The sequence below is a fragment of the Semicossyphus pulcher genome, unplaced genomic scaffold (genome assembly GCF_022749685.1).
Source record: "Semicossyphus pulcher isolate SPU_LCO1_2020_fin unplaced genomic scaffold, fSemPul1.0.p SCAF_11, whole genome shotgun sequence".
Taxonomy (NCBI): Eukaryota; Metazoa; Chordata; class Actinopteri; order Labriformes; family Labridae; genus Semicossyphus; species Semicossyphus pulcher.
In genome coordinates, this window is record NW_027211615.1 from 2,355,943 (window position 1) to 2,419,340 (window position 63,398).

At 42.5% G+C, this 63,398-nt stretch overlaps 2 protein-coding genes across 2 annotated transcripts; both read left to right on the forward strand.

Annotated features, from left to right (window-relative positions):
* The first annotated feature begins 4,230 nt into the window (after positions 1-4,230).
* Positions 4,231-15,976, forward strand: LOC138611073 (zinc finger protein 85-like). The gene is made up of 2 exons (XM_069683984.1): positions 4,231-4,423; positions 13,495-15,976. Exons 1-2 carry the CDS (start codon positions 4,231-4,233, stop codon positions 15,471-15,473), a joined length of 2,172 nt encoding a protein of 723 aa, XP_069540085.1. The 3' UTR covers positions 15,474-15,976.
* Positions 15,977-31,916: 15,940 nt separating this feature from the next.
* Positions 31,917-39,327, forward strand: LOC138611278 (zinc finger protein 665-like). Its single transcript, XM_069684276.1, has 2 exons — positions 31,917-32,171; positions 38,040-39,327. Exons 1-2 carry the CDS (start codon positions 32,003-32,005, stop codon positions 39,020-39,022), a joined length of 1,152 nt encoding a protein of 383 aa, XP_069540377.1. The 5' UTR covers positions 31,917-32,002; the 3' UTR covers positions 39,023-39,327.
* Positions 39,328-63,398: the final 24,071 nt, after the last annotated feature.

The following is a 63,398-nucleotide window of genomic DNA, read 5'->3' on the forward strand; positions in this document are numbered from 1 at the left end:
TCCAGTCGAGGCAGATGGCTGTTCAACATGAGTCTGGTTCTGCTCGAGGTTTCTGCCTGTTAAAAGGAAGTTTTTCCTTGCCAATGTGTCGAATTGCTAAGTGCTACTCATGGTGGATTGATGTTGGGCCTCTCTTTAAATAGCTTAACAAAGAGTCGGTCTAGACCTGCTCTTTCTGTAAAGTGTCTCGAGATAACCCTGGTTATGATTTGGCGCTATACAAATAAAATTTGATTGATTGATTGATTGATTGATTTGATTTGAAAGTTTGAAATAGTCCCACACTACCGACGCCATGTTTGTTTTCTATCCGGGCTACCTTCACTCAGCGCAGACAGTTTACTTCACAGCCAGGTATGAGAAAGGGAGCACTGGATTTGTGAAAAACTGTCTTCTCTTCTCTCTTCCTTAACCACTGATACCACAGTACTGGCAAAACGGGAGGAGCCTTGAGAAAAACGGCCCTCATCCCAATCCACCCACACCACAGTATTTTTTTTTTGACCCAAAAAATATATTATATATTATCGGAGCTATTAATAATTTTATCGGATTTTTCGGGATGACGTCATTATTCCTGATATCGGGCCGATAATTATCGGGCCGATATTTATCGTGCATCCCAAGTGTCAGTGATGGAGATGGATTCACCTTTAATGAACACAGGAGTTTTGGGGGATGGAGTTTTGATGTGTTGAGTAGGACATGGTCTGTGCACCGGGTCATTGCTTGGTTGATCTGCGCATGGTATTCAGTTTCTTGGTTGTTTGTGATTAGTCCTATGATGGTTGAATCGTCCGCATACTTGTACAGGTTGACAAAGCTGTGGTGAGATGTGAGCTGGTTTGTGTAAAGGGAGAATAGCCAGGGTGAGAGAACACAGCCTTGGGGTGCGCCTGTACTGAGGAACAGAGGGGAGGATGTGTTATTGTTGATCTTCACCTTCTGTTCCAGAGAAAGCTGTGAATCCAGTGACAGATGCATGGGTCAATGTTCATGTCCATTAATTTATTGAACAATTTGGCTGGGTTTGTTGTGTTGAATGCAGAACTGAAATCTATGCATGACCAGCTTGCACATGAAGACCCTCCTGATGAGCCTCCTCCCTGTGATCAGGCACCCGTTTTCCCAGACCCACAGCAAGTCCTTTGTGAAGATGACATCATAGGTGCCAGAGCTTCAATATATGAGGACTGCTTGAGACAACTGGCTACTTTTCTGACCCTGCCTGTTGATAAATGTACAGGCCTTTTGAGAACTGGAGTGGAGTGCAACTGCGCTGCCCCCTTTGAGATCAACATCATTTCCAAGGGCACAGCAACGAGTGTGGAATGGGTAAGTCTTGACAGTCACAACATATCATAACTGTATGGTCGCAAAACCCCCTGTAAGTTTCTAGTGATGGCCAGTGCTGTACATGCCTAATGCAGTCATTACTTTTATTTGACTTTTAGATCTGTCCCAATAAACATACCTTGTGGAGGTGGAATTCCCAGCCTGTCATGAAGTTTGGGATGCTAGCTGGAGATTTTATGTTGTCCACCAACATTTTGTTGTCCGGCAACAACTACTCTAAGGTGGCCTCTTGTTCAAATTTATGAAAATGGGGATGGTGAACAAGAACACCTTCTCAATTCAGGACACCTACTGTGTCAACACGATAAAGGAGTTCTGGGAAGAGAGGAGGACTGAGGCTCTCAGTCGCCTTCAAGGGAAAGATGTTGTGGTTCTAGGTGCGTAGCTTAAACTTGATCATGTTTTCAAGTATTGACGAAATCAGGCAGTGGCAGTGTGATTGTATGTAAGAAGCTAACTCATATTTTATTTTCTGTTTTTTCGTACTTTTTTTCAGCGGATGGCAGGAATGACCCGCCAGGCCATTGTGCACAGTACTGCAGCTACATCAACATGGAGAATGACACCAAGGAGATAATTCATGTTGCCACCATAGATAAGCGGCAGACCTCCTGGAACTCTGTGGTCATGGAGAAGGAGGGTTTTATCGAGACTGTTGACAAGCGTACATCCAAGGTAAAGATAGTGGAGATCTGCACGGATGCTCATGCGCGTATTGGAGCTCTTATGAGTAAGTACTCATCTGATGTAACGATGAATATGATGTGTTGAAAATATGATTGAAATATTGTCGTAATATTACATGATTCCCCACTTGGCAGACCCAGAGAAAGGCAAATACAAGACCCTTGGGATCCATCACAGTCTGGACATGTGGCATGGTGCCAAAAACCTGGCCAAAAAAATTACTGCTGTAAGTTTGTCTGGGGTGAAAGTCTGCATTCTCTCACCCCTCCACGGAATATGGTTGAAAACCCATGTCTTACATTATTATTTCTTTTGTTTGTCTCCTGAAGGCAACAAAGATAAAAGGACATTGCAAACTATTTTTGGTGGTGTTGTAAGACAGCTGACACAACCGAGCAGTTTCTTGTAAGCATATGATTCATATACATTTTTCTCTTCATTCATTTCCATGTGAATGACATTGTTATAGTGTGGTTTTATTTTTTTGCAGGCACTATGGGTTGGCATCCTTCACCATGTCTGTGACATTCACACCTGGACAATGGGAAGCTGCCAACATGGGCACCTGAAAGAAACACGCGGGAAGGAGTGGATCCAGAGAGACTCCAAGTGCCACAAAGCTTTGGTGGACATCGTTCTCAATGAGCGCTGGCAAAAGGATGTACATAAATATCTGTGCTCCTAAACTCTTTTCCTGGTGAAAAATACTGTTTGGGTTTTTTCCACTGAAAACCTACACCCAATTCAAATCCCCACTCCATGACCAAATCAATTGCTTCTTGCAGTTTCCTGATTATATACTGCATATTCCTTCCTCTTTTCCACAAGGCCCCATCATCCGCAAACACTGACCTACCTATATCTGCTGGTACTTTAGAGAATATGTCATTTATTATGATGATAAAAGTAGAAAAACCCCATATGGATTCCACCCCCTGGACTCACTTCCACTCTTTCTCCCGCCAAACACGAAACTGGGTAGTGATCACTGCCTATTGTTGTGGCTGTCCATATCTTCCAGTCATTAATTCCAGCCAGAGGATTAGACACTAATGTGATGTCTAAAGCTGATTCAGCACCTGTTGTAATATTAATTCTGGTTCCTCTGCCATTGTTCAAACATACCAAATGTTTATCATCCAACAAGTCTTCAATTACTTTCCCATTTGAGTCAGAGTGTGAACACCCCCTAATTGTACTGTGAGCATTAAAGTCTGCACACCATATTACTTTTTGTCTGTTTATGAAATTCCAACCTTTTGCATGGATTATAGTAGTTTATGATGACCACCTCCTCCCCTCTTTCCCACACTTCCACTACTATGTATTCCTGATCACTTCCCTTTTCCAGTACCCTATTTGGGATATGTTGTCTGATGAATGTTGCACAGCCCCCTCCTCTTCCATGATCTCTATCTTTCCTGATCGCTGTATATCCCTGTACGACAAAGTCTAATATTGGTTTTAACCATGTTTCCTGGACACAGAAGACATCTGGTTTTACAGCCATTGCTTTAATATGATGTTTGAATTCTTGGCCAATAGCCAATAAGCTCCTGGCATTCCACTGCAAGAGAATAACCATTATCAGAATTAACCAACCCATGATGATTCCTGGCTTGACTGATTAGTGAGGTTCTCCTTCACTTCCTCCCATGTCAGTCTAACTAATCCTAGACTGATCACTGCCGGATCAGCTGTCAGTCTGCTTTAACAGCTGTTTGCGTCTGCACACATTTGCACTGTCTTCATTCTAATAAAACACACAGTAACAGTGTTTTCTCTCTGTATCCCGGTCTGTTTAACACATTTTCCCAGCTTGACGAAACACCGGTAAAGGGGGGTGCCCACTTGATAACCCTGTTGATGTGCTGGCTGTCGCTGCCCATCTAACTGCAAGTTTGAGTTGTGGGGCCAAAAGGCACAAGTTTCTTGTGTTTAATTCACATACAGGGAGTTGACAGATCTGGGTCTATCATCCTTCTCTTTCAAATCTATTTTTTCTCTGAATGCAGTTTCAATCTATTTGCAGACCTCTACCTAAAAACATCTATAAACAGCAAATTCCTGTGGAGGGCAGCATTACACTAACTATTGTACAGCCTACCGGAAATCCATTTGAAGAAGAAGAGTGACGGGGCGGTAGTTAGCAGTTAGCAGCTCAGCGCTAGTCAAAACTGTGTGAAAATGTCTAAAGTCCTGGTGCTAAAAACGTTTGTCAACCAGCGACTGACTGCGGTTGTTGAAGACATATTTGAACAGTTTGAAAGAACGATAGCAGAGTACGAGGAGCAACTTTGTCGGTCAGAAGAGGAGAACGAGCGGCAACGGAAACTACTGGCCGCTGTTTTCAGCCCTCAGCTTCGCTTACACAGAGCAGGTTTGTTCATCATTTTCATTGTTAAAACAGAGCTGCTCATTCACATGTTGTCTGCTGCTGTTGCTGCTGCTATTGTGCTTGTTGAACACATGTTGTGTTTGGACTCATTTGGAGTGTTTGCTGCAAGAATTGGTAACGGTGGGTAAAAGTAAACCTGAGCTCAGTCCTTACATGACTCAGCCGATGATTAAACAGCTGCAACCTCACTCTGGTTCAATAAACATGATTTGAGCTTGTCAGACCTCACAGCTCAACACAGCCATGTTCACTTAATGCACGCCTGCAGGAATTGTGGGAAGATGATAAGGTTGAGAGCACGTGTCTCCTCTCTAATGTATGAATAGACTTATATTGGCATTTAAAGACGCAGATAATCAGAATCCATAGACTCTGTAACATCTTCCTGAAGGCAGTGTTGTAGTTTAGTCACCAAACCTCGAATCAGAGTCCCCAGGGTTCAAGACCAAGTCCTCAAGGGTTAATTATGATCAAACTAAGCTGAGCTTAAACTCTCTGTCATCTGTGGCCCTCATGTTTTAACTGTACTCAGTTCTTAGAGGGTGTGATATTGTTAGAACACGGAGCCAAATGATCAATGAATTATTATAAAGTATGTTGAGCAGCTTTACATGTGATTTCTTTATTGTGTTGTATTGCTGTGTGAATGTCTTCTTCGACTGTTTACTTTAAAAGAGAAGCTGCTTACAGTGATTGCGAATGTTTCCATGTGTGAAGTGATGTCACTGCAGCAAATATCGTGGGACATTTAAGCAGCAAAACTACAAACTCTTTAACTTTTATAACTTTTATATGGGTCAATGACGTGACGCCTTTTTTTTGGTGTCTCTGTGGTTTAATGAAATTTAAAAGGGTTAAAATTAAATAAAAAACTTAAAAATGACTTTCAAGCAATCTCTTTTTTAAGGCCCTAATGCTAAATTGATGTTTTTGATCAATTTTGATACAATACTGTGTGGATTATGTCAAAAATGTCAATGTGGTGTAACCAAAATAAATTGTACCAAAAAATTAGACTTGCTTAAAAAAGGTGAAACTCTAAATAAAACACCCTACAAACTAGTTTGGCATAATCTTACATTAGTGATATTCAATAGTAAATAAAAATTATGGAACATCATCTTTCAGATTTTTATAAATAATTTGGGGAAACGTGTCAGTCATGTCAACTTAAACTTAAATGTCAAGGCGGCCTTTAAGGAGCCATTTTGTCATATTGTGCAAGAAGACTGTGCGACAGGAAATGAAATCACAAAGAAGGACCCCTGATGATCCAAACTGCTGGATGCTAAAGTTAGTTACTCATTTGACAGAATAAGGCAACAGTCAGGTATGTTTCAAGGTACATGTCAAATGGTATGACCTTAGAAACACTTTGATAATACATCATATTTATAAAGATGTGTATTTACTTTAAAAATAATGTTTGAAATGTTCACACTAAGGCAATGTGCTTGCATAGGTGTCCATGATAATGCCTGTAAAATTAGATTTTAAAGTAAAATGTCAAATGATGTAACCAGTTACACCATTGGACTCCTATTACAGGCCTTTCAGTTTGAGGTCACTTTTGTAAAAATATCAGTAGTTTATTCTGCTGATTAAACATGTAATATAAAGTCACTTATTATGTGAAACTATTTTAAAGTTTTCAGTGTTATATCTTTTGAAAAAGTGGTGGACCTGCTCTCATCTGAGAACGCGGTGCCAATGGCGGACCTTCAAATTCTGGTGTTCTCTGGCGAAGTCTAATAGAGCTGCACGGTGCTGGGCTGTGAGCACAGGTCCCATTAGAGGACGTCGGCCCACATGCCACCCTCATGGAGTCTGTTTCCGACTGTTTGGTCAGAAACATGCAAGCCAGTCGCCTGCTGGAGGTCATGTTGTCGGGCTCTGGCAGTGCTCCTCCTGTTCCTCCGCGCACAAAGTAGCAAATATCGCTCCTGCTGCTGAGTTGATGCCCTTCTACGGCCCTGTCCAGCTCTCCTCGTGTAACAACCAGTCTCCTGGTACCTCCTCCATGCTCTTGAGACTGTGCTGGGAGACACAGCAAACCATCTTACGACCGCACGTATGGCTGTGCCATCCTAGAGGAGCTTGACTACCTGTGCAACCTGATTGGGCTGCAGGTACCGCCTCATGCTACCAGTAGTGACAAGGCCACTAGCAGAACACAAAACTAAAGAAGACTCAGTCAGGAAGTATCAGGAGAGAGCAACTGTCTGTGGCCACCACATGCAAAACCATTCCCTTTTTGGGGGTTGTCTTGCTTTTGCCTCTCCATTGCACCTGGTGTCTCTGTAATTTGCACCACAGCAGGTGAAATTGATTCACAATCACTCGTGCTTCCTGAATGGACAGATTAATATCCCTGAAGTTTAACTGACTTGGTGTCATACTGTGACGATTAAGTGTTCCCTTAATTTTTTTGAGCAGTGTACATTGAAATTAAATTAAATTAAATTAAATTAAATTAAATTAAATTAAATTAACACATTGATTTCAGTCGACCTTGTTTATGTCATGCTTTGATTTTCAGTGTCAATTTCTTTGACAAACAATGGCCTTGGACTGTAGAAGCAACATGGTCAGTTGGTGTAACCGATTTGTGTCAATTGGCGTAACCAGTATTTTTAATCAAAATATCAAAATATACAGGAAAATTCATTTGGAATAAAATGTTATCCCCTATTGCAGTGGAATAACATGTGTTTGGTTTTTTTTCACATAATTTGTCACAGAATATTTAGAAAACCGAGCTGATTTCAGCATATGTCTCATCCAATATTGCAAAAATTCATACAAAAAGTATTTATAGATAATCCTAAAAAAATAAAAATCGCATGATCCTTTTATAACTGAGTTATTATTTCTCTGAGCACATTTACATACACACTAGCTGAATAGAACATTAAATATTTCTCAGTATTTGGGGGTTACACCACTTGACATTTTCAGGCGCATTTAGTCTTTCCGTATGTATAAATGATGTAAATATAATTTCAAATGACATGAAACAAACATATATATGAAATCTACATTTTACCAAACCTGAGAAATGCAAACAAGTTTTGAAAAGGTTTTTGAATTTCTCATCTTGCCCACCCTTATTTGTCACTGACCCGTATACAGAGGAAACTGAGAACTGAATAAACTTCTTAAATTAAACTTTGAAGACAACTCTGATGGAGCTCAGGATTAATAAGTTTCACTCCAAACTATTAAGCTGTGTGAACCTTGAATGACTGTGGGACCTTTTGTATGTGTAGAAAACACATTGCATTTATAAACATCAGATTTCAATCAAATCAATCAATCAAATTGTATCAGTTATCTGTAGACACTTTACAGGCAGAGCAGGTCTAGACTGTACTCTTTGTTATTTAGAGAGACCCAACATGAATCATCATGAGCAGCACTTCTTTTTTAAGGGCAACTTCGCCAATTTTCAACCTCAGTCCTATCATGCTATTCAGAGGTGGGAAGTAACGAAGTACAAATACTTTGTTACTGTACTTAAGTAGATTTTTCCTGTATCTGTACTTTACTTGAGTATTTATTTTTCGGACAACTTTTTACTTTTACTCTCCGACATTTGAACACAATCTGTACTTTCGATTCCTTACATTCTCAAAACAGACTCGTTACTTGAGTTTTAATGCATGTGAGGGGAATTATCTGTTATTTTTATTTTGGTCTGTGCACGCTGCCTTCCCAACATCAAGACAGAATTCAAAGCTGTAAAAAATGATCCAGGTGCTCATTTGGGACCTCAGTTCGGTTCAGTCTTTATTATTCTGTCTGATATTTGGCTTGCAGCAAAACCAGACAGTGTCCAGTGATAATAAACAAAGAAAACTATCCTCGTGTGCCGAGGACTTTTTTCGTTTTGCCCAGTTATCAAAAGAAGTATCGTGTATCGCTGAAGTTCAAAATTCTGCTGTTGTTACAACGCTAGAACAAAGTTAATGTTCATTATTGACAGTATATAGTTTTATTTTATTTTAGCTAGAATATTTAAGTTTAATCGTCTTTGAATTGTTATTATCATCTATAATATTATTGTGAGGTTTAGTTAGCTTTGCACAGAAATGGTCGGTAAAATGTCCCTTAGAGGAATACTTTTTACTTTTGTACATTCAGAGCCTGTACTCCTTTCATCGCCTGCAGCAATCAATGTTCTTGACTGGACTTAAACGGGGAGTATTTCACTCCACTCTTTTCTTCTTGCTCTCCTGTACACTCCGGTACACCGCAGGTGAACACCATGGTGCTCTGTTTTGTATATATATTTGGTAAGACTCTAAGGAGGGAATTCACTTAATGTTTGCACGGCTTTTGTGCTTGCTAAACCTGTGCAAATGACAAAAAGACTCTCTCATACTCCAATGCACCCCAAAGTGCGCTGCAGAGCAAACAGCGTCTGTGTGCTCCGGAGCCGTTTGCGCATATTTCATTGAGTCATGTTATGCAAACATTCGGGGGGAAATGTGTCCCTTTTTCTATGCCTCGGGGCAAAAAGCACAAACGCCAGCACTTACAGCAGGTGGTGGGAGCTGCGGTGCAGTACTATATAGTATTATCAAAAATATATTTGTAAAAACAATCTGTTAATAATATATTGCCATTATTATTATAATCGGGAGACCAAACAGTCCGGGACTGTGCGAGGCTCAACCTCACCACACAGGCACACTTTGTCCACATGTCCAGAGCCGTTACGCAGGAGGGGGAGCATTATATGGATGGACTATACGCTGCTCTTGCGTGCTCGTTTTAAAAACATAAAGCTGCGTTACAGTTATACTAGTAAACACCTGTCGAGTCTGGACTTTATAGAAAGCTGTTCAAAGATCTGCCCCCTGCTCTCTCGTCTCCTCATCGATCTGTGCATGCAGTTGAGGTCCGTCAGTGCGAGCGCAGCTGAGAGCGCAGCACCGCACAGCAGAGAGTGGAGCTGCAGACAGCTTCTCTCCACAATCAGAGACAAAACAAGAGCAAGCTGCACGGATCTGTGAAACTTTATGGGCGAGTTTGCGCTTGAATATCATCAGGTCAATGTGCTTTGTGAATCGGACCTTGAGACAGATGAATTACCCCCTATGTTTACCAACTGTTCTGGTCGAAAGAACGAACATAACAAAGAGGCAGACTTCTCGGCAGACCTATAACGTTGGGTGCTATGTCAGAAGATCACTGGGGGCGCTACGCACCCAGGCCTGAAGTGTAATATTTAAAGGCACTGGAAACTCGGCTTGAATAGCAAAAATGCATACATGATATCAGAGTTTAGTGTGTCATAAAGCGTCCACAAAAATCTGAATGAAAATAAATCTTCAGAACCACTAGAAAATCTTCTTGAAAAACAGCTGATTAAGCTCTTCAGACCATTTCTCAGGACTGTGTAGGCGTGGCAGATGAGGCCTGTCCGCGTTCTCATGGCAACTGTCAACACAACAATGGCGCATGGGAAAGCAGTGTTTCATCTAGGATTTGTTTCAGCAGCAGGGTAGAGGGTTTGTTGTACCACCCAGGTATGTGCGCATGTGCACATCATATCAAAACTATTGCTGTCAGGTGATTAAAAAGTGAACGTAATTAATTACAGGCTTTGTAATTTATTGACTTCAATTAATCTCGTATATCAATGATTTCTGTGAGAAGCACATCACATGTAGACTGAACCTCTTTCTAGATGGTTATTTCTTACTTCCACACTTTAATTGGACTTTGTTGTTCACCCCATTAAGTTTTAATTCACAAACTACTTTAATCTGATCACTTTGCTCCAGCACACCTGCACCTCTGCTCTCTGCACCGCTACTGGCTACTGCCCCCCCCCCCCCCCCAATAGATAGACAACATCTCTTCATTTCAGTATAATATTGTGCAGCTTGCTGGAGGAAGAATGCCAGGGAGCTGAAAGTTTGATACTGAGCGCACAGCTGATATGGGCACGTGGATTGTTTACACTGCGTATTAGAACTGCGTATGTATGCCGATGTCAGCGATGCGGAGCGGACCCTCTTTTGCCGTTAGAAGTAAACTGGTCCCGCTGTTGTTTATGTGGTTGCCAAGACTTCACAAGTTCACTGTTTCACTGATCATCCTCAATGAGGAGAGGATGGACGATCGTTGATTTCTCCAAAGAGTCGTTCAATTACAACTTCTGAAGCAGCGGCTGCAACAATTCATTAAATGTATGTGGCGGAAACACTGCTGCTTCTCCAAGACGCCCGCATTTACAAAATAAAAGAATGACACGTTGTCATCTTAGATGGTGGATGTGCACCCGGGGACAGCACACAGAGGCATGATGGGGAAAAAGGCGAGCGTTAGGTAGGTAACTGCAACAGGTGTGTGCAGAGATGTTCAAGGTATGTGGACACGAGTTAGCTCAGACTCAGAGAGGAAGATTGATCGCGAGCCGAGAAGTGTTATTGCACTTGTGAGGGCGGGACAACTGCGGTTGATCGGTTCAAAGAAATTTATGACGTGATAAAAATCATACATAACCACGCCCAATTTAACCCCAGCTTCAGGGAAGTTAACAAAGAAAGAATGGCAATAACTCGAATTTCGATTAAAACTAATTTTGTAAAACTTTTAAGATGCTAACTAGTGTGTACATAAGACCCTAAATTACACAGTTAGAAGGATTTTGTGGATTTGGGTTTAAAGGGGCTTTAAAACCAAAGATCTCAGGTCAACACCAGCATAGACTCAGACGTGTCCTGGCGGAGCCATGATTCAGTGGACCCCATGATGCTGGAGTCTCTGTATTCATCCAGGTATCTCTTGCATGTCTGAAGGTCCTCCAATTTGATACGCAGTCACCTCACGTTGCTTAGTATGATAGATGGCAGTGGTGGTTTGTTATCCCTACTACTTGCTGCCTACCATATCCCACCAAGTGACATGTGCCACTGTAACAAGATAATCAATGATATTCACTCGACCTGTCAGTGGTCATAAAGCTATGGCTGATCAGTTTCAGTCAATCAATCAATCAATCAAATTTTATTTGTATAGCGCCAAATCATAACCAGAGTTATCTCGAGACACTTTACAAAAAGAGCAGGTCTAGACCGACTCTTTGTTAGGTTTAAACAGAACTAAAAATAGGTTGATTATGTGCTTTATAAAATGGGAAATAAAGATAAAATATAAAATGCTAAGTGTGGTGATTCAAATATTAAAGCGAGAATTACATTTAATTGCCAGAATAAGAGTCAATACAAAACTTGAATAAAAAGGTAAATGGTTAAATACAGCAACACAAGGTTGTTACATTTCCAGCATTATGTCAGATTATTGCAGTTTGAGTACTCTTAAATTATTATCCAGTGTTTCAGCAGTGTTCAGTGCACAGTTAAAAATAAGTGTCAGGCAATCAGAGGGAGGAGTTGGAAAGTTTGATGGCCACAGGCAGGACTAACTTCAAGTGGCATTCTGTGGTACATCTGGGGGGAATGATTCAACAACGTGCTGCTGTGTTTAACTAGCACATCATGGAGTGGGTAAGAGACATTGTCCAACATATCACATAACTTGGCTCCTCTCTGAAGCCGTCGTCTGGGACTCCAGCTCCACCCCCACAACGTCACTGGCCTTGCGAATCAGTTTGTTCAGTCTGTTGGCGTCAGCGACCCTCAGCCTGCTGCCCCAGCACACAACAGCAAACAGGGTAGGACTAGCCGCCACAGACTCATAGAAAATCCTCAGCATCGTCCTGCAGATGTTAAAGGACCTAAGCCTACTTAGGAAGTAGAGGTGACTCAGGCCCTTCTTGTAGACGGCTTCAGTGTTCTTGGTCCAGTCCAGTTTATTGTCTAAGTACACTCCCAAGTACTTATAATGCTCCACAATGTCCGCACTGACTCTCTGGATGGAAGCAGGGGTCACCAATGTCTTTGCCCTCCTCAGATCCACAATCACCCTGGGCCTGACCCTGGGTGCTCCAGAACAAGTCTCTCCGGGGTCGTCATGGTGTGTGACGTCAGTGCCACAGGTCTGTAATCCATAGAATAACAATATTAATAAGAAGGTAATAAGAACGTCTAATAAAAAGAAAGTCAGGTCATTCAAACAAGTAAAAGCAAGCAGAATTAAGAGAAGGCTCTTTTAAAGAGAACGGTTTGAGTCCTTTTTTAAAAGTTTCTACACTCTGTCGTCACCTCGAGTGGTCAGGGAAGGCATTCCATTGTCATGGAGCGAAAGAGTGGAAGGCCTGTTTCCCCATAGTGCGGAGTGCAAGAGACTTTTTTGTGCGCCTCGACCGGATATATACATACCTGCCATCTCTGTCAGCACAGTTTCTAATGATGCGGAAGATTTAGAACAAATTACCCCAAACCATCTTTTGTTTCTCAAATCCAAGCCTTTACTTTCACCCCACAGAGTTCAGTCCAACTGACGGTTGGAAGTAGAAGTTGGTGATATTATCTGCCTTTTGCTGATGTAGCTTTCTTGTTCACAGGTTTAGTTTACAGATGTTGGACTTTTTTCATTATTGCAGATGTGATTTGTTGTTCATGTTTAATTTGTTCAAAGGAATAAAACTTCAGTGCTATTTGTTGGTACAGCTTCAGTGAAGTCTACATGAACTTCATCACATGAACTGTTTGCGCTCTCTGCTGGACATTTTCAGATCCTTCAGAACAGTTTGAATATTTGGACAGTTGATTCCAGAACAATGAAACCTTCTCTATTGTAGTTCAGCTGAATGACTGCTGAATGTTGGTCAATGGTTTATTTTCTTAAATGTTATTTTAAAAAATGTTGATGTTTATCTTTTCTGGTTGATGTATGTAAACAGGTGTTAACACTGCTAACCCCGCATAGAGATCAGTGACCCAGCAACAGGCAGGAGGTTCATATTGTTATTCAGCCAATTTATGAGAATGTCTTCACAGCTGGTGAGTTGTCAGCTGTACTTTTATGACAAAGTTTCTGTCTCTCTTCAGCGATCTTAAAGTTTTTCAGATTTGTTTAAACATGTAGTGGTGGTGTTCTGTAACATCTGTTTTATTTGTGTTTACTGTGTCCTGCAGACGTCCAGCAGCTGTTGGTAAGTAAAGAAGAGCTTCAACCTGAGCAGCAGGAGTGGAGCCCCAGTCTGGACCAGGAGGACACTAAGCCCCCCCACATTAAAGAGGAACAGGAGGAACACTGGAGCAGTCAGGAGGGAGAGCACCTTCAAGGACTGGGTGAGGCTGATACCAACAAGTTCCCCTTCACTCAAGTCTCTGTGAAGAGTGAAGATGATGAAGAGAAACCTCAGTCCTCACAGCTTCATCAGAGACAAACCGAACAGATGGAAACAGGAGCTGATGGAGAGGACTGTGGAGGAGCAGAACCAGCCAGGAACTCAGATCCAGAGAGACATTTACAACCAGAGACTGAGGTCAAGACTGAAGACTCTTCTGAACCTGAGACTGAAGACATTGATGATGATTGGAAGGAGACCAGAGAACATCAGTCAGGTTTAAACTCTGTGAAAAACTTTAAAGATAAGAGACCACATAATAAGAAGAAATCACATAGCTGCTCTGAGTGTGATAAAACATTCAAAGACAAACCCAAACTGACCAGACACATGAGAATTCACACAGGAGAGAAACCCTTCAGCTGCTCCCAGTGTGGTAAGAGATTTAATCAAAAAGGAAATCTGAGATCACACATGTTAGTTCACACAAGAGAGAAGCCCTTCAGCTGCTCCGAGTGTGGTAAGAGATTTACCTCAAAGTCTTATCTGACTTTTCACTTGGCACGACACAGAGGGGAGAAGGCTTCAGAGCTTCATCAAAACCAAACGGAGGAGAAAAGAAAGGCAGAAACAGGAGCTGATGGAGAGGACTGTGGAGGAGCAGAACCAGCCAGGAACTCAGATCCAGAGAGACATTTACAACCAGAGACTGAGGTCAAGACTGAAGACTCTTCTGAACCTGAGACTGAAGACGGTGATGATGATTGGAAGGAGACCAGAGAACATCAGACAGGTTTAAACTCTGTGAAAAACTTTAAAGAAAAGAGACCAAAGAATTATAAGAAATCACATAACTGCTCTCAGTGTGGTAAAACATTTAAAGACAAACCCAAACTGACCACACACATGAGAATTCACACAGGAGAGAAACCCTTCAGCTGCTCTGTGTGCGGTAAAAGATTCATAGAGAAACAGAATGTGACTGCACATATGAGAATTCACACAGGAGAGAAACCCTACAGCTGCTCTGTTTGCAGTAAAAGATTTAATCAAAAAGGAAGTCTGACAAATCACATGCTGGTTCACACAGGAGAGAAACGCTTTTGCTGCACTGAGTGTGGTAAAAGATATACCCATAAAGAAAGTCTGAACAGACACATGTTTATTCACACAGAAGAGAAACCCTTTAGCTGCTTTGATTGTGGCAAAAGATTTAACCAAAAAGGGGATCTCAGCTCACACATGTTGGTTCACTCGGGAGAAAAACCCTTCAGCTGCTCCGAGTGTGGTAAAAGATTTCACCAAAAAGGAAAACTGAAATCACACATGTTGGTTCACACAGGAGAGACGCCCTTCAGCTGCTCCAAATGTGATAAAAGGTTTAAGCATAAGGGAAATCTGACCAGTCACATGTTAGTTCACACAGGAGAGAAACCCTTCAGCTGCTCCGAGTGTGATAAGAGATTTACCTCAAAGTCTTATCTGACTATTCATTTGGCTCATCACAAAGGGGAGAAAATCTACAGTTGCAGCGTTTGCAACCAAAGATTCTCTTGGTATCACCAGTTAACAAAACACAAGTGTGTTGGTGGTCGGGCTTCAGAGCTTCATCAAAACCAAACTAAAGAGCAAAGAGGGGCAGAAACAAGAGCTGATGGAGAGGACTGTGGAGGAACAGAACCAGCCAGGAACTCAGATCCAGAGAGACATTTACAACCAGAGACTGAGGTCAGGACTGAAGACTCTTCTGAGACTGAAGACAGTGAGGAAGATTGGAAGGAGACCAAAGAACATCAGTCAGGTTTAAACTCTGAGAAATGTTGAAGTCCCTGTCAGTGGTATGAGATGTTATACTGGTGAGAAACCACTCAGCTGCTCAGAGTGTGGTCATACTTTCAGCATGTGTTACTCACACAGGAGAGAAATCATTTAGTTGATATGTTTGCAGTAAAAGATTTACACAAAGGGCAGTGTTTGTGAATCTTAGATTCCATTTTTTCCTTCCTGATACTGATTGTGATACCATCGGCCAATAAAGGGTTTTAAAAATGTAGTACTGTGGGAGAAATATTGATTGTGGACATTTCACAAGCATTAACTAACATCACACTGTCCAGCAGCACCACACAGATGTTTGATATCGTCACACAATAATTATCCTGTCACCAGTTGATATTTTTGGTGGTGGGGGGTGATTAATGATGGTATCAGATGAGTGCATTGACTGGTGTACTACCTGATACCAGATGTTTGTTGTTTTCTATGAATGAATTAGTTTATATGTTTGTAACTAAACAAGATGTCATTGTTTTGCTCTATTCCAGTTAACATGAAACAATAAACAAGAAGTGAATGCTACTTTGAAAATGTGTCTAGCTGGTGTTAATTTATTGTGTTGCTTGGAATTTTGTCCGATACAACATAAATGGAAAACACAAATATATTCAGGTGTTGTGGAGATTTCTTTCTTCAGACTGCAGGATGACTATTTAGGGTTAAACTCAAGGTTCAAATTACGTGGGAGCTAAGGGGAACTCCACTGCCCTGAAAAGAGCATGAGCTCCCCTCAAAGTCTTCTTTGAGACATACAGTACTGTGCAAAAGTTTTAGGCAGGTGTGGAAAAAATGCTGTAAACTAAGAATGCTTTCAAAATGGAAGTGTTAATAGTTTATTTTCATCAATGAACAAAATGCAGTGAATGAACAGAAGAGAAATCTAAATCTAATCAATATTTGGTGTGACCACCCTTTGCCTTTTCCAAACATCTTGGAGAACTAACCACAGATCTTCTGTGGATGTAGGCTTCCTCAAATCCTTCTGTCTCTTCATGTAATCCCGGACAGACTCCATAATGTTGACATCAGGGCTCTGTGGGGGCCACACCATCACTTCCAGGACTGCTTGTTCTTCTTTACGCTGAAGATAGTTCTTAATGACATTGGCTGAATGTTCAGGGTCGTTGTCCTGCTGCAGAATACATTTGGGGCCAATCATACGCCTCCCTGATGGTATTGCATGATGGATAAGTATCTGCCTGTATTTCTCAGCATTGAGGACACCATTAATCCTGACTAAATCTCATTTGCATTCTCATTTGCAGAAATGCAGCCCCAAACTTGAAGGAACCTCCACCATGCTTCACTGTTGCCTGCAGACACTCATTACTATACCGCTCTCCAGCCCTTCGGCAAACAAACTGCCTTCTGCTACAGCCAAATATTTCACATTTTGACTCATCAGTCCAGAGCAGCTGCTGCCATTTTTCCGCACCCCAGTTCCTGTGTTTTCCTGCATAGTTGAGTCGCTTGGCCTTGTTTCCATGTCGGAGGCTTTTTGGCTGCAACTCTTCCATGAAGACCACTTCTGGCCAGACTTCTCCGGACAGTAGATGGGTGTACCTGGGTCCCACTGGTTTCTGCCAGTTCTGAGCTGATGGCACTGCTGGACATCTTCTGATTTCGAAGGGAAATAAGCTTGATGTGTTTTTCATCTGCTGCACTAAGTTTCCTTGACCGACCACTGCGTCTACGATCCTCAACGTTGCCCGTTTCTCTGTGCTTCTTCAAAAGAGCTTGAACAGCACATCTTGAAACCTCAGTCTGCTTTGAAATCTTTGTCTGGGAGAGACCTTGCTGATGCAGTATAACTACCTTCTCTCCCTACCACTGTGGGCACTGTGCCAAAAGCATGGCACATAGATTGCAGGGCGGCGCTGTGCGCCCTTATATATACACCCCAACGGCCTCTTCCTCTTCTTCCTCTTCTTCTTCGGTCTCCCGTCACTCTTTTTAATTAATAACTCCGTGGTGTGACTGGGAGTTGGGCTGCTCCCTTGGAGTCGCGGCTGGTGCGCGGTGTGCGTTCTGGACAGTAAGACGAGGCGTTGTCTGCCTTTTTCCATTCAGCTGTTGGTTGATCTGGTGAAAGTTAACAGCTATTATTTCCTCTCAGCCATCATTGGCGGAACCCTGGGCTGCTGCCTTCCTCCTCTCTGCTGCCTGAGACTCTTCACCTCTGCTTCCTGGTAGGAACTGTATATTTTAAGAACTGGCTCTCATGCAAATTGTAATTATTATTTAGTGATCGATTTACTATGTTTTGCAGTGTGTGGCCATTTGTGTCATCGGCCACTACCTCTGTTTGACGCTGCTGTTTTGGCTCTGCACCGACCCTGTGTTGGCACTCTGTTTGGCTCTGCACCGACTTTGTGTAGGCGCTCTGATTGGCTCCGCGTTCTGACTTCTCCGTTGATTTATCCAGCTCTGGTCGGAAGTATAGTGATTTTGCACGGCTGTGTGCGCTGGTCCCGCACACAGCCGTTTCAACCTACATGTGAAATTGATGATGATTAGCACCTGTTTAGTATAATTGGTTGATCATACACCTGACTATAATCCTAGAAAATCCCTGACTTTGTGCAAGTGTACCTATAAGAATTGATGCTGGTTTGAAAGCAAAGGGTAGTAACACCAAAAATATGATTTAGATTTTTCTTTTGTCCGCTGACTTATCATTTGTAAATTGATAAAAATAAACAATTATTATTTTTATATTTGAAAGCATTCTTAGTTAACAGCATTTTTTCACACGTTCCTAAAACTTTTGCACAGTACTGTATATGGGGGGCTCCAAAAACGTTGTCATTCATGTCAGGTTTTACATTGTAATTTCACTTATCTATACATTTTTTATCAGATTGAATTGCTTGATTGGGCAGTTGTTTCAGAACCACGGACAGAGTTGTTTGTTGTGGTGCCTTCGCGGCAGCTGCACTGCGTCAGCTCCACTGCGTCAGCTCCCTCATCACAGAAGAAAGTCATTTGTCGCTCATATGCATGGCTGGAACCCCAGAACCTTTCTGTAACTGGCAGTACAGGTGACAGAGATATAGGGACAAAATGGTACAAGAATTAGCCAACTAGGTCTGTGCAGCTATAGCTTTATGTAGTTTAGCAAGCAAGCCATCCACAACCCTGCAGTTTTTACTAGGGCAGTTGGCCTTCCCAAGCATTGAGCTGGAGGGAAAGACCAATGGATAGAGGGCTACATCCACCAGGGGGAGCGGCCTACAGGCAACCTGCTCCCCACCCTGCGTGTCTCAAAGCCTTCTACAGGAGGGCGACCAACTATGTGCAGCTGCTGGACATCAAACTGTTTGCACAACAGGTCTTTGAAATCCGACAGGAGGGGTACGCGCACTGGCTTGGAGCGTACCTTCACATCCTCTTCAGATCAAGAGGGAGGCTTTCAGGAGGTACTATATATCCATGGCCCGGCCGAGGAGCTCTTCAAAGGGGCGGGCAAATGAGACACCCTTTGCCATTTGCTGCTCACAGGATAATTCATCATACTCAGCGGAAACAGTTTCAATATCTACTTCATACGATTTTGACATTTTCTCTCTTATTTTCTTGGGAAGCTGAGAGAGAGGGAGGGACCTGTCCGTTTCACTCCAAAGTGCAGGCTCTACAAAACAGTCCATGCATGACTGAGGGTTCTCCCTGGACAATACTGCATATTGGTTCCCCAAACACAATACGGATGGATAGATGGATAGATAGATAGATGTACTTTATTGATCCCAAACTGGGAAATTGTAGTGTTACAGCAGCAGGTTATCAAAGCGACTACAGCACAGGAGAAAATAAATACTCGGTAAAAATAACCCTAACACTAGAAGAAGGAACCCTCCATGAATCGCCACCTTAACGTGGTGGAGGGGTTTGCTTGTCCCTGGGAACCTGGGAGCTGTGTTGTCCGGGGTACTAGCCCCTGGTAGGGTCTCCCAAGGCAAATTGGTCCCAGGGGAGGGACTAGACTAAGAGTGGTTCAAAATCCCCCTATGAAAAGGCAAGGGAGAACAGGGCTACCCCCTGGAGCCAGACATGAGGGGGATGCTTGTTGTACGCGTCCGGTGGCCGGGCTTTTTTCCATGGGGCCCGGCCGGGCTCAGCCCGAACGAGCAACGTGGAGCCGCCGCCTTGTGGCCCCACCACCTGCAGGGATAGGCATAGGGGTTGGATGCATTTTACACTGGGCAGCAGGCAAAGGTTTGGCCTTGACGTGCTGATCCCTGGCAGCGTAGACTGGTTTTTGGTACGTGGAATGTCACCTCTCTGGCGGGGAAGGAGCCGGAGCTGGTGCAGAAGGTGGAGCGTTACTAACTAGATATAGTTAGAGGAACGGTTAGTCTGATCTGAACTCGAGTGGTGTCTTGTTATTGGACTTCTGTGCTCAAAATGGATTGCCCATAACAAACACCATGTTTGAACATAGGGTTGTTCATAAGTGTACCTGGTACCAGAACACCCTAGGCCTTAGATCAATGTTCAACTTTGTGGTTGTTACATCAGACCTGCGGCCATATGTTTTGGACACTTGGGTGAAGAGAGGAGCAGAGCTGACAACTGATCCCTACCTGGTGGTAAGTTGGATCAGATGGTGGGGGAAACTGCCGGATAGACCTGGTTAACCTAAACGTGTAGTAAGGGTGAGCTTGTCCGTGGTCTTCAACTCCCACCTCCTGAAGAATTTCGCTTGTATCCCGGGGGAGGTTGGGGACATGGAATCCAAATGGACTGTGTTCAAAGCCTCCATTGTGCAAGCGGCTACAAGGAGTTGTGGCCAGAAGGCTGTCGGTGCCTGTCATGGCGGCAACCTTAGAACCCGTTGATGGACACCGATGGTGAGGGAAGCTGCCAGGCTGAAGAAGGAGGACTTTCGGGCTGGGCTAGCCCAGAGGTCTTCAGAGGCAGTAGACAGGTACCGAGTGGCCAGAAGGGCTGCAGCTTCAGTGGGTGCGGAAGCAAAAACACGGGTGTGGGAGGAGTTTGAAGAGGCTATGGAGAAAGACTTTTGGTTGGCCTCAAATAAGTTCTGGCAAACCGTTAGACGACTCAGGAGGGGGAAGCAGGGATTGGCTCAAGCTGTTTTCAGCAGGGGTGGAGAACTGCTGACCCAGAATGGGGATATTGTCGGGTGTCCTCTGATTCTGCTTGTGATTTTCATGGACGGTATCTCAAGGCTCAGCCGGGGGGAGGAGGGTTTTCAGTTTGGGGACCTCAGAATTTCTTCTCTGCTTTTTGCAGATGAAAGTTTCCTGTTGGCTTCATCAAGCTGGGACCTCCAGCAGGCATTGGGTCGGTTTGCAGCCGAGTGTGACGCAGTTGGGATAAGAGTGGAGGAGGGTGTCTGGGCTCAGCCTTAGAGATAGGGTAAGGAGCTCAGAGTAGAGCCGCTTCTCCTTCACATCGAAAGGAGAAAGTTGAGGTGGTTCAGGCATCTGGTCAGGATGCCTCCTGGGCGCCTCCCTTTAGAGGTTTTCCAGGCACGTCCAACTGGGAGGAGACCTTGGGGCAGACCCAGAGCTCGCTGGAGGGATTATATATCTCGTCTGGCTTGGGAACGCCTCAGAATCCCCCAGGAGGAACTGGAAAATGTTGTTGGGGAGAGGGATGCCTGGGTCACCTTGCTGAGCCTGCTGCCACCGCGACCCGACCCCGGATAAGCGGAAGATAATGGATGGATGGATAGATAGAAGAAGGAATATATACATCAAGGAATTCTAACAGCAATAATAAATAATAAACTCAACTCTACTAATCTAAAATATAAACTAACATATATCTAAATATAAATATATCTGGAAAGTAAATCAAATCAATCAAATTTTATTTGTATAGCGCCAAATCATGTGGAGTATGAGAACTGTCAATTACATGCAACCTGATTATCTCTCTGTGGTTACCAGACAGCAACAGGGAGAAGTCCTCTCCCTACGGCGCTCGCAGAGCCAATTATCCACCCCAATTGCCAGGGAAATCAGCTGGTCGAGGTCTGAAGACTCCTCACGGGATGCTAGCTCATCTTTCAGACATTCAGAGAGTTCTGGAACGCACATTGGAGAGCCTCGTCATTCCAGCCGCTCTCTGCAGGGAGCATCCGGAACTTGATGGCTAATTCAGCCATGCTGTGTGAGCCCTGGCGGAGGGACAGAAGACGCTTAGCAGCGTCCTTATCAATCAATCAATCAAATTTTATTTGTATAGCGTCAAATCATAACCAGAGTTATCTCAAGACACTTTACAAAAAGAGCAGGTCTAGACCGACTCTTTGTTATGTTATTTAAAGAGAGGCCCAACATGAATCACCATGAATAGCACTTAGCAATATTCGGCACATTGGCAAGGAAAAACTTCCTTTTAACAGGCAGAAACCTCAAGCAGAACCAGACTCATGTTGAACAGCCATCTGCCTCGACTGGATGGGCCGACAATGGGATAGCAGGAGAAGCAGGATAGAGACAGGCAAAGAGAACAACAACAACATATGTTCTTGTTACAAAAACAACATATGTCCTTGTTACATGAACAACAACAGACACATACTTATGGTTACAATGCCAATAATAGTGGTAGACTAGTGTGAAGATTAGCAAAAAATAAATAAATAAATTAGCGAGAGAAGCAGAGTATTGATAAAAGCCGAGGTAATCGTAATTGTAACAGTTGAAGACAACAGGTCTACTATTAGCATTAGCAGCAACAATAATGATACTATGGGGAAGACTGATGTTGCTAAATCTAAAATATAAAAAGAATGTGGCAGGGTGAGCTGGTGTTTAACCAACAACAAATATCTCACTGACCAGACAACGCCACCTGGGGGATTTCACCCCACTAAAACAATAATCAAAATTAACACAGGGAAGGGGGAAAGTGTGTGGAGGCCAGCAATGGGAAGGCAATCTATCACTTAAGGGTGTGTTCCAGGAGTGCAACTTACCCACCACTAGTGAACTCACTGCAAACCATAACCACAGCAAACAGGTGAAAATATTGTGTCCCAGTGCTTATACCACTACAACCAGTGCAGGGAACCACCTCGAGTGCCTAGCCTCCACCACAAGCCAGCCGCCCACTTCACACGTTCAATAACACGTATTAAACAAAAGAAAACAAATGGCAAACAAACCAGTTGGTTCAATCTAAAAATGACAGCTTGGTATCAGTCAGGCAATGATAATACAAACACTAAAAAACAGACTGGATACTAGCAGTAACACAAGGCAATACATTAGTGGCAACAACAGCTAAGGCAAAACAGCAGCCAATGAAGGCCTGAAATACAAGAAAACACATTACATGTTATAAGATGTTCAAAACATAGTCAGATGTTAAATTATGTAATGTCTATATACCTCAGGCATTAACCATGCCCTACTTACCAGTAACTAAAATGACTCATACCTGGACATAAAGGTGCATTTACTAGGATGACTTGAGGGGATCATACACACTCCATAGAGAAGGGAACTCAAAATTTGCGTTTAAATAACAGGCGAATATTCGCCCTTCGCTTCAGGAATGGAAGGCTCTCAACCATGTCCGACATCCCTACTCTCACTACATTATACCTGCTGTGGAAGTCCGAGATGGGTTGGAAAACCAGACGCCTTCGTGCGTGGGTTCATGACACCATCTGGAGGCGAACACAGCTGGGTGAATACCATCGCCTTCTCCAGGAACTTCACCTGGATGACTCCCACTTCCAGCGGTATTTGAGGCTGACCGGGGGCCCAGTTTGATGACCTGCTTGCCAGGGTCGGTGGCAGGATTTCACGGATGGACACCAACTACAGGTGTTCCGTCCCGGCTGCTGAGCACCTGACCATCTATCTTCGGTGAGTGGTATTTAAATTACAATAATTAATAATAAAAACGTGTGTCAGAATCAATATATTCATCAGGGTACATTTTGCATGGATTTAGTTGCAATAAACTAATCAAAAGGATGCCGAAACTAATAGAAAACGGTGTGTTTTTTCATGTCAAAAAACACAACATGGCTACTATACTGTTTAGTGATTACTGTAGCACAAGTTTGAGCAACTTTAGAGCAAGTTAGATGACACACACATCAGAAGGCAGGCTTCATCCCTGGGATAGGCCTACTATACCTAAGTTAAAACCACTATAACCACTACAGATGAAACTGTGCTTTCTTCAATCTTTGTTTATTAAGTACTGCAAATAATGTTGAGATTTTTCAAGTTAAATTACCTCTTTATCCACCACAATAAAGCGACAGTAAAAACATTCAGTGAGCACATCATGAGGAACAGCTGTGGGACCATATCAATAAAACGCTACTATTTATAGATTTTGGTTTGGTTACCACCTACAGTATCTTCACTACAACTCAGTTAAATTTATTGTTTTCTATGCTGCAGATATCTTGCCACCGGAGACTCCAGACCATTGCTGCCAGCTTCCGTGCTGGGATCTCCACTGTGGCAAAAATTGTCCCTGATGTTGCCACTGCCATTTGGGACTGCCTTTGGGACTTCATGTCTGTGCCCACCTCACAGGAGTGGAGGTCAATTGCAGAGAAGTTTGAGGCGTGATGGAATTTTCCTCTCTGCTGTGGAGCGCTTGATGTGAAACGTGGTCCTCAAAGCCTCCTAACTCTGGATCCCAGTTCTATAACTACAAGGGAACATTCTTGCTGGTTCTGCTTGTGGATGCCCAATATTGTTTTCAGGTGATCAACGTCAGGGGCTACGGTAGAACCAATGATGGTGGGATTCTGGCCAACTCTGGGTTTTTTCGTCAGGGGCTTCAGTCTGGCACCCTCCAATTACCAGCAGACCTGCCACTACCAGGAGCTGAGCACAGAGGACCCCAGCCGCACGTCTTTGTGGCAGATGAGACATTTCCACTCCGGAAAAACCTCAAGAGGTCTCATCCTGGGCGCAGCCTGCCAAGAGAGCGCCGGATCTTTAATTACTGCCTGTCCCAAGCTCGGCTGGTTGTGGATGTTGGCATCCTCTCCTCCCAGTGGAGGATGTACTGGCATGTGATTGAGGTCAACCTAGAAGTCGCAGAGAAGTGTGTGAAGGCTACCTGTGTTCTTCATAACTTCCTGCGGATGACTGCGCAGACAACAGCAGTGATGGGGTGCAGCCAGGTTGGTGAGGTGGAGCCACTGCCAGGTCTGGGGAGACTTGCTGCCAACAACTCAGCAAGGGGCAAGAGGCAGGAGGCCATCAGGGTTCAGGAGACCTTCACAACCTTCTTTTCAACAGAGGGAGCTGTTCCGGCATGTAGCATGTAACAAACGGCTCTTTTAAGCGCCTCCCACATATCTTGACTGAGCAAAATTCCTTCAAGAAAGATTTATGTATTGTATTTTTTTTAAAATAAAGAAACATTATTAATTCACATTAGGGAATAAAGTGCCAACTTTTGCAGAAAGTTTAACGAAATTGACTGTTAAAAACAAGTTGAAACACTATTACAAAAACAATTCAAATTCAAGGTTTCAGCAACTAGATGTCATTATTGCAACCTTGCATCATATGTCAACAAATATAACCATTCACTTAGAGCTAGGAGATATGGCATCGAAATAATTTTACACAATATATATTGCCACATACACAATATATAGCCTATTTTGAAATGTGCTCTAAAGCTCTTCATTTATGTTCAGTTTAACTCTTTGATGCATACAATCACACCAGTATGATGATTCTGGTAATCCCAGCAACATGTCTGCATTAAAACAACGTTCATATTATCATAAAGTTTCGACTGAAAAAAGGGGACATTACAACCAAAGCAAAGTTAAATTTAATAAAAACATTTTTTTCATAAAAGTGATTTGCATTTGCAGTATATAGTATTATTGAAATATAAATATGAAAAATTAAATATATGATTGTTATTTTTATATATATTATATTGTTATATGAAATATATTGGTATTATTATTATTATTATTATATTTATTATTATTTAAGTTTAAAGCCTGGTTCATTCCCTGCAGAGATTACTGCCCAGACTACTTATCGTTCCAAATTGAGCAACTGTCCTAGATTCATAAATTAATTTGTGAATTTGAAATTTAACAAATTCTTTGGTGACAATCTCTGCAGGGAAGGAAGCAGGCTTTTTTTTTCAAAAGTTCATCCTCTGAGGGGGGAGGTGGAAGAGTTTGGGGTGATGGAGGAAGCCTCTGAAGGTGTTGTAGAAGCAGGGCTTCAATTTCGGACTGGCTCCCACTCAACGGGTAACGGTTAACGGTTAATAGTAAAGTAAAAACAGCAGACAGCTGGAAACATATATGTCCAGAACTAACCTGATTCTCCAATCTCCTCTGACACCTTCCTCCAGGCCCTTTCCTTTGCCCCCCGATCTCTGTAGCTGTTTAGGCTAGTATCATACAGCTCTGGGTGGCCACAAAGCGCGATGATCAGCCTTTCCTCCATTTTCAATCACAGATCTGACGTCAGGAGAATCTCGATGTTGATAGGCTTTCGCTATACCACGTCACGCGAATTCGCAGAGGAAGTTCAATTTTTTCAACTCACGCGAATTCGCGTCGCTTCCTTTGTGTCATTTGCGCCGCCCGAGGCAAATTCGCGTCTACTCGCGTCATTGCATTGACTTTGTATTGAATCTCGCCGCAGATTTGCGTCTATTTGTGTTTGGTGTGAACACACAGTTAGGCAGGAAAAACTTCCTGGATCTGTTCTTGTGACAGCGGAGCTGCACCAGTCTGTTGGAGAAGGAGCTCCTCTGTTTGTCCAGCAGGTGTCCTTCTCTCTGCCACCTCAGTAAATGAGTCCAGTTTACAGCCGATGGCAGAGACGGTCTTCTCTTAATCAGCTTGTTGAAATTCAACAAATTCTTTGGTCTGAGGCGGCAATCTCTGCAGTGAAGGAAGCAGGCTTTTTAAAAAAAGTTCATCCTCTGAGGGGGGAGGTGGAGGAGTTGGGGGCGATGGAGGAAGCCTCTGAAGGTGTTGTAGAAGCAGGGCTTCAATTTCTGACTGGCTCCCACTCTCCCCTTGGTGGTCCGCCTCTTCTTTGCTGTCAGAGATAGAAACACATACATGAAGATTAGTGACAGACCAATTATTAAGTCAGCCCTATAAAATACCACAAATTCTGAAAAATACAGTGTAAAAACAACATGTTACTGGCCAGGATAACCAGTATGAATGCTTGCATTAGATGCAAAATAAGGATTGGTGGACCACGACTGAAAATATTTAAACCAGAGATGAGAAAAAAACAACTCACAGTCCGAGCACGTAAAGTGGTGTGTTCACAGAATTTTATGTATTCTGTGACGCAGTCAGTCATGCTGTTGAAGTCCTCTCCGTGTAGCACACAAAGCACATCCCAGTCTGTGGACTCAAAGCAGTCCTGCAGTGCCTCACTGGCTTCCTGAGTCCACCTCCTCACAGTCCTTGTGGACACAGGCTGCCGTTGAACCAGGGGGATATACGTTGGTGTCTCTTTGGAGAAGAGACGGAAGACAGTTAGTCTACTACTGAATGTGGCTAGTGTATCTCTGAGTTTCATTCAGGCGAACTCTGGCTTCTAACCACCTTGAGTTGTTACCCTAGGGCAGAGAGATGCCAGATAGACTGGGAGTCAAGTCGTTTGCCCACTGTGAGCCGGCTTCCATGGCCTGCACTCAGCACTGACCTCACTGGACATGTTGGCTTGCGATCAGTACGTCGATATAGCGTTTCACTTTCCCTATTGTACTTTTCCACTGAGCGTGTTTTAGGATTAGGATTCTATTAGGATCCCCATTAGCTGATGTAATATGTCAGCTTCTCTTCCTGTGGTCCGCACAAAACATAAAAAAAGCAAGAAAAACCTGACAACAGTCTGTAAGTCTTCTATACCTACAGACAGAACATCCACATGAAAAAATCACATGAAACAGTAAGACACATACAGACAAGATCCACATGAAATACAAAACAGAAAAGTAAAACAATATTCTTTCTCATAAAATATTACTAAACATAACCTTGTTTATATGGACAAAAATATAGCTAAATAAATAATGCAATGGTTGTGTATGATTGAATATACACTAAATTCATAAGCACTAAATATGCATACACAAAAGAAATCCTACAACATATTCTTATTGATATTGCTATAGATGAAATGTATTTGTGTTTCCAGGTATAGGTCCACCAGCTGTTGCTTCACTTGTTTTTTAAAGCTTGCTTTACTGTGTGCTTTAGCAATCTGAGCTGGAAGTGAGTTCCATGCAACCATCTTCCATCCTTCTGTGTTGCTTTGATTGTGTTCTAGCTTTAGTAAGTGTGTAGCGCCCTCTGGTGGCATGGCATGTCTGGTGGGGTAGGTATGTGTGTTAGAACTGAGTGTGAGTTCGCTATACAAACAATTAGGGATTTTCAATGCAGTAATGTTTCTAACAAAAACAAAAAGTAATGCTGTCAGCCTCTCCTCAACTGTCAACCAGGACAGATAGATGAAGGGCAAGACGAGCTGCTTTGTTCTGAGCTAACTGCAGTTTCCCAGATCCTTCTTTGCAGCACCTGACCATATCATTGGGCAACAATCTAGATGTACTGACACTAGAGTCTGCAGGACTTGTTTGTTCAAATTTGGTGGTGAGAAAGCAGAACACCTCTTCATAACAAATATATTCCTCCCAATCTTTACAACAAGATAATCAAAGTGTGCCATGGTCTCCTACCTAGCCTGCAGGTTCTCTTCCCCTCCCCTCCTGTCTGTGTGTGTGTGGGTAATTGCAGGAGTGGAAGCAGGTGTGCAGGAGCCGGGCTGTCAGATGCAAAGCATCACAATCAGCCTGCTATAAAGATCCAGTCCTGACTTCTCCAACCTGCCAGATCGTAGACTCTGTTTATGCATTTCTCCAGCCGACTCCTGCATCTGTCTCCAGACCTCTTGCTGCCCTCGTCTCCTGCTCCTTCCCCTGGCTCCCTCTGCACTGGACCCCTGCAGCTCAGACTCAAGCTTTATTTAATAAAATACATCCATGCCCTACTCTCTGCCTCCGGCCTCTGCTTCTGCACTTGGGTTCACTACTCAGCAGTAACAGTACGATCTGGCCAGTGGAGATGGACCCAGCAGATGCAGAGAGGTTCCACAAGGCCCTGACCAATCAAGGCACTTTAAATTGGACAACATAAGCAGGCACTTAAAGACATTATGAACTGTTTGAAAGACCTCTCTGCCAGTCTCAACTCTGTCTGAGACCAAATTACGCCTCAGGCCACACCAGTAGCTCCTAGCCGGGCCTCAAGCAAAAAATCGCATACCTCATCAACTGTACCGATCAGGTGAAGCACAAAACAGAATTAGAATCATTGTTAAGGGAGCTGAGAGATTTTTGGGCCTTCAAGATATATCATGGGAGAGTATCAAAAAAAAGCTTGAAACAGATGGAAAGCAGGGAGGCTCTGGTGATAAGACAACCTGATTATCCTTCAGTGGAACGCAAGAAGCAGAACAGCAAATGGGCAAGAGTTTAAAGGATTCATCAAAGAGTTAAAGAAGAAACCAGAAATCATTTGTGTTCAAGAAACCTGGTTTAAGCCTACATGAGACTTTGTCATTAAAGGCTACGATAGTTTCCGCAGAGACAGGGGGGAGGGGAGAGGAGCGGGATGTGTGATATTTATAAGGTAAGGAATACAGTATAAATTATTGGCCAAAGGAACAGAGTTAGAATATTTATTAGTCGAAATTTGGACAAAAGAAGGAAATGTTCAAACAGTACATTTTTATAACCCATGTAAAGGCTTTCAATAGAGCTGATGGATGAGCTTGCTGTGTTTTTAGGAGTTATATGGTGTGGAGATTTTAATGCTCAGAGCACATTGTGGGACGATTGTCATGATGAAAATGGGATGGTGATCGAAGAGTTCATGGAGAGTAAAAACCCTGTGTGTCTTAATGATGGAAGTGAGACAAGAATCAACATCAGAACAGGTTCAGAATCAGCCTTAGACCTCACACTAGTGTCAGATTCACTGGCCGGTGTTCGTTCATGGGAAGTATTGAGAGGGACGACTGGGAGAAGTGACCACTACCCGATAGAAACAGAGGTAGGACTGAGTTTAGATGAGTATGATACTGGGGGATTACAGAGATGGTCTTTTAGTCGTGCTGATTGGGAAAAATTTAAGGAAATCAGTGATTTGTGAAAATTGCTCTTGATGAAGATGTAGAGAAGTTAAATCTTTCTGTGTCTGAAGCTATTTTAGAGGTGGCAAAGAAGTCTGTGAAGAAGAAGAGAGGTAAGCACAACAAGAAGAGTGTACCTTGGTGGACTAAAGATGTGATAAAGCAATCAAGTCTCCAAATAAAGCGTTTAAAATGTTGATAAGAAATCACAACTTTCAGAATCTTATTGAATACCAAAGGTTGCAAGCAAATGTGAGAAGAGTCAGTAAAAATGCAAAGAAGGAATTTTGGAGGACATTTTGTAATTCAGTGGGAAGGGAGACCGAAGTAGGTCAAATCTGGAAAATGATAAGAAGAATGAACGGGAATAAAAGAGAGTATGGGTATCCAGTCTTAGTTGACGGTGAAACTACGGCAGTGAAAGATGAAGAGAAAGCAGAGATGTTGGAAAAAGCTTTTGCTCAAATTCACAGTTCAGACAATATTAGTGATGAAGGAAGGAAAGGAAGGGAAATGACCATAGCAGAGAATGAAGAACTCGTACAACAACAACAAGCCATTCACAAAGACAGAATTAAACCAATCCCTTTAGAAAACCAAGATGTTAGCACCAGGTCAAGATCACATTTGTTATATCATGTTAAAACATCTCAGTGAATCATCCGAGGATATTTTGTTGGAGTCATATAATTAAGTGTGGGAGGGTGGGAAACTACCACAAAGCTGGATGGAGGCAGTTGTAGATCCAATACGCAAACCAGGAAAAGATTGTACAAACCCATTATAGGCCGATTGCCTGAACATCCAACACGCAAAATAATGGAAAAATGGTAAATGAAAGGTTAACATATTATGTAGAAAATAAAGGGTATTTATTAAATTACCAGAGTGGTTTTAGGAAGGGTAGAAACCCCATGGACCCAGCACTATGTTAAAATATGAAATCATAGCATAAATAAACAGAGAAAGTGTCGTGGCTGTATTTTTTGATATTGAGAAAGCGTACGATACGATGTGGGGAGAAGGGTTATTAGTGAAATTGGGTATTAAAGGCCGGATATATAAATGGATTAGGACTATTTATTTGGGAGATCAATACAAGTACGAAGTGGAAAGCAGTACACACGGGCATTCAATATTGACAATGTTACACCTTAAGGGAGCATAATAAGTCCTTTATTATTCTCAATTATGATAAATGATGTGTATGCCGAAATAATAAACGAGATGGGAGTTTCACTTTTTGCAGATGACGGGGCAATTTGTAAGAGGGGGAGAGATGTGGACGTCATTGTGCAGAAACTGCAGGGGGCTATAACAAAGGTAGAAGAGTGGTCATATAAATGGACTGTTACATTTTCTGTAGAGAAGACAAAGATAATGTGTTATACCAGGAAGAGAATTGGTAGTGAGGTAAACATGAAATGATATAACCAAGAGCTGGAGAGAGTGAAACACTATAAATTGTTAGGATTATGGTTTGATGAGAGAATTACACGGGCTGTACATGTTAAGAAAGTAGTGGACAAATGTAAGAAGGTATTGAATGTAATGAGGTGTTTAGTAGAAAGGGACTGGGGGACAGACAGAGCTGCGTTAAAGGCCATATACACTGGATTAATTAGATCTGTGATAGATAGATTATGGTTGTGTGGTGTATGGACCAGCAGCAAGCACTTCTCTGAAAAAGTTAGACAATATTCAGTATCAGGCATTGAGATTCTGTACAGGTGCATTAAAAACAACTCCAACAGCAGCATTGCAGGTGGAAATGGAGGAGATGCCATGTGTTGGGAAAAGAAGAGAAGGAAAACAAAAAGCTTTGGGTGGACAGTGAACCAAAGAGCGATCGAACGTTGTTTCGACAGTACCACTACCGGCAATTCCACCTTGGAAAAGTTCAGAATGGAAAAAGTACAATTTGATTTAATAGACATCTTACAAAAGAATTCAAGTGTTATCAAAATTTGCTTCCCTATCTTAGGGTAACTACTTTGTTTAGAAATATATAGTTTATTTTTTATTTCATGTATTAATTTAATTATTTAGTACTAGTATTATCATTATTATTATTATTTTTGGGATATATGGTACATTTAGATATTCGATCCACACTCCATACCAGTTGGTGGCGGTAATACACCAAAACGTTGTTTGCCAACCGCCAAGAAAAAACACAAGAAGAAGAAGAAGGAGAAGGTGAAGAAGCGGTAATGTTTCTATTTCCGGGTCTCAAAGGCTCTCTCCGGCAGAGCACAGTTAGCATTTATGGATGTGCTAGCGTCCTACAGGAGCAGAGTGATCGTAGTGAAGACGTCAGCGATTAGTTTTCTTTTCCTTCTTTGACTCTTGGATGTGTGGAAAATGTCCGGGTTTCAGGATCTCAAAGATTTATTCAGACGGCGGCTGCTCGTTGCGGTTATCAGAGATGAGGCAGGACAAACAACAACATCCGGATACGAAGAGGAGCTCCACCGCCAAAGAAAACTGCTGGATGTGATTTTAACACCTGAAATAAAGCTGAGGAGAGCAGGTTGGTTTTCTTTCACTGCTGGAAACGTGTTTCCTGCTAATGTTTCAGGGAGTCGAGCCTTTAGCTAACGTTCATAGACGCACAGAGCGTGTTAGCCGCAGCTAGCTCCTGCTAAGGAAATACTTTGTTTACTGGACGTAAAGACTCTTTACTGGCTGTGGTGTAATGATTATAATATGTCTGATGGCGTTTCATAGTATTTATGAAAAGCAGTGTTGGGGGCGCTACTTGGAAAATGTAATATGCTAAGCTACTAGTTATTCTGTGTTAAATTAAGCTTCACTAAACTGAAGCTATGACACAGAGAAATGTAGAAAAGTAACTTACTACATTCAGATTACTTTTTTTCTCCGCACTCAGCCAACTTAATTCCCTGTAAATTGTATCTCAGTGACCAATGAAACAAGCTAAACGGGTTCACTTGTTTATTAAACACTAACGAATAAGGGGAAAACAAAAGCACGTGTAACCGGTTGTGTTTTTCTGCTGGACTATCCTGGATGTGTCTCTGTGACCCTGGTGTTTATGGTGCAGGAGGGACGTCACTACCACACAGATGTTGCTCTTAGTCTGGCTCTTCTTTATTCTGGTGTGTAAAATCATCAGCACACAGTCATAATGCTGCATATGCAGCTGCAAGGATATATGCAGCTCAGGAGACATTTCCTTTCTTTTTACAGCGTTACAATATTACATCATGAAATACTATCTGTAACATACTATCAGCGAACGTGATCGTATAGATTTTATCAGAGTACCAAGCATAAAGAGCATTTTTAAGTTTTATGCACATTAAAAATATCAAAAACATTCTAACAATCTTTTTAACCCAAGAGGAAAACCTCCTTGACTGTCATACAGCCGTTTTAAAGTTATCATTTACATCATCAATTTATAATATACAACTATAAATGCAACAACATCATATATAAACAAGACAATGCCTACCCGGTGTGTAAAATCATCAGCACACAGTCATAATGCTGCATATGCAACTGCAAGGGCAAATATCTGTTCAATACAAAACAGGAGATCGCGGTCAGTAACGTGAGGATACAGCCACGGGTGGGGCAGCCGACACATGGTAAGCTAGCTAGCATTAGCTCGTCAAGTTAGCATATTGCAATTTGTGTATAAAGTTACCATTTCTACACCTAAGCGTCTGTAACTCTCACTATAAGTTCTATTCATGTTCATAGCTAGAATCCACGTTACTGACAGTTTCCAGGACATTTATAAATCATTAAACATCGTAACATTGAACGGAGCATTACATACACGCACCCACCTGCAGCTCAGGAGACATTTCCTTTGCTGAGGTACGTACGGTGGCCAGCTAGGAGCCCTAACGCTGCAGGCAGTTGCGCTACACAAACCACCAGGTGTCCACAAAGTCACATAAATAATACAACCACATACATTTTGCTGAAATTCAACACAAAGTATTTCCAACTCTGTTACACACGCACTGCACATATTATTAATAACAAAGAGCAGGTCTGTGTGTCTGTGCACTTACTCTCTGTAACTAGATGCTTAAGTAGGCTTGGGCAAATTCGCAAGACTTGACTCAAACCAGTACAAGGACAGTAACAGGAATATTACCCCAAACAGGAATATTGCATTTTTAAAAAACCTCCAGTGACCTTAAATGTGTGCAAAAGATATCTGTGTCTATTCATGAGAAAAAGTTTCGGCCACTGTCTGTCAAAGTGGATGAGGTGCCCAGGCTGGACCCAGATCTTCATCACATGAGGTGTTTGTTCACATGACAGATAAGAAGCTTTTCGAAATTAGCATCAGACAGGCGGTTTCTCTTTGATGAATTTTCCTACACTAAAGAGTCTTTAGGTTAAACTAATAATAATACAAAATAAATAAATATAAAAGTTTATCATATTAATAATCCCAAAAAGTAACCAGGGAGAAAAATGTTCAACAAAATGAAGCTCACGGAGAGATATGTAGATGTCTATGTTTTCAGACAGATTGATGAGATACAACACCTGAACTACAATCAATTTAAGTCATATTTACCTGAACGTACTCCTTTATAAAGGTGAGTTGTGTCACTTTGAAGCGCTTCACCTGAAGCTTCTCACAGGTTTCCTGGAGTTCTTGTTCTTTAGTCAGGACACATGTTTTAAAGCGATCCATGGCAAGGTAAGTGGAGTTTCACCTTGTTGGACAGGAAAGCACCAGCTTGCCCCCCAGCTAGTCTTTGATGATAGCTGAAGCTTGTGTACTCCTGTGTTGCTTGTTCCATAATGCCTGGCATTTGCTTAATGTTGACCTTGATATTTTTTAAAAGGCTCTGACTGTGGCTGCTTCTCAAGTCTCTTAAATAGCATCCATGCTTCCTTCTCTTGTGTCTTTGACTTGCATCTTAGTCCCTCCCACCAGAGATGCATGGAGAGACGCGAGAAGATCAGGCTAGGAGAGAGGAAACAAGGAAATATAATTTAAGGGACATGAGGCGTCCTTCCCTCTGAAGCGTTGCAAGAAGCGACGCCCCATTTGTGATGATGGCATCAGTTGATTGGCTTAACAGCTGTTTGTGTCTGCAGATACGTGCTCTGTATTAACTCTAATAAAACACACGGTAACAGTGTTTTTCTCTCTGTATCCTGTTAGCTGTTTAACAAACACTTGCACTGCTTAGAACCATACACACCTTTTTAATTGCACATGTGATGATTTTATTTACAAACCCCAATTCCAAAAAATGTTCCCCATCCGGCAGCCCCTGTAGAGCCACGGCACAACACCAGGTTGCCGGGGTGGCTATGTGACTCTCCTAAGGACACATAGCAGTAAACAGAAGTCTAGTTAGTAACCTGCTACATGTCAGGTGCATCGGTGCGTCCAGTGAACTCATACTTATCAGATTGTTGACGTACTAGAGCTAAATGAGCTATTTAGCATGAGCTAAATAACAGCAGCGTGAGCGCGCCGATGGTGGTCAGTGAGGGTCAATAAAAGGATTGCGATACAATTATTCACAGACACACGCCAGCGACGCGCAGAGCAGTTGCAAAAAAAAAACTTTGTCAACAACTTAAAGTATGTTTTGTAGTGATGGGAGCACCCACTCCTGGCGCCCGGCCTCATTTATTTTACTCACCAAATTAGATTTTTACCCACATTTGGCGAGTGGCGGGCGCTAATTTTGGACCCTGCTTCTACCCGATTAGGCTATCTCACTGATTCTTGGTGGGGTAGTTTAAAAAGGGAGACAACAAACAGCACAGATGGGACTTGGCGGTAAGTCAACAAAGGAAACAAAAAAACTATTTTAAGACAATATCAACACTTTCTAACTTTCTGGTAAACTAAATGTGTAGTGAGGGTGAACTGGGAATGTCTAGTGGAGGCCCTTGTCCGCAAGGTCTTCAACTCCCACCTCCGGAAGAATTTCTCTTGTATCCCAGGGGAGGTTGAGGACATGGAATCCGAATGGACTGTGTTGAAAGTCTCCATTGTGGAAGTCGCTACAAGGAGTTTTGGCCAGAAGGCTGTCTATGCCTGTCATGGCTGCAACCTTTGAACCCGTTGGTGGACACAGGCTGTGAGGGAAGCCATCAGGTTGAAGAGGGAGGTCTTTAGGGCTTGGTTAGCACAGGGTTGCGAAAGCAAAAACCCAGGTGCAGGAGGAGTTCAGGGAGGCTATAGAAAGGGACTTTTGGTTGGTCTCAAGGAAGTTCTGGCAAACTGTTCAGGAGGGGAAAGCTGGGCTTGGCTCAAGCTGTCTTCAGCAGGGGTGGAGAACTGCTGACCCGGATTGGGGATATTGTCGGGCGGTGGAAGGAACACTTTGAGCCTTATCTACTGTATATCCGCGGCAGACGTCGCTGAGGTAGTCAAGAAGCTCCTTAGCAGCAAGGTGCCTGGTGTAGATAAGATTCAACCTGAGATGCTAAAGGCTCTGGACATTGTTGGCTGACACGCCTCTTCAATGTCGCATGGAGGTCTGAGACAGTCCTTGCGGAATGGCTGACCAGGGTGGTGGTTCCCATTTTTAAAAAGGGGGACCAGAGGGTGTGTCCCAATTATCTGGTTATAGCACTTCTCAGCCTCCCGGGTAAAGTTTATTTCAGGGTGCTGGAAAGGAGGCTCTGGCTGATTGTTGAACCTCAGATACAGGAGGAACAATGCGGATTCCGACCTGGCTGTGGAACAGTGGACCAACTCTTTATCCTGGCAGGGCTGCTTGGGGGGGCATTGGAGTTTGCTCTTCCAGTCTACATGTGTTTTGTGGACTTGGAGAAGGCCTACGACTGTGTCCTGTGGGGGGTCCTGTGGGGGGTATTGTGGGAGTATGGGGTACCGGGCCGTTGGTACGAGCCATCCGGTCTCTGTATAACCAAAGTGAGAGCTGTGTCCGCATCCTCAGCACAAAGTCAGATACGTTCCTGGTGCGTGTTGGCTATCAGGGTTGTCCTTTTTCACTGATTCTGTTTGTGATTTTCATGGACAGGATCTCAAGGCACAGCCGGGGGAGGAGGGTTTCGAGTTTGAGCACCGCAGAATTTCATCTCTGCTTTTTGCAGATGATGTTGTCCTATTGGCTTCATCAAGCTGGGACCTCCAGCTGCCTCAAGTGAAGTGAGTTTAATTATCTCTGGGTCTTGTTCACGAGTATGGATACAATGGATCGAGATTGACAGACGGATCGGTGCAGCATCAGCAGTAATGCAAGCGTTGATCGATCTAAGTTTCAACCCTCACCTATGGTCACAAGCTTTGGGTAGTGACCGAAAGAATGAAATCGGTGTCTGTGCTCAGCCTTGGAGATGTGGTAAGGAGCTTGGAAATTTGGGGGAGGACTCCCAGGATGCCTCCTGGGCGCCTCCATTTTGAGGTTTGGAGGCCCTGGGGCAGACCCAGAGCTCGCTGGAGGGATTATATGTCCCGTCTGGCCTCGGAATGCCTCGGAATCCCCCAGGAGGAACTGGAAACGTTGCTGGGTAGAGGGACGCTTGGGTCACCTTGCTTAGCCTACTGCCACCGTGACCCGGCCCCGGATAAGTGGAAGATAATGGATGGATAGATAAATACTTTCTAATGCTGTATCAGAACAGACAAAAGCCTCTTACTTTAGATTGCTCTCGGTAGCGATCAGTTAGTATTAAGTCTCAATGTTCAACCGGATCCTTGGTGCGAACAACGGTGGGTCCATTAACTGATTCTTCTATAAGTTTGGGATGATTCTCCGGCAGGTGGTAATAAAACAGCCAGAGACAACACGCCAACAAGGCTCAGTTTTCCGTCTCATGGCGGAAGAGGTGTCTTTGTCCGTTTCCTCCTTTTCTGCAGGTGTTTTGCAGCATCTTGTCCAGATGCATTCAAGGAAATATATATATATATATATATATATATATATATATATATATATATATATATATATATATATATATATATATATATATATATATATATATATATATATATAAAAGTCTGTTTTCGATCAGTGAGTCGAGAACTGTTAAAAAAAATAGAACATCAAACAATCTTCTGAAATGAAAATAAACTTTTAATAAAGGCATTTTGGAAAAACAGAGAACCACCCAATTAATTCTCAGTGGCCTAATTTATCAACAGAGAATGAAGAAGATAGGCTCACCAGGTTTCTGTTGAAGTTGAGGCCATCTTAAATGAAGGCTAATTAGCACAGTCTCTAATGACGCTGAAGATATGGAACAAATTGCACCTAACAATCTTTTGTTTCTCAAATCCAAGCCTTTCCTTTCACCTGGTGGAGCTCAGTCTGTCTTTCTTCAACAATCTTAAAGTTTTTCATATTTGTTTAAACATTTGATGGTGGTGTTCTTTAACATCTTTCTTATTTATGTTTACTGTGTCCTGCAGACTTCCAGCAGCTGTTGGTGAGTAAAGAAGAGCTTCCCCCTGAGCAGCAGGAGTGGAGCCCCAGTCTGAAACAGGAGGACACTAAGCCCCCCCACATTAAAGAGGAACAGGAGGAACTCTGGATCAGTCAGGAGGGAGAGCAGCTTCAAGGACTGGAGGAGGCTGATACCAACAAGTTCCCCTTCACTATTGTCACTGTGAAGAGTGAAGATGATGAAGAGAAACCTCAGTCCTCACAGCTTCATCAGAGACAAACTGAACAGATGGAAACAGGAGCTGATGGAGAGGACTGTGGAGGAGCAGAACCAGCCAGGAACTCAGATCCAGAGAGACATTTACAACCAGAGACTGAGGTCAAGACTGAAGACTCTTCTGAACCTGAGACTGAAGACAGTGATGATGATTGGAAGGAGACCGGAGAACATCAGACAGGTTTAAATTCTGAGGAAAACTTTAAAGATAAGAGACCAAAGAATCATAAGAAATCACTTGGCTGCTCTGAGTGTGGTAAAACATTCAAAAGGACAAGTGTACTGACCACACACATGAGAATTCACACAGGAGAAAAACCCCTCAGCTGCTCTGAGTGTGGTAAGAGTTTTAACTATAGAGGGAGCCTGTTCAAACACATGTTAGTTCACACAGGAGAGAAACCCTTCAGCTGCTCTGACTGTGGTAAACGTTTTCGACAAAAAGAGCATCTAATCGGACACAAGAGAGTTCACACGGGGGAGAAACCCTTCAGCTGCTCCAAGTGTGGTAAAAGATTTAACAATATAGGAAGTCTGACCAAACACATGTTAGTTCACACAGGAGAGAAACCCTTCAGCTGCTCTGTCTGCGGAAAACGTTTTCGTCAAAACGAGCATCTAAGTGGGCACAAGAGAGTTCACACGGGGGAGAAACCCTTTAGCTGCTCTGAGTGTGGAAAGAGATTTACCAGTAAAAGAAGTCTGACCAAACACATGTTTGTTCACACTTGAGAGAAACCCTTCAGCTGCTCCGAGTGTGGTTAGAGATTTAATCATAAAAGGAGTTTAAACATACAGATGAGAATTCACACAGGAGAGAAGACCTTCAGCTGCTCTGAGTGTGGTAAGAAAATTTACTCAGAAGAGAAGTTTAAACAGACACAGGAAAAGTCCCACAGGAGACAAACAAAAATGTGCACAAGAGTCTGAACTGACACATCACATGGCTAATCACAGAGGGGAGAAACCCCTACAGCTGCTCTGTTTCCAGTAAAAGATTTAACCGTAAAGGGAGTCTGAACACATTAGTTCACACAAGAGAGAAACCCTTCAGCTGCTCTGAGTGTGGTAAGAGATTTACCTCAAAGCCTTATCTGATTGTTGACTTGGCTCATCACAGAGGGGAGAAATGCTACAGCTACAGTGTCTGCAACCAAAGATTATTTTGGTATTTACAGTTAAACAAACACAAGTGTGTTGTTGGTCGGGCTTCAGAGCTTCATCGAAACCAAACTAAAGAGCAAAGAGGGGCAGAAACAAGAGCTGATGGAGAGGTTCAGAAGAGTCTTCAGTGTTGACGTCTGTGTCTCTCTGGATCTGGAGACTGACGACAGTGATGATGATTGGAAGGAGACCAGTTCAGTCAGGTTCAAACTCTGATAAATGTTGAAGTCCCTGTCGGTGGTATGAGATGTAATACTGGTGAGAAACCACTCAGCTGCTCAGAGTGTGGTCATACTTTCAGCATGTGTTACTCACACAGGAGAGAAATCATTTAGTTGATATGTTTGCAGTAAAAGATTTACACAAAGGGCAGTGTTTGTGAATCTTAGATTCCATTTTTTCCTTCCTGATACTGATTGTGATACCATCGGCCAATAAAGGGTTTTAAAAATGTAGTACTGTGGGAGAAATATTGATTGTGGACATTTCACAAGCATTAACTAACATCACACTGTCCAGCAGCACCACACAGATGTTTGATATCGTCACAAAATAATTATCCTGACACCAGTTGATATTTTGGGTGGTGGGGGGTGATTAATGATGGTATCAGATCAGTGCATTGACTGGTGTACTACCTGATACCAGATGTTTGTTGTTTTCTATGAATGAATTAGTTTATATGTTTGTAACTAAACAAGATGTCATTGCTTTGCTCTATTCCAGTTAACATGAAACAATAAACAAGAAGTGAATGCTATTTTGACAATGTGTCAATGTGTGTTGCTATTTTTTCTGATACAATTACATGAATGGAAAACACAAATATATTTAGGTGTTGTGGCGATTTCTGTCTTGGTTAAAGTCAAGGTTCAAATTACGTGGGAGCTAAGGGGAGCTTGACTGTCCTGAAGAAAGCATGAGCTCCCCTCAAAGTCTTCTTTGAGACATATATGGGGAGCTCCAAAAAGTTTGTCATTCATGTCAGGTTTTACATTTCAATTTCACTTATGTTTACATCTTTTGTTTTATCAGATTGAATTGATTAATTGTTCTGCAGAGAGGCTGATTGGCTGCAATCTGCCATCTGCCATCTCTCGAGGACCTGTACACATCCACGACCCTGAGGTGTGCAGGTAAGATCAAGGCCGACTCCTCTCACCCCGGGCACAGTGTCTTTGAGACCCTCCCCTCTGGCAAGAGGCAAGAGGCTGCGCTCCATCAGGACCAAAACCTCCAGTCACAGAGATGGCTTCTTCCCCTCTGTTGCCGGCCTCATTAACAAGGCCCCGACCCTTAATTCTCCAATTCAGATTATGCGTTACATTAACGCGCACTGGACTTGTATATTGTCTGTACACTGCACTATTTTTAGTTTTATACTGTAAGCTTTTTACACTCACTAATATACTGCACATCTGTACAGTTTTTAAGTACACCTGTTGTACATGCTTTGTATTATAAGTATTGCTTTTTATATATTTGTTCTTGTTGCCTATTTTATATCTTATTCTATTAAAGTCTTTGACCATTTTCTTTATTGTTCTGCACCAAAATCACCAAAACGACTACAACGAATTGGCAATAAATTGTAAACTACTCGTCTTTAGCTGAGCAAAAGTGCCAGTGGACTGACTGAATTTTTGTGAAACCATAAGCTTCTAGTTTATGTTTGTACCTACAATCAGTTTTGCCTTGTTGTTGTGCCTTGATCTCCCTTCTCTTTCAGTGTATTAGTAGAAGTCAGAGAACACTTTGTTACATGGCCCAGCCGAGGAGCTCCCCAAAGGGGTGGGCAAATGAGACTCCATTTGCCATTTACTGCTCACAGGATTATTCATCATCCTCAGCGGAAACAGTTATAATATCATGACAATGATATTAAACTGATACAGAACTGAGAAAAACATTCACATGACAAGCTTGAGAAACCTTCTTCCATACATTGTAGAGGTTGGCTATGATCGGATGCGATTTTAATTCAGATGGTATTTTACTAGACAAAGCATTTAAAGGGGCAAGTGGAGAGAAAAGTTCTTGTTCAGTCTCAAACCAGGGAGGGGCCCTTTCAGGTGGCAAGGTCCACTGGGCTATATGCCTTAAGCAAAAGGCACAGTGATACAGAGCTTAGGGAGACCCATGCCACCCCTGCTTGTTGGCTTTTTTAACTCTTTTCTTTATCCTCTGACATTTTTCATTCCACAAGAACATCTAGCAAATTTGGTCAAATCTTTTAAGGTGCTTAGAGGTTATAGCAATAAGCAAATAAGTAAGCCTTGGAATACAGTTCATCTTAAGGACATTGACTTTTCCCAATAATGATAAAAATAATAGTGACCCCCTTTCTGCATGTAGTGAAATATTTTATACCTTTAGTGGGCCACTGAAATGAACCTGCTTGAAACAGGGTTTTTGGGCAGTGTGAGGTCAGTAGAAGAGCCTCTGCCCAATTCACCTTATGCCCAGGCAATCTGGAGAACGATTCAATATTATGCAGAAGCACTGGAACTGATCTAAGTGGGTTAGAGGCAAACCACAATATGTTATTTTTCATAAAGCATAAGCTTATGCGTAGCTTATGCGTAGCTTATGCGTAGCTTATGCGTACTGATAGCCACTGCAAGAGATTCGGGAGCTAGACAGAAGAGCCCTGGTGACAGCGCCGACCCCTGTCTGGTACCTGTACCGAGTGTAAATTATGATGACATGAGACCATTTGTGTGCACTGCAGCTTCAGGGTCTTTATGAAGGATTTCTATCCATCTCATATATGTTTAGTTCTGAGTGTGTGAAACATATATCTCCATTCTATCCTATCAATAGCTTTCTAAGCATCAAGTTAGATATCTGCTGTTGGATTATTGGAGTCCTGCACAGTCCACATAATATCTATGCTTAATAAAGCCCACTTGAAATAGTCTGTCTGGCCCTAAACAGAAGAAACTCAGTTTTCTTGGATCCTATAGTAATGTACTCATACTTAAGGTGAGTTAATTCTTTTAGAATCCCTTCAGATACATTCCTTTTCAATTTGGCCTCAGTGTTCTTCTTTTCCAAATCTATGAGCTTTTCATTAACCTTTTTATAAGAGGCATATTGAATGATGAATCCCCTTAGAAATGCCTTCATGGCCTCCGATGCCACTATGGCAAAGGGAGCTGCAGGGACATTGGTCTTCAAATACAGGCTAATCTGTGTCCTGAGATCCTCCTTAAACCCTGCGTCTCGTAGTATTGACGAGTTAAATCGCCACGTCTGTGATCTTACTGTCTCCTGATTAAGGATCACATCTAATCTGACCAGAGCATGATTTGTTACCAGATAGCTATCAGTAGAAGTGGACATTGTGGCAGGCAGTAAGGAACTGGAGATAAGAATGTGGCGATCCACCAAAACAGAAGAGTCTCGTTTACTCTGGCAAAATAGTCTTAATAAATACAGGAAGGCCCTACGGCATGCTCGAGGTGTCTACTACTCCTCCCTCGTAGAAGAAAATAATCCCAGGTACCTTTTCAGCACTGTAGCCAGGCTGACAGAGAGTCACAGCTCCACTGAGCCAAGTATTCCTATAGGCCTCAGCAGTGATGATTTCATGAGCTTCTTTAATGACAAAATCCTAAAGATTAGAGACAAAATTTGTAACCTCCTGCCGTTAACTGGTGCAGATGTATCTTTGGAAACTGCTCAAAAACCTGATGTTTACCTTGACTGTTTTTCTCAAATTGACCTTCCTGAGCTAAATTCTCTGATATCTTCGTCTAAACCATCAACCTGTCTTTTAGACCCGATTCCAACCAAGCTGCTTAAGGAAGTCTTTCCCTCAATTAGCACTTCTTTACTAGATATGATCAATATGTCTTTATCGACTGGCTATGTACCCCAGTCTTTTAAACTAGCTGTAATTAAGCCACTTCTTAAAAAGCCTACCCTAGATTCAGGCACCTTAGCTAACTATAGACCTATATCTAACCTTCCTTTTATCTCAAAGATCCTTGAAAAAGCAGTCGCTAATCAATTATGTGACTTTCTTCATAACAACAGTTTATGTGAGGACTTTAAGTCAGGATTTAGAGTCCACCACAGCACTGAGAAAACACTTGTGCGAGTTTCAAATGATCTACTTACTGCTTCAGACAGAGGACTTCTCTCTGTATTCGTCCTGTTAGATCTTAGTGCCGCTTTCGACACGATAGACCATCACATCCTGTTACAGAGACTAGAACATTTAATTGGCATTACAGGATCTGCATTAAGTTGGTTTGAATCTTATTTATCAGATCGATCTCAGTTTGTTAATGTTCATGATGTGTCCTCTATGCACACCAAAGTTAGTCATGGAGTTCCACAAGGTTCTGTGCTCGGACCGATTCTTTTTACCTTATATATGCTTCCTCTGGGTAATATCATGAGGAAACACTCCATTAATTTTCATTGTTATGCAGATGATACTCTTCTGGTCCCATTAACATTACTAACCACATATCTTCCCGGGAGTTCTTGTGCTCCCTTGTCTTGAAGGTTCCTGGGGATCGTTGCTGCAGACCACCTGTGGACCTGCTCGACTGCAACAACTACTAACATCAGCCTTCCCCATAGTATCATTATTGTTGCTGCTAATGCTAATAGTAGACCTGTTGACTTCAACTGTTACAATTACGATTACCTCAGCCTTTATCATTACTCTGCTTCTCTTGCTAATTTATTTATTTATTTATTTTGCTGATCTTCACCCTAGTCTACCACTATTATTGGCATTGTAACCATAAGTATGTGTCTGTTGTTGTTCATGTAACAAGGACATATGTTGTTGTGGTAACAAGAACATATGTTGTTGTTGCTCTCTTTGCCTGTCTCTATCCTGCATCTCCTTCTGTCCCATTGTCGGCCCATCCAGTCGAGGCAGATGGCTGTTCAACATGAGTCTGGTTCTGCTCGAGGTTTCTGCCTGTTAAAAGGAAGTTTTTCTGCCAATGTGCCGAATATTGCTAAGTGCTACTCATGGTGGATTCATGTTGGGCCTCTCTTTAAATAACATAACAAAGAGTCGGTCTAGACCTGCTCTTTTTGTAAAGTGTCTCGAGATAACTCTGGTTATGATTTGGCGCTATACAAATAAAATTTGATTGATTGATTGATTGAAGAAAAAAGTATATTGGTGAGAATACTTTATGGGCTCCTGAGTAAAATGTACAATCCCTATCTGTCAGATGGTTCAACCTCCACACATCTGTAAGGCCCAAAGATGTACACGTTCTCTTAAGAGTAAAATCAGAGTCAGGCACTCTACTAAGTGTTGGCTTACTGCGATCAAGGATGTTATCTAAAACCATATTGAAATCGCCCCCCAGAATTATGGGATAATCTCCAATATCATACAACTTACCTTCTAAGTCCAGAAAAAAATGTGCGTGATCCGTATTGTGTGCGTATACTTTGGCCAGGATCAGGGTCTTTCCTTGAATATCTGCCAGAATTATAACCAATCTTCCCTCCTCATCTTTACCCTCCTTCCTGAGTCTGAACTGCAAACATTTGTTAATTAATATAGCTTCCCCTCGACCTTTAGATGATCCAGCACTAAAGGAAACGTGTCCCACCCAGTCCCTGCGACGTTTAACTGATTCCTGGGGAGTGTTGTGTGTTTCTTGCAAGAGTACTATATGTTGCTTTTAAGTTTTCAAATGCCTCAAAATCTTCTTCCTTTTAATTGCACAACCTAGTCCATTCACATTCCAGGTGGAATAGGAAAGTGTCCTCCCATTGCTAGTCATTACCAATACCAGTAAATTTGACCCCACAATTACCCCACAATGTAAGATATATGGAGCACCATCAAAAAATACAAACATTGAAAAAGAAATAACTAATAAAGCATAAGGTTAACACCTCTGTGACATCCCTGTTGAACATCAGACATCGAACCTGTCTCTCCTAAAGATAAGCAGAACTAAGAACAGTGTCACAAACACAAAACAAAAACAAGACAATAATCGTCTTAGGTCCATGGCTGACAGAACAAGTACAGCCCTCTTTCCTCTGCTTTGGGTGAACATATCCCCAAATATATTTACATAAAGGGTTGGTAAAAGCATACGTTCTTTTTTCATTTTGTTATACATTTCTGACCATATAAATTCTATAAAATAATATCAACTCAAATTCCATATGCTAAGCATAGCAGCTAAATAAAAAATACTTGATGAGGAGTGGGTGAAATCCTAAGTAAACTTATCAACGAACTCTCTCATAACTGAAAACAGTCACAGCATTTAAGTCTCTCCCACCTCATACATCTTAACCCGGTCAGAAAAGTCCTATGGTTTCCAGAACACCAAGTACATCGCCAAACCTGTCTCAACGTCTCTGGATGAAATCCATTGCATCCTCCGGGTTGTCAAACGCTCGTGAGCTGTTTCTATCAGTGAAACTCTTCAGACATGCAGGGTAGAGCATGCCGAATTTAATCTTACGTTCATGAAGTGCTCTTTCGCAGTGGGAAAATGCCTCTCATTTGCTCTGCGTCTCCCTCGAGTAATCCAGAAAAATCATCACCAGTTTGCCATTCCACGTTACCCTTATATTTCTCCGTGCTGCTTCCATGATCTTCTGGCAATCTTTGTAGCGCAGGAAGCGGGTCGCGATCGTTCAGCCACGGTTCTTTTCCCCATCTGCCCAGCGTGTTCTGATCTTGTGAGTGCGGTCCATTCTGATTCCCCCCGGAGGAGGATCAATGCCCAGGGACCCAGAGATAAATTAGTTTAGAAAGGCAGTAGTGTCACTCTTCTCTGCTCCCTCTGGTATCCCAACGAATCTGAGATTATTGCGTCTGGACCTGTCTTCAGCTGCAGCCAGCCTGTCTGTCAGAAGTTGTATATCCATTTATGTGGCTGCAGGATTAGCTTTTTTGCTAGCTTGTTCGTCTTCGAGCCTACTCACTCGTTCTTCCACCTCCGTAATGCAAGATATGACTGAAGTTGGCTTTGTATCCAGGGAGCACATAGCTCGTCAAATTTCTTACATGTCTGCCGTTTCATCCAATATTTTACTCAGCATCCCATGAATCTGAGTCAAATCCACATTGTGCTCGGTGGCTTTGCTAGAAGCAACACCTACCAGCAGCATCACCTGACCACTTCCCTGAACAAACCTTGCGATGGTGACGTCATATGGAGCCAGTGACTGCGCAGTAGAGATCGGCAAGTGAAGCGGTCGTAGCCACTTCCGCTAACCCAAACACGCACTTAACTTACCGAAAAAACAGCAAGGATCCCGCACGCCGGCGTGTTTAACAGCAGAACAGCTTCTTGTGTTGGTCTCAGGTTAACGTTCACAGGTATGGAAACTTCAATGACTGTAGTGATTGTTTTAGTTACGTTTCCATCGTATCGTCCTCCGCTCTGCTCACCCGGAACTGATAGGCTGCAGGAGCCGAATTTGTCAGCAGAGCTGTCAATCATCATTTTGACAGCATCAAATAACTAATTAAAAATAAACTTGTCCGAAAAATGAACACTTGGACGTAAATCAGCATGATAAGAACAAACTATAATGACAGAAACCATGTTTGAGAAAGATTTATTTGACGTGTATTTTGATTTTATAGTTTGACTCATGTCCCATCTGTTAACATGGAGGAGGCGGGCTTTATGACCTATACTGCAGCCAGTCAGCAGGGGGCGCCCGAAATGTTTTGGCTTCACTTTTGGGGAGCTGTCATGTCGTCCATCTTTTTATACAGTCTATGGTCAACACACATTGCAATAAGAGAGTACGCTCAGAATCAGGTTACATTCTACTGTCAGCTACAAGCTCAAACAACGAAAAGAAAGTGTCGGGATCACTCTCGCAAAACTTTGGAACCAAACACAAAATTGCTGTTGCTGCGCTCTAACTGCAACAACAGAAGTTCCTTTTGCTGCTCAAAAGTTGAGCCAGAACCAGCAACACCAGAAACAGAAACAACAGGAGGCCCTGCCCCTGCCATAACAAAACCAAGATGCTTAACCAAAAGGAAAACAACTACACTGCACAACACTTACAGGCATAAGTATGCTATATCACATGAGCACACTCCGCGCTGGTGTTAGAGCTACAAAAACCAGATCTGAGAAGCAAGAGCTGTATCCAGGAAGTGGGCTGTTCCTGTCCTCTACCCGCCTGGCTGCAATCCACGCAGAGGCAGAGAAGGACTACCTTCACTTATTCCATCCACCTTTTGATTAGTTCTTGAGTGCAGAGGAGTGCGAAAATGCTGCGGCATTTGGGAAACACGGAAAGGGCCAGAAGTGTGTACTTACTGCCTTGGACTTGAACATTTTTTTCATAATTAATAACCCTGTACATACAAATGGTGGAATCTTCAGCTAGGTAGCCAATCATTTTGAGATAGAATTTGCTCGAACAAGCATCAACTCTTCATATCCAAAATGAGAATTTAAAAAGAAAATATTTCATTATTTACTCATGACTCCAACACCAAAAACAAATTACAGCTTTTCTTTGTACTTTGAATTTTTTGCTTGATTTAAAAATGGGAAATGAAAAGGGAAAGAAAAATGAATTTAAATTGAATTTATTGTGCACAGAGGGATTAAACTTTGGTAACTAGACCATGGCAGGAATAGATCACAGCAGGAAGCCATGTGAATTGGGTGCTTTTATTAAGAAAGAAACACCTGGAACCCAGACATTGGGGATGGTGATGAGAAATAGCGCTACGGGTGAGGGAAGCTTCTGGACACTGGAGCGTAATTCAGTTGATTAATTATTTAATAATTAATTAGTCGTAGAATGCCTGCACTCTATTTTGATCATTGGAAATTAACTTTAATTAAAAGATTTTACCTATCATAGGTATTTATCGGGGCACCACCCTATTTTGATAAAACAGGGAAAACTTATAATTAGTTACCTAATTATTTTAAATCAATCTCATAATCTGAAGGTTGCTACAGTCTAGAATTGAGTTTGTTTCGCGGTGTACAGAGGCTTAGTACTTCACACATACAAAACACATAATGCAGATCTTTATAAATGAAGAATTTATTAACTAAGCTACTAAATATACATGAGATAAATGAATATGGTGATGAGCATGAAACTGATTAATACAAGGATGAATATGATGAAAAGATGGACTGAAAATGAAACCTGTAAGGAGCACGGTGCAGCAGCTGAGATATTGGGAGGTATCTTTGCTAAAGTTCTACTCTAACCCCTAATACTCCGATATACAGTAAAGCAAAGTTAGACCTACTCTGACAGATGAGAGAGTCAATCGCGCTGTCGTGTGGAGGCGAGTGGCCTGGAGCTTCAGGTGCCCTGGGCTTTGACCCGGGTAACATCCCTAGGAGCAGCGCCGCACGGCCGGTTCGGTCTCACTAGATGAAGATGTGCATGGAGGCTGGGTGCGTCTTCTGGGCTCTGGATTTGAGGCTTGTCAGAGTGCAAGGATTGGAGCAAAAAGAGAGCTGTTGTCTTCAGTTCTTGGAACACAGGGCTAGAACAGCTTGAAGTTTAACTGGAGCAATGTCTACTCACAAGGTTTTCAGCGCAGCAAGGCGCACGCAGGCTCTGGGCCTTCTCGCGGGGCAAAACTTAAAAGATAAAGAAAGGGTTAAGAATTTCTGGAGGCAGGGTGTGGCACTACTCAGCTGCCGGGACTAAGGGTGGAAAAAGAGAAAAAGGGGTAAGAGCGTAAGAGCGTAAGAGAGTAAGAGGGTAAAAAGAATCTTGGGGTGTTGTTAGGTCGGAAAAATTTTAAACGTACCCCCTTGAGCACTGTGTTAACACATCTGTAATTATGCCCACAAAACCTACAGAATGAAGTGACCTGTTGAATAATGAGATGGTCAGAATCATTAGTCCCGTATTACGTTGATTTAATACATAAGAGAGTTTAAGCCAGGTTACTCAGATGGATCATACTAAAGAGCACAAACATTCATAAAGGTTCTTAGGCCTCCGTTCAGAGTGTGAGAAACTGCTCACTGAGATTCACCAAGATAGTTCAAGGCTTCGAAGTAAAAAACAAACTCCATATAAGGAGTTCCTGTATCCCCCAGAAAGTTACAGATAAGGCCGCATCCCTGTAGCACCCCAAGAGTGGGAGGCAGAGTAGGTGAGAGCAGGGAGGATCTTTTTTACAGGGTGTTGACCCCGCTGATTGGGTGGCGGGGGGCATGGACTTGTCCCTCCACCAACGACGACGGAGCGGAAGTCTAAACCGTCGCTTCCCTCCATCAGTTTTAACCAATGATTGAAGCTTAGTTGCTAAGGCTAATTTGCATAACATGCATCACACATAAAGTATATCATTTACAACTGTATTAGGAAAGGTTATCCTTTTTTGGGCGGCTGAGTGCAGCTAACTGCTTGCAGACTGCAGTGAGCCAAACAGAAAAGGTCCTTGTACAAGCATTAATTTTCTCAGCAATTTCAATAAATAGATGTGTTTATTATACTGAATCGTGGTAGTCCTTTCCTGAAATTTTGAACACCTGATAGTGTCACTTCTTATTTAAAGGATCTCTTCTCCCGAGGGCAGTGTCCAATCAAAACGGCGCGAAGTTGACCAATCCTTTGTCCAGAACTTTCTTGTCAAAGAATTCTTATCTGGACTCTCAGCTGCGTGTACACTCCAAACATTGCTGGGTTATGATGCACAGAATGAGATTAAATAAACAGTTCATGAAAGTAATAGTTAATTCAGCAATAAACATATCATGTGAATGTATATGTGTGGATATGTGTGTGCATATATCTATATATGTGTGTTTACAGACTATTAAACCAAATAAAAGAGCCACAGTGATGAATCAACATTTTCTCTGTCCTGGGTTAGCTCTGTTTCACCCCTCCCTTCTCCTCTCTGTGTGAGGGAGAGGGGGGAGTGCTGGGCAGCAGAGACCTTCACACGATCCTGCGTGTCTTTACAGGAGTTTGATTCCATTAGTGTCCACTTTGATCCAGAGCAGAGCTGGCGGTCTAGCTCTCTTCCTGGTGGGGTCAAATGACCAGGTCAGGCCTGGATCAGGCCCGTCCTGATGCCACCCTACAACACAGTGTTTGATTGGAAATCAAACACTGTGTTGTAGGGTGGCACCACAGTTGAGGTGGTGAAGGGGTGTAGGTGGGGCGCAAATTGGTCTCTGTGCTGAAATGATGGAGAGAATACTGGTTTGACAGCATACAAATGATCGGTTACAGACAAACATTTCATGTAGTTAAAGGGTGAAGTTGAGAAACAGCTGGTGGAGCTTAGAGCTAGTAGGGAGAAGATGCGGGTGGAAGACCTTTGGCTAGGCTTCATTTATTTTGTGTGACCAGGAAGCTTCTGACTTCTTCAGCAACATTCTTTAATAATCTGTTATTTGGTCTGAAAAACGTCATGAAATGGTTAAAAAAAACTGTATCTTCCTCAAATGACCTTCTGTTTACTAACAGAGGAGTAAAGGAAACAGGAAATGTACGTATTTGATAAGCTGGAATCCACATATTTTGAGTTTTTTCAGCTGATACTTCTTCTATCACTGAAACTCGCACAATAACACAAACAAATTAACCAATCGAAGCAGCAGGAATCCAGCAGCTGTGTTCTGCCAGTTAAAATGTCTCTCAGCACCATCTGGTGGTCAGAAATCAGCTTTAACTTAGAAGATACAACAATAAGATTGTGTCCATGCTGTGATTCATAACAGCATTGAAATCTCCACCACAAATTAAGATTCCCTCTGTTTCTACAGCTATGACATCATCATGTGCGTACACATTCACCAGTGTTATTGGTTCGTTCTCTAACCTTCCCTTTACTATGATATACCTCCCTGCTTTATCTTTAAATTCCTTTTCATCATCAGATTGAGTTGTGTTTAATTTTAATGTTACAACTCTTCTTCGGCGTCCCTCTTTGTATGTGCTAGAATATAGATTCTGTAGCCATATCTTTTTCATTTTCCATGGTCGAGCCGGGATAAGTGAGTCTCTGGAAGGAATATGATTTGTGCCTTTTCCTGTTCTAGTTGTGTCATGACCTTTCCCCTTTTCAGTGGTTCATTTAAACCGTTTACATCCAGCAACATTATCTTGATATTGTTAATCAAATTAACGTTTTGCTACTCCATAAAAATGTGCTCCCAAACAGTTGTGGACAAAATGAACATGAACGGTTAACAACTCAACTCAACTCCTCATCTGTGAAGAGGGCCCCTCCCTAGACCTACACCCAGTTTGTGGTGTTGCACACTGTCTAGACATGTCCAGCTTAAATAACTTGACCTCCCTCAGTCAGTTCTTTATGAATTATAAACTAAAGTCTGAAATATTTCAAAGATACTCATCGTGGATCTCTCGCTAGTTTAACTGTCCACCATACCTGTTTCTTTTCCTGATCCACGGTGCTACCTCCTTCCACAGCAAAACATTTTTAGGATTTCCACTGATCAGTTTGTAGTTTTTGTCTCACTCGGTGCGTATTATCCTGTCCTTGTTTGTTCCCCCTCACTCGCTGCCACTCTGAAAACTCCTTGCTTTCTCCCCTCCATCGCCACAGGTTCAGCATCCCCACCTGGCACGTCCACCGTGTGGCCTCTTTCCTTCATGTCCCATGTGGCTTCCCTGGCACTGTCATACGTCTTCACTCCCATGCTCTAATGTATCCGTATTTTGGCGAGCGGCGTCTGGAAACGGACTCCTTTTTCTTCAGCACCTTTGTGATACCCACATACGTTTCCTTCGTGTACCTTCTTTTGCCAAGCTTTCTTCAAAATCATTTCTTTTGTCTCAAACTGAAGGAAGTTAACCACAAGTGATCTGGGAGGCTCTGTGCGCTCGCTGGATCTGGAGATTAGTTCTTATGGTAACTCGAATTCAGTCTTTAGGAGTCGCTCCAGGGATTTCCCTTCCGTGTCCTCCGGTACGCCGAAGATTCGGATATTATTTATTCTCCCTTCAAGATCCCAATCCCAACTCGTAGTGTCTCTGTGTGAGCTCGATCCATTTTCCTCGCTGCGTCTTCCTCGTGTTTGCTTGCGTCATTGTGCTTGGAGATTTCTTCCATAACAGGTTGGTCTTCAGTTTTGTCTCGCTTTTTGTTGATTTTCCGACTTTTTTCCTTGTTCCCCCCACTCATACCTCACTTTTTAATGTCGAGTAATGTGTATTTTGTGCGTTTATTATAACCGACTCGGGAGAGGTTGTTAACTATGCTGCTAATCTCTCCGCCATTTTCCCGGAAGTTCCTCAGAATTCATTACAAGGTCCTTGTTTTCATTTATAAAGCCCTGCATGATCAGGCACCTGTGTACATCTCAGACCTGCTGCATCCCTACATCCCCTGCAGATCCCTCAGGTCTTTTGACCAGGGTCTACCTGTCGTCCCTCGTGTCCAACTGAAAACTAAATGTGATCGTGCCTTCGAAGTTGAAGCTCCACACTTTGGAACACTCTGCCTATGCAAATACGCTCTGCAGTTTCTACAGGCGCTTTTAAAAAGCAGCTTAAGACACGTTTTTAAATTGGCTTTTGGTCATCTCGTGTAATTTTGCACATTTGTAGACTTTCTCTGTTCATTTTTATTTTATGATTGTTATTACTATTATTGCAATATATTGCTGTTGTGGTACTTTGTGCTTCACCAAATAAACTTATACTTTATATTCTTATTGTTATAGACTGTCACCTGGCTGCGGACTATCGGCTACCTCACCAACAGACCACAGTATGAGAGGCTTTATGACATGGTGGTCTGCAGCACAGGGGCCCAACAGTGCTCTTCCCCATTCTCTTCACACTGTGCACATCTGACTACAGTTACAACCCTGGGAGCTGTCGCCTCCAAAATTTCTCCAGCTGGATTAAATCACAATTAATTCACTTAAAACATGATAAACTACAAAGGAAGGCAGTTAAATACAAATGAACATAACTTACTGTTTCAGGAACACATGGCTCGATGGTGAGCAGAGTGAATAGATCTGCAGCTCTGAGTGAGAGCCTTATGTAAGGGGCTGAGAGCACACCTGTTGCCAATTTCCCTCAATCAAGGCAATTATTGGAATCACTTGTAGAAACTATCATGTCCACCAGATGCCACCATTTAGGGAGCAGGAGAGAAGTCACAACACATGTAACATTGCTAAGTAATAAGTCATTGAGTCTGCAGTAGGAGATAAAGATAACATCATTTTAGTCAAAGTTTAATCACTTAAAGAAATGTTCACAACCTGGGGCTCTCTGCATCAGCTGTGTGCTTGGTCAGCAAGCGGTATTTAAGACGTACTCCAGTGGTAACTGCATTCACATCGACAGTAAATACAAATAACTTGTGTCTTGTTGAGAGAACCATCTAGCAGGGCTTTGAGTGTGAACTTTTCTTTATCTATTTCTGCTCACAGAGGTTTGTTTCTGCATGCTATCCACAACATTGCGGCTGCAGCGCTTCCTGATTTTTCAAACTACGGGGCGGGCGGAGGGTCAAGAAACAGTTTCTGTTCCTGAAAATATGCAGAAGTGAGAAATAAAAATGTGGGAAAGCAAAAGAATAAAGAATAATAGTGAAAGTAGTGAATCAGCATTCACACTCAATATACAGAACATGTGGTGTGTGTGTGACATCAAATAGGCTGGGAGCCAGGCCCAGCCCTCAGGATGTTTTTTGCTTTTTTAACTATTCTCTGATGTTAGCCTGTACCTTGGGCCATCACAACATGATAGTGACCACTCCCAACTTTGAAAAATCACCCACAACATTTTGTCAACAAAAAGACAAAAAAACGACTGTCTGATTGACAAATTCTCATCAAAACTGATGAGTTTTCAGCACATTTTGTTAAAATTCACTGTCTTACATGTATGTAAAAACTGCCCAAGCTGATTAGCTTTAATTTGAGCCCAAGATGACTGTTCTGTCTTCAAAATTACCCCTGCTGTGACCAAAACGCTTCATTGTACCTCAAATCAGAAAGAACAGAATTGTCAGTGTTGTGTGTCAAAAACGTCCGGCCATGAGGGCCAGAATAAGGCCAGGACCCCCTGCCACAACGTCATTAAAAATATAATTACCCTGTGAAGCTCACCCTATCTTGACTTGGTCCTCCATCCCTTTTAGAAATCTAACCAATCCCAAACCTGGACTCATTTGGCATTGTATTTGTCTCAAATTTCAAGTACTTCCTCATTTGCATAATGCTGACTCAGCAATAACCTGAGTTCTCAGGGCGGCCTTCCAAAGCCACCTTATCTTCTCAAGGCTTTATGACGTGCAACAGTTGATATCAGGCACAGCCACAAGGCCACCTTATGTTCTTCTGAACAGTGGAGGGATATGAAAAGTGGAGGGATATGAAAAGTGGAGGGATATGAGCAGTGGAGGGATATGAAAAGTGGAGTGATACGTACCGATACTGTAGAGTCCTATGGTGGGAATGACAGGAAGAGATGGGTATCCTCTGCATGGCAAAGGTATGAGAAACCATGGGAGCGAATGATTGCACCAAGTGAGGTGGTATATGTTGAAAAGGGAAGGGGACAGAGCACTGACCCTTGGGGCACTCCTGTGGATAAGCTGTGGGGTTTGGACACTTCTCCTTTCTAAGATACTCTAAAAGATCTCCTTGAGGGGTAGGACATTAACCAGAGGAGGGCAGATCCTGAGATACCAAGCTCAGGGAGAGTGGAGAGGAGGATTTGGTGGTTAACTGTATCAAAGGCCGCTGACAGATCTAGCAGCAATAGAGCTGCGGACTGACCAGCAGCTCTAGCCAAACACAGTGTTTCTGTTACAAAAAGAAGTGCAACCCTTGGTAGAACAGCCCCACTTAAAGCTCCACTTGACTTTTTAGAAACTGAGTATTTTTGACAGGAAGGGTAGAAGTGTTGTCATTTTCAAGTCCAGTGCCCATATTGGATAAATAGCAAGTGATCTTGCACCCATGTTAGCGCTTCAAGGGTGTATTGGTCTGAAAATGAGGTGTGGCCAGACAAACAGATGGTGCTTTGCTATCTTGAGGACACAGAAAGCATCTGCGCCATAGACACCAGTAGTATGCTCCTGCTATTTAGGCGCAACATCCAGATGGAGAGGTTCGCTGTCACAGGCGACTAGACAACGCAAGTTCCTCTATCTGTTACTCATACAGGGACACACAGCATGCTCCTCCTCATAAGGAAATATGAGTGCATTTGCTGACAGTGAAATCTAGTTTATGGGTCAGACGGCCAGCTTTTGTTTCCCTGGTCTCCTTACTTTATGGTACTTTCGGTTTGGCGCTGATCTGGTGAAGCCAGAAGATGTGGACAAGCTCACCACTGCCTCCACCCACATCTACTTCACCATTGCTCGAGCCCCAAACGGGCCAAAAACCCAACACCAAGCTATCAATCATGCTAGCTCATTCTGATACGTTCATTCTTCTATCTAATTCACACAGAAACAGACACTCACACACACTAAGAGGTACATTTATTATCATCCTAAAACAAAAATATCTCTCTTAATTTTCGTTTCTGCTGGACAGTGGGATTGCTTTAGTGGTTTTAACATCAATCCGAGCATCACAAGATATTTTACAGTTACATGTGAGTCATGTGTGTACAGGGGCACATTGGAAGAAGAGGAGTAAATTTGCCGACCCGAGCCCGGTCTTTGTAAGAACAAAGGCTGAAATCTGCCACGTAAATAGCAACGCCTCTGCCTGCAGGCACACCTGGCTCTTAAAGGGAGTGAAAAAGTATGAGAGAGGATCGAGAGGGACAGGAAATTCAAACCTTTCCTGCCATCGATCATTATGGGGAACGTGAGGTCAAATGAACTAACTGCTTTAATGAACAGTCAGCGTGTCTACAGGGAGTGCAGCTTGCTTTGCTTCAGGGAGACATGGCTTCACAGGAAGATACCGGACAGTTTGCTGGAGCTGGCCTTGTAGCCACATCATGTAGTCAAAAGCATCTTTCAAAACAGGTGTTTTTGGGCCCCTGAGACCAAACGGCCCCGAGTTGGGAGTGGTCACTATCATGTTGTGATGGCCCAAGGTACAGGCTAACATCAGATAATAGTGGAAAAAATGTAGCAAAAAACATCCCAAGGGCTGGGCCTGGCTCCTGGCCTAAAAGGCCGGCAGCTGAAACCACTTCCTGTTTCAAAGTCTGATCTGATTTGCTGAGAGAAGAACACACAAGTAAACACACACAAATGCAGTACACACAACTACATTACAGTACACACGACTATGCTACAGTACACATGACCACGCTACAGTACACACAACTACACTACAGTATGCATGACCACGCTACAGTACACGCGACTACATTACAGTACACACGACTACACTACAGTACACATGACCACGCTACAGTACACATGACTACGCTACAGTACACACGGCTATGCTACAGTACACATGGCTACACTACAGTACACATGACTACACTACAGTACACAGGACTAAGCTACAGTACACATGACTAGACTACAGTACACAGGACTAAGCTATAGTACACACAACTACGCTACAGTACACAGGGCTATGCTACAGTACACAGTATTACGCTACAGTACACATGATGGGGCGGCTGTTGCTCAGTGGTAGAGTCGGTCGTCTTTCAATCGGAAGGTCAGAGGTTTTATCCCCAGCTCCCTCAGGCTACATGTCAAAGTGTCCTTGGGCAAGACACTGAACCCCAAATTGCTCCCGGTGGCATCGCCAACGGGTGTGAATGTGAAGACTAATTGACAGTTGGGCACTTTACGTAGCAGCCTCTGCCATCAGTGTATGAATGAATGTGTGTGTGAATGGGTGAATATGACATGTAGTGTAAAAGCAGCTTTGAGTGGTCGCAAAGACTAGAAAAGCGCTATATAAGTACAGTCCATTTACCATTTACCAAGACTAGACTACAGTACACAGGACTACTTTACAGTACACACAAGGTTGATGTGTGTACGTGCATATGTGTTCATGTGTGTGTGTCCGTGTGTGCACTGCCCGCAGTCAGTGACTAAGCTGCTCCTTCACATATCAAGCGGCAACCTCCGGGCTGCGTTTGAATTCCTGCTCAAATGTGATTTTGAGGAGCCAAAAGGTCCTATAAAACTACCTAACTTCCACAAACAAGCATTACATTTTGGAAAATGTTATTTTCCCACAATTTTTCTCCACGAAATACCATTTTCAACCCGCTTCAAAAACAGTTTCATTCCCACTGCAATAAACATTCAAACTCTGAACGCTGAGGATTAAGCATGGCCCTTATGCATGAAATGTGTTTGTCTGTATGTATATCTATGTTATGTGTTTAATGTTTAATGTTGGAACCTGTACCAAGCTGTACTGGAAACAAATTCCACCAGCCTGGCTGTGTGTTCATTAAAGAATCAATCAATCAATCAATCAATCAATCAATAAATACATTTTATGGAATAATAGGTTCATCACCATAAATAGAAAATCAATTTTTACGGTCGACTGGCATGACATGTTTAACATTTCTGTATGATTTACTGAACACAGAGGGACACCTGTTATCTTTTGAAGAAGTTATCACAAAGTACAAAATTAACAAGAAAAGGGTACGATCAAATCTGAGAAGCGACCCCAGTTCCTGTACTTCGAATGATTCAAAATAATACATCACATTCTCTGCCTACACTTTTCTTGCCTCCTTAAAAGTTGGTGAGGTATATTTGCTGGATAGAAAATGCAACTATAAAACCATTCGTCTATTCTTCAAACAGATAAACATGGGGGACTTCAATTCCGGCATTATAAAGGGTAAACACAGAGGTCACTTTTGAGGAAACACTCGATCGTTTATGTCCTGTTGCTCTGAAAGTCAAGGAAACACATTTTAAAATCGTGTGTGCGATCTTTCCTGTAAATGATTTTTTACATCAAACATTTACATTTGATGTGGAGCCTTGTGTCTTCTGTTCCTCAGAAAGTGAAACCATTGAACATCTATTTTTTTTACTGTTCACTAACTTAACTGTTTTGGTCTAATGTTCATAGCTGGTTGTCTTTAAAACTTGATAATACCCCTGGTTTACCTGTAATGATATGATATAATTTATGGATAACTTTGATACAAACATTTCTGATCTTGTGAATTTTATAATTATTTTGGGGAAATATCCTATTCACACTTATAAGTAGAAAAATTGTAACCCCTCTTTTTCAATGTACTTTGCCAACTATAAGTCGATGAAATGCCTGGAAGAACTGAATGGAAAGGCTAAAAAGCTCGCTTCATCTATGTGTAAATCCTCGCTGTTTTAATGTCTCTTATCTTGCCCTTTGGTGCTCTTGTCTGTTTACCCTGAAATGACCCTGTTGAATGAACAGGAGAAGTTGCGCAACTATAGTGTTCTGTTTCATACGTCCTTTTGACAGGCCGTCTTTAGGATGGGATGGCTTATAAAATTCGATTATTGAATCTTTATCAATCAATATTACTTTTTAAAATGATTGCATTTGCTTGACAAAATATAATCTGCTTGGTGTGATATTAATAACGCGTGAACGCACATTCCGTTAAACGCAACTAATTATTTTGACGCGCGATTAACGCACGCGTGTTCTATTATTATGACTCTCCGCCCTCCCCGCCGTTTGAGAAATCAGGAAGCGATGCAGCTGTGATGTTGTGGACAGCGAGCAGAATTCAGCCTCAAAGCCCTGCTAGATGGTTCTCTGGACAAGACAGAAGTTGTTGTTTTTTACTGTCGATGTGAACTGAGTTTACCACCGGCAGTGTTTCCGCTGCATACTTTTTGCCGGTCGTTCGCCCGCTCTCCTTGTTGAGGAAGAGCACTGACACAGTGACAGGAGTCACAGGACATCAGGACGCTCTCTGTCCGCACACAATCATATGCAGTTCTGTGACGCAATGTAAACATTCCTACTGTGTATCTCCGTATGTCCCAATTGTAAATGCATTGACTGTCGCTGTTTATAAAGCTTATAAAAGGTGCAGAGTTAAGTAAGCAGAGAGAACAATTAAACTGTGATAGTAAGAAATAAGCATCTAACAAGATGTTAATCCAGACTGAGTAAGTACATGTGATGTGCTTCTCACTGAAATCATTGATATGCGATGATTGCCATGTTATGCTTTCAGGATATATTTTGAGCCTGCATTACCTTTGAGGTTATTCTGTAGAATGTTCTGGACAGTATTTGTCATTCTTTTGGAATGTTGCAATAATAATAAACATACATTTGCATAAAGGAAGCATATTTGTCCGTTCCCATTTTGATAAGAGTATTCAAAACTAGAGCCCGACCGATATTGGATTTTTGGGGCCGATGCCGATTCCAATATTAGGGAGTAAAAAAAATTCCAACAGCGATATATCGGCCGATATATTCACATATGTTCAAAATGTATCTGAAATTAAAATATTAAAATTCCAAATCTGAAAAGTTATTGTCACATTTGCATGACATACAAAATTCAAATAAAAGTGTTTCTGTAGCAGCTTAAATAGCACTAAAATAAAATATCAAATGAAATAGACATGAGTATAACACAAAAACACACAAAAGGAGGAACATAAATGATTGTCTTGTTTTTCCCACCTTCACACAGTGCTGCTGAAGATAAGTCACTAAACACAGACCAGCTCATCTGACAGACTGATACCGTTAATAATAGTAATAAAAGGCTTGTAAGCAGGATTTTCCATATTAAATATTCCCTATTAATCAACATCATAATCCAGGAGAAGTGTGAGCTGGTGTTTGTATCTGCAGAGGATCTGCCCTTTGTCTGTGTTTCTATTCTTATTATTCTGCTCTGTCCAAAATGCCCCAAGCATTTTGGACGATCTATGGACTGTCTATCACGGGGCAGAGGTCTGGAGCTCAGCCAACAGTCCGCAGGTCGGTACTCAATCAACACGTAGCATCACGGTGACATGGCTGTCTCTCTGCTCTCTCTGTCTGTCTGTCGCACCGTAACATCGTAACTTAAGCATCGTGAAAGGGACCTCACAACACGTCTTCATTTGCCGTTCTGTGAATGAGAACAGTCCGCGCGCCTGTGACTCGCTGCTGTAAGGAGCTGCAGGTGTGCTGAGGGCGGAGTAGACAGACGCACACACCTGGCAGCAGCGCGACGATGGCTTATGAAAACAAAACCCTGTATCTTCCTGCGGGGTTGTACGGAGGTGTAGACGTGTAAGCTTGTTGTTTAGAGTGTAACCGCTGTGAAACTAGCAGACAATAAAGCTTAAAGCTCCTGTGCCTTCATTATTATCGAACTTAAAACTAACTGAGAGCCAGACTGTACAAACAGGATCTCGTTAGAAACAGCGGGGCTCTGAAGGCAAGCTTTCTTTGGCCGATAACTGTGATTTTAACATGAGTTTGTTGTTCACAATGTTTCGCTCTGTATGGGAAAGATAATGCTTCCCTTCGCTGTGTGTGCTGATCTGCTCAGCCTTGACGCGCACTCTGGCAGCAATGGGGACGTCCTCATTTCCCATGATGCCTGCCGCCTAGTGCTGACTGAGTAGTTTAAGTTGTTTAAGTTTGGTATTTATGTTCCAAAATGCAAAAAAATATTTTGTTAGTGTTTTTAATGTGTCTGTTTAGAACATATGTTCTGCATATGTTGGTAATTGTCTTTTTTGTGCTGGTTTATAGTTGTAACCATGAGTGAGGTGGCTGTTTCATGTCTTGACTTCAGCTCTATTTTGTCTAAATGTCCAAGAGCCTGGCGCTTGCATTGTGTGAAGAAGAAGTGCAATGGCATTAACCTAAAGCACTGCAAAAAATGTAAGTAGTTGGTATTGTAGAGGTCGGGCTATTAGAGAGTGTTTGTTATAGTGATGTTGCAGACAGTGTTATAGTGAATGTTAAGGACATGGTTATAGTCATGTTACAAGCATGGTTATAGTGTTAGTGATCTTGTAGTGATGTTATAGTTATTGTTAAAGTAATGTAGTGATTGTTATAGTGATGTTATAGACATGGTTATAGTGATACTTATAGTGATGTTACAGTGATGTTCTAGATGTGGTTATAGTGATTTTTATAGTGATGTTATAGTCATGGTTATAGTGATGTTGTAGTATTTCTTATAGTGATGTTATACACATGGTTATAGCGATTGTTATAGTGATTATTATGCTGATGGTTATAGTGATGTTATAGACATGGTTATAGTGATGTTATAGTGATTATTATAGTGATTATTATGCTGATGGTTATAGTGATGTTATAGACATGGTTATTGTGATTTTATAGTGATTATAATAATAATAATATATTTTATTTGTATAGCGCTTTTCATGGTACTCAAAGTCACTTTACATAATTTAAAACAACTAAAGAAACAAAATAAGAACAGCAGGAGAAACAAAATAAGAGAAACTATGAGAAAGAATGTGTTGGGGTAGAGAGTTCCAGAGGGAGGGGCAGCTATGGAGAAAGCTTCGTCACCCCAGGTTTGGTGCTTGGTTCTGTGTGGCGGGGAGAGGAGGTTTGCATCAGAGGAGTGGAGGCTGCGGGAGGGAACGTGGCGGTGGAGCAGGTCTGTAAGATATGAAGGGGCCTGGTTATGGAGGGCTTTGTGGGTGAGAAGGAGGACTTTGAACTGGATGCGTTGAGGAACAGGGAGCCAGTGAAGTTTCTGGAAGACAAGGGTGATGTGTTCACAGGAGAGGGAGTGGGAGAGGAGGCGGGCAGCAGAGTTCTGAATGTATTGGAGCTTATTTAGGACTTTGGAGGATGAACCACAAAGGATGCTGTTGCAATAGTCAATTCTGGATGTGATGAAGGCATGGGTCAGAGTTTGAGCAGCAGGGAAAGAGAGTGAGGGATTTGGGGCAAATGACAATTATGTCAGATTTATCAGAGTTGAGTTGGAGGAAGTTTGCTTGTATCCATGTTTTTATTTTGGTGAGGCAGTTGGTCAGAGTGGAGCGAGTTGCTGTGGTGATGGATTTGGTGGAGATGTCAATCTGGACATCGTCGGCATAGCAGTGAAAATAGAGACCATGTTTGCGTATGATGTTACCAAGGGGGGGATTTAAAGGATGAATAAGAGAGGACCAAGCACCGAGTCCTGGGGGACACCTTGTGACAGAGGAGCAATGGAGAAGGTGCAGTTATTGATGCTGATGAACTGTTGTCTGTTGGTGAGATATGACCTTAGCCAGGAGAGGGCAGTGCCGGTGATGTTGAGGTAAGATTCCAGGCGGGAGAGGAGAATGGAGTGGTTGATAGTGTCAAAAGCTGCAGTGAGGAGTGAAGAGTCTTTCCAGCTGTCGCTCATGTGATTTCATGTGATGGAGTTCAGAAGTGTACTATGGAGCTGAATGTGTGAAGGAGACGGTTTTGGTTTTAATAGGAGCCAGCTGATCAAGACAGGAGGAGAGGCTGTTGCTGTAGTAGTTACCAAGATCAGTGGTATTATCAGAAAATGGGGGAGGGGAGGCAGATATTTGAGTAGTGAGAGAGGCTGAAAGGACTGGGGGGGTGATGGATTTGAGATTTCTGAATGATATTTTGCACTTGTCTTTTGGGAGGGGGATGGGAATGTCAATGTCCATAGTGATAGCCAAGTGATCGGAGATATGGAGGTTGAAGCTGGAGAGTTGTTGTAATGTGAGACCAGTTGAGCAGACCAGATCCAGGATGTGACCGCGGCTGTGAGTGGGGAAGTTGATGTGTTGTGTGAAGTTGAAGCACTGGAGCAGTTCCAGATATTCTATGGCAGGTTTACAGTCAGTGTTGTCAATGTGGATATTTAAATCTCCAAGGAGGAGAATGGAGGGTGAAATGGCACAGAGCTGAGTCAGAAAATCAGAAAGGTCAGAGGGGAAGGAGGGGTGTGGCTTGGGGGGGACCAGAGAGTTTGTAGGCAAGATGTTCAAAAGAGTGGGCTGCAGGGGTGGAAATGGTGGATATTTTAATGTCCTTCCTGTATATGGCGGCAACAC

Bases quoted from the DNA above. Each gene is read 5' to 3' on its own strand.
- LOC138611073 (XM_069683984.1), top strand. From the start codon at position 4,231: ATGTCTAAAGTCCTGGTGCTAAAAACGTTTGTCAACCAGCGACTGACT. The intron at 4,424-13,494 runs GTTTGTTCATCA...TGTGTCCTGCAG, and splicing joins GCTTCGCTTACACAGAGCAG to ACGTCCAGCAGCTGTTGGTA.
- LOC138611278 (XM_069684276.1), top strand. From the start codon at position 32,003: ATGTCCGGGTTTCAGGATCTCAAAGATTTATTCAGACGGCGGCTGCTC. The intron at 32,172-38,039 runs GTTGGTTTTCTT...TGTGTCCTGCAG, and splicing joins AATAAAGCTGAGGAGAGCAG to ACTTCCAGCAGCTGTTGGTG.